Here is a 72,089-nt window from a genome sequence, read left to right as displayed (position 1 = left end):
TTGTTCAAATTAATGTAATAAGGGGAAAATGTTGGTGTTATTATATTAGTTAGGTTTAGTTTAATTCAGTAGACAACAACTCAATTGGTTTCAATTGTGCAATTATTTAACAGTCTCAATTTCATATTACTTTTTTAAGGGCATCGAAATTGACTCAATATGATAGTGTTTTGTTTTGTCTCTTTTACACTCACACAAAGGGTGGTTCATCATCCTTCTTCTAAACCAAATGATATGATATTCTCACAAGGTGAATTTCCTTCTATAGAGGTTAAAAATAAGTATCTTAATAGAGGTTAAACATAAGAGGTATTTTAATAGAGGTTAAACATAAGAGGTATCTTAATTCATAATTAGTCAACACTTAATATTTGTTGTGTTGAACTATTAGATAAGATATATAAATCAAGATTATTATATTATTCAACCTGATCCTCTTTGTGCTCATGGTTTTTATAATGCTCCTAGATAGTCACTTTGTATAGTCATATTACCTATCAAAGTAGGACCCATGAATTTACCTACTCCTATTCATGTCATGCCCAACACTCTTAGTTATAACCTTCTTCTAGGTAGACTGTGGATTCATGCTATGAAAGAAGTCCCTTCTACTCTTCATTGTACAATCAAATTCATATATAACAATGAGCTTAACACAATGAAGGTTAACCCTAGTCCTTATATGATTTTCTTGATGATGTAGTAGGATGCATTTCTCCCTTTAATAGTATGATTATTTTAACAACACAGTTTCCTACCAATCACACTTCCCTAGCAAGGATTTGGGGTACATTAGACTTTACACCCTCTTTCAATGGGTATAAGATCCCTCCATCCAAGAATGAAGCCTTAAAGGATCCTTGTGTGTCATTTATCCAAGCTTCTTCTAAATCAATTCCCACCTCTACTTCCAACACGTCTTGTTGATAATGGGGGCTCTTTAGACTTTTACACTAAGAATAGACCCTCTCCTATAGACATTTCAACACATATATTTAATTCTATACATGGATACAATGGACATAGTTTAGGATGTGTGCAACAAAGTTTTGATGGTCATGAGAAATCTACATCACACTTTTTCAAAGAAGGTCTAGGTTTCCAAAGTCCTCCTTTGGGGGAATCCCCTTCCCCATTGTTGAATACATCTATATCTTCTTACAAAATATCAAACTACTAATTTGTTTGGTGCGGGATGATTGTAAAAGACTAAAAGCTCAAACAAACTTATTTGATTGATATATATTAGCTCACACCTGAATTTTCTTAATGGAATGGACGTGGATTGTCTTTTGTTTAGATTAACTCACAAGTGATTTGTTTAAGGTAATTAACCTTTGTCTTCCATGTTTTGAACACTTGATCATTCTATAGGGTGGGCTCACTGTTGCATCAAGTATCTTTCCACCTGCCTTCAGGATCTTGGGAGAAAGTGAAAGGTGACAACAACACCTGCTTTTATCTTTTTAGTAGAGGAATACTTTTGTGTGGATTTCATCACCTTATAGGGGCATTTCAAAATTGAAACACTTTGGGGATTTAATTACCTCATAGTAGTTTTAAGTGGTATATCTCTTTGGGCCACTATATAAAAGGCTTTGCCAAAAGGTTGCTTGTAGTTGGAGTGAAATCTAGATTTGAGTCTTTTGATAAGGGTTTTCAGATCTTTAAGTAGCTTGCTTTACAACATCCACATATCAGCTTTGTTCCTCAAAGAATTACTACGAGCCAAGAGTTTTACTAGCCCAAAACCTTGTTGCCTGTTGGTGTAGGAGGTTGGACCTCTGAAGCCACACCACATTGCTAGTATTCATTATAGAGATAGAATTTTCCTCAGTTCATAAGATATTTGGATCTTAGGAAAAAAGAAATTTGGTGTGCCTATGCTATGGGGGGAGCCATTGTCACTAATATCTCTAGTTGTCTGCTTTGTTTCAGTATTTGGATTTATCTGAGTGGAGACTCAACAAGTAGTATCCTCTTTCTATCTTAGGCAACACATGCTTCAAAAGTACTTTTATCTGTTAATACCAGTAAAATCTAGGATGATTGAGGCCCCTTTCTCAAACTCTGAGTGCGTTTTAGAGTCAAGTCACAAACAACCATCTCTATCTACTGTCATCTATAATTGTTCATGCTAAACACTATCATTTCAAAAATCCAAACTAGTCCAAAACACTTCAAATATTTCCAACCAATCAAAAAAATAAACCTGTCCATTTTTTCCAAGAGATTCCAACATTCTAAAATCTCAAACTGTCTCGAAATATCAAAAGACTTGTTTCAAACATCCATAGGTTCCACAATAGATTTTCATATTTGCATATCCGTCATCCTAAAGTCATATTATAAGCTTTGCATAGATCATAAGTTATCTCAAAGCCTTAGGTCCATTCCTATTTGTTCCTTAGCATATCAAAATAGCTTGCATAATGTTCCCAATAAGTCTTAAGCTTTGCATACCTCTTAGGCCCATCTCACTTTATTTTTTAATTGTTTTTATTCTGCTAATCTCATATCTTGCGAGATTCATTTCATTTTCCTTCATGGATTATATGTAATGGGTCTAATCCCTTCCTCGAGCTTATCTAATCAAGAAAATAACTCTCTTATAAGAAAAATAATAAGTCAATAAGTATTTGTCAACCACCAAATTAAAAAAAGATTTGTAAATAATAAACAAGCCAAAATGGTCAATAATATAAGATTTAACATTTACATTATGTCATATTATGATCACATGTCAGAGGTTATCTACAAAATATACAATTGATTTATGGTCTAGAGTGGACCTAGGATCAATTACAATTTTACACAAAATACTAGGCAATGAGCATATCTAATTTACAATTTTTTTACACAAACGAATGAAATTTATATTATATTGAGTTTTTATTTATTATTATTCCCATAACTTAATATTTCTATACATTCAATTTATAGAAAGTAAACTTTTATTTGCACAAATTATCATTCATAATTCATAAACAACACTTAAAACACTATTTACCTTCAAAACTTTTATTTTTTTATTATTATAAATAAATAAAAACCATTTGTCAACATTATAAAAATATTCTAAAAAATATTTAAAATCTCATTTTACTGCTATTTGATTTTACATCACACGTTCTACATATATGTTTAGAAAGATAGACAACATCATGAAATCACTTGTGCTATGGAGAGAACCTTAAAAACTAAACCCCTTGATCTTGCCTTCAATATTGTGCTTGGAATCATTAGCCTCTAAAAATATTTATTTTTGTTGTCAATTTGATAGTCAATGCAAAGATGTTCTCTTTTCCTTACAATTTTCATGCTACCATTAATCTTGTTGGTGTAAATAATTATTCATTAAGGATATTATTACACCTTACTTAAGTTTACTTAGGAAATTTATTTAATAGTAGTTTGTGTATATGGTGAAAATGGATAACAATAAACAATAATATTGAAAGACTAAAATGGATTCAACCACTAAACCCTAGCCTAACAACAACAAAGATCCACCATAACATATGAAGATTACCTAAGACAATGCAAATAACTCAAAATCACAAAGATTATACCATCACATGTCCACTAGGGTTTTGATCTCCATTCTTCCTATCTCCATTGATCTTGCTTGATATACTTGCTCTCAGATTTTTGGTATGCACAAGAGCTCAACAAAGAACGGAATGTGGTTGCAAGTGGAATTGTAGTGTAGTCAAGTACTCCAAAATCAGTCATTAGGGTTTGACAATGAAGAAAGCATCTCCTTAAATAGAAGACACAATATGAAATGGAGGGATAAGATTGAGAGGTGTAAAAAGAGAGGTCGGCTAGGATTAGAGGGTAGGTATAAGAAATACCAAAATAATGAAAGAGGTAGGTAGTGTAGGAAATAAGAGATGAATGACATGTGTCATGTGTAGAAAAAGATAATGAATTAATTAAATAAATAAAGATTTATTTAATTAATAGAAGAAGTAGGACAATTAAATAAATAAAATATTTATTTAATTTAGGAAAGGGATAATTTAAATAAATAAATGTATTTATTTAAATGAGAAATAAGGCTAGAAGAGGATAAATGAATTAATTAAATAAATAAAGATTTATTTAATTAATAGAAGAATTAGGCTTAGATAATTAAATAAATAAAATATTTATTTAATTAGACATGACAATTTTAGGTGTCTACATTTTGCCCCTCTTTGAGACAATGCGGCTTGTCGCGTTGTTTCAAAGAAAATAAGATGAACTGACACAAAGTTGCCCCAGAATAAGGAATTATATGCCCCCTCGAGAGATTGGATGAAAAAGTCTGGAAAGAGTGCAGACAATCTCTCGATAAGAAAGACGAGATAGAATGGACTGATTGGATAAAGTGACAAAGTCACAGGATGAAGAATACTGACTCGGGAAATGAAGGCCAGGGCGAGGGTAGGCTATAAGATAGACCATGGGCAAAAGACATCCTCATTGTCATCCACACCCTTAGAAGATCACAGTGTAGAGCGAGAAAAGAGCAGCAGCAGTCAGCAGCGATGGCATTCATTCATAGATTTGACCGTGTCCACCGATTCCAGCGACCAGCCGATGCAGGAGAGCCGGTAAGTACCCGAAAACCTCCTCGTACTTTCACGCATTTCGAGTTTTGTCATAAATGCATGTTTAGGAGCAATAAATGCGCTAGGAATAGGATATTTAAAAAGTGCAAAAATGCGCAACCGCGTCTGTGTCAGCGCCAGGCGCGTCTGTGTCCAACAGGCGCGTCTGTGTCGGGTCCAGGCGCGTCTGTGCCTGGAACCGCGTTTGTGTTGAATGCAGACGCGTTTGTGAAATGTAGCAGCGTCTGTGCTTTATAGGAGCGTTTATGTCATGTAGGGACGTCTGTGTTCCCTGGTCACGTTTGTGTCTGGCATAGGCACGTTTGTGTTCATAAAACGCGTCTGTGTTTCAGAAGTGCGTTTGTGCAGTCTATAAGCGTGTTTATGAGTTAAAAGCGCGTGTGTGTTGTAAAAGTGCGTTTGTGTGTTTAAATGCATGGTTTTAGTCGTTTAGGTCAAATCGACAGTTCTGTGATGAACATACGCTGTCGATTGGATAAGCTGCTGAGAGGATACACTCAAGCAGGTCCTCTAGAAAGATTAGGATAGATCCAGGCACTTTGTGATGAACAGGGAGCACCAAGATAGGCAGCACTTTGTGATGAACAGGGAGTGCGAATGTGAGTGACACTTTGTGATGAACAGGGAATGTCATACACGTAGTACTTTGTGATGAACAGGGAGCACTACTTAGGGTAGATAGCAACACTTTGTGATGAACAGTGAGTGTCACTAGGATAGATAACCAGATGCATTTAGGTAGCAAGTAGCATTTTGTGATAAACAGTGAATGCCACGATAACTGACATGATTGAGTTGCTTGACTGCAGGAGTATTTGCCGATGTTAGAGTCACGGGAGAGATTCCCATCGACTCAGAGACTGCGACCAGAGTTGTCGATCCAGGACATGATTTCTATTGAGCAGATGGGTCTCACACATATGCTCTATGTGCCCGAGTTTCGGGCAAACATGGGGTTGCTGACTGCGTTGGCCGAGAGATGGCACTCAGAGACATGCACGTTTCACCTGCCGATGGGTGAGATGACAGTGACATTAGAGGATGTATATAGGATTCTGCATGTTCCTATTGATGGAGAGTTGATTCCCTACGACCGTGACGGTGACAGGGAGGCACTGAGACGGGTTTTTCAGGATCCTGAGTTGGAGATGCGAGCAGGTCATGTAGCCTGGGACACCATGACTGCCACAGGATTAGCATTGCCGGCAGTTGTTGGGGGAGTCATCAGTGGATATTTGTGTCCAAATAGGGCCACACGAGGATTGGCAGTGGGCTGGGGAGGGGCCTTGGAGACGCTGATGGCAGAGCACACTAGGTATGCATGGGGGCCATGTGTCCTGGCACATTTGTATTATGAGCTGCATCAGTTTGTATACCACGGATCAGTGGGTTTGGGCTGCGGTGTGACTCTGTTGCAGGTGTGGGCCTATGAGCACCTTCCCATCACATGGCCCATTCATTTCAGAGGCAGAGGACAGGGACAGATTTTCGTGCACCTGTATGACATGATCACATCCCAGCCTCGGATTGGGAGATTGGAGCATTGGAGGCGAGTCATTGATGATATTGACATGGTGATCTGGAGGTCGTACCTGGGGTGCGAGGAGTGGGAGGACGATGCCTTGGAGCTACCATATGTGTTTAGGAGCAGGTATCTGATGGGGCAGACGCCCTATATTCTAGAGAGGCAGCTGGTAGACAGGGTGTGCAGGCAGTTCGGGCGGATTCAGCGGATGCCACGAGGCTCGGGCATGTATGCCCGGACAGTCAGAGATCAAGTGCAGTTTGGCCCACTGCTATCATATGATCAGGCGGTGACGCAGCTAGTGGAGATGATGCCGATGCCATGGGACATGTGGCCAGAGGTAGATGATGCAGGGATGGATGCAGAGTACTCTGCGTACTGGGCAGAGCATCCATTTCCTATATTGACAGATCCGACAGAGCCACTGGATGGAGAGGGTGGAGGAGAGGATGATGATGGAGGAGGGGATGGAGGTAGGGGCCGGCGGAGGCGGAGGGTAGTGGTGGGAGAGAGGCGGGTGGCACCTCGGAGGGAGGGAGGACAGGAGAGAGCAGCTCCGGTGGTGAGAGGACGGGGTGGACTGCCCCTACAAGTGCCAGCAGCACAGGGTCCCAGAGAGGGACAGAGACAGGTGCAGCCAGAGGGACAGAGACAGGTGCAGCCACAGGTACCTATACAGGCACAGGGACAGGTGCAGGCAGAGGTTGAGGGACAGGCACCTGTAGAGGAGGAGCCACAGGCAGAGGCGGAGAGCGAAGACTCTGAGGAGGATGAGGTGGTGAGGCTGCGGGAGATCTGCCAGGGCCAGGCAGATGAGATTGAGGATTTGGTGCGAGAGAGGAACCACCTCAGGATCAGGGTCTGAGACACAGAGCGGGAGAGGGATCAGGCCATCCAGAAATATACAGAGGCCGAGACAGCTCTGAGGGCAGGTAGGTAGGCAGCAGAGGATGCAGGGGCAGGCTACGCATATGTTTTGCGAGCCGGAGAGGAGATCGCCTACTGGAGGGATCTATACTATGCAGTCATGCCAGCAGATCAGCGGGCTAGGAGCTTCCATAGATCGTCACGCACAGCGACGGCTACGGAAGGGAGCCGCAGGAGACAGGCATCCAGCGGTGGGGTCATGGGGCCTCCACCACCACCAGAGAGACAGGGGGATCCAGGGGTGGGTCCATCTATAGCTCAGACTCCGTCGAGGCGAGGCGGCTCCAAGGGAGGGAGTTCCTCATAGCTATAGTGGGCTCCCATTGTATCAGTAGATGTACCATTGTTGTATTGTAGACACCTGCGGGTGATTCTTTTGTAGCCATATGATTCTTTTGACATCATTGTATCATGACACATTTTGAGTATATATGAGAGATGATCCATTTTTTTGCGGCAGCTATATGCATGTGTACCTTATGTGATGAAATGTTCTTATGTGATACGGATGCTTATATGATGCAATGCAATATATTTTTGTTCTTTTATATTGTATATGTGATGCATGATGCAAATGTGAATGTATGTAATGCAAATGAATATGATAATGCAAATGATTATTTACATAATGAAAATGTGAGATGTGCTAACATGTGTTGTATGCAGGATGTGATGCAATTGTGATATCTATATGTATGTATGAAATGCTTATATGTGGTGATGTAGGTGTAACTATATGAAATGCAAATGTTTTTGGTGTGTCATTGTACTCAGTCATGTGATAGCGGGCTACGCGGACTTGAGAAGGACGATGGAAGTCAATCAAGAAAGGGGGATGGAAGACAGAAGACATGAACGTGAAAGAGCTTCTTGTGCATTATCATCATTGAGCTTTATTATGGCAAGTAGGTTATGACAATCGAGGCATTTGTTCGACCCAGAAAGTCATTGTACCTGTTTGCATGGAGATAAGACAGTCACAAACAAGGAATGCCCCAGTTCATACTAGACTCACAGTGTCCTCATATCCTTGGACAAGTCATAGCATTACTAAAAGACAATCCACAGACAACAAATGCAAATAGGTGACGATACCCCATCCTCGCCTTTCTAGTCAAAGACATCTTGGAGATAGAATCTCTAGTCAAAGACATCCTGGAAAAGCTAAAAGACATGTCACCAAAAAGATAAAATCAAAAGAAAACCAAGACTCGACACCAACATCCACTGTAGTCCTCAAGTTTAGTGTCTCTTGTCACTTGTTTAAGTCTTATTCGATTGTGGTCACAATGTTTACTTTCACAAAAAGGATAGATTAACACTGAACCATATGTTGTCTGAGTCTGTTGAAAGATTTGATTTTGTTGAGGCCCATTGTTGCTGCTGTGTCTCATTTTAAACTGACTGAATCCATGAAACTGATACCTTATTGCGGAGAAGACGAAACTTTATTGCGGACTGGCGATGCAGATGCTGCTTTATTGCGGATTGTGCGCAGATAGACTGAAGAAAGCTTGAAAGAAACTGTACTCCTCGAAACATGTGATGTTCTCAGTTCCACACCCATTACTAGACGTAGGAATTGGCCGTAGTCACAGATAGGATCTGATTTATTATGGATGGAAAAGGGAGTGAAAAGGGAGGGTTATGGATGGCTAACCAATCTTAGGTAGATCAATAACAAGCCATGATGGGAATGGGTAAGTTTATTGTGAGTGAATAGGTTGTGAGTGTGTGCAAAGTGAAAGGATGAAAGAGAATCCTGAAGGAGGGAAGAGCAAAGTCCCTACGCATGGCGCTGGTGACCCAGTTTTCACCATGGTACTTGCCCAGGGCACCACCGAAGTGGTTTTCACCATTGGACGAAATTATTTCTCTTTACTTTTTTTTTCGATTTTTCAATTTTTTTTTGTTGTCACAAGGCGCCTGTTTGCCAGGTTTTCACCAAGTGACGATTTTTTTGTTTTTATAATTTTTTTGTATTTTTAAATTAGGATATTCCAAAGAGCTATGTGTAGAACCTGCGAAGGTGCATGCTATTGATAGGATCCTCCAAAGGTTCACCTTCTGTAGTAGAGAGCTGATATGCCCCAGATCCATATGCTGCTGTAATGATGTAAGGAACAAGCCAGTTGGGTTCAAATTTGCCCTTCTTATCTCTGTCTTGCTGATTTTTGGGGTTCTCTCTGAGGACTAAGTCACCTACCTCAAATGTGCGAGGCTTGACCTTGTGATTGTAACTGTGACTCATTCGTTGTTGGTAAGCCTTGAGATGATTAAAAGCAGTGTGTTGTCGTTCCTCCAGCAGTTCTAGTTCTTGTAAGCGGGAGACCCTGTAGTCTTCATCGTTGATTATGTTTCTCAAGGAGACCCGTAAAGAAGGTAGCTCGACCTCAATAGGCAAGATGGCTTCAACGCCGTAGACAAGTGAGTAGGGTGTAGCTTCTGTAGGTGTGCGGACACTGGTACGATAGGCCCAAAGTGCGGGATTGAGTTGGACATGCCAGTTACGGCCAGCGTCGTCGACTGTCTTTTTAAGTATTTTGAGAATTGTTTTGTTAGACGCCTCAGCTTGGCCATTACCTTGGGGGTAGTATGGTGTGGAGAAATGGTGAGAGATATAGAAGCACTCACAGAGTTCACGAACATCCTGGTTCTTGAAAGGACGCCCGTTGTCGGTGATAATGGAAGTAGGAATCCCGTATCGATAAATGATGTAGTTCAGGATGAAAGTAGCGATTTGTTTCCCAGTAACTTGTGTGAGAGGCACAGCTTCAATCCACTTTGTGAAATACTCTGTGGCTCTGATAATGAATTTATGTCCATTGGAAGAAGGAGGGTGAATCTTGCCTATGAGATCGAGTCCCCACTGACAAAAGGGCCAAGGAGATGCAAGTGGCTGTAGTTCTTGTGCTGGTGCATGTATAAGGTCTCCATGAATTTGACACTACTTACACTTCTTGACAAACTGATATGCATCTTTTTCCATAGTAGGCCAGTAGTATCCAGTCCTGATGAGTTTCTTGGCCAAGGTAGGACCACTAGTATGCGGACCACATATCCCTTCGTGCACTTCTCGTAACGCAATCTGAGCTTCGTCACTCTCTAAACATCTAAGAAGGGTGCCATCTAGACCTCGTCGGTATAGGATATCAGCTAGGATAACGTATCGGGAGGATTGGCGAATGAAAGTACGGCGTTGGTTGTTCGATAGATCGGGAGGTAAGATATTGTCGCGAAGGTATGTGAATATGGAACCATATAACTGGGATTCAGGACCAACAACACATATCATTTCCGTAGGAGTGATCTCATATGACGGAATCAACAGGTTGTCAACCAGGAACTCATAGCAGGTCTCATTTTGCGGCAGATCAATGAGCGAAGCAATTGTAGCCATGGCATCAGCAGCACGATTCTGTTCTCTTGGTATCTGCTCAAACTCTATCTTTGCAAAGTGCTATTTCAGATCATCTACCAGTTGTTTGTAAGGCATTAGCTTTTCATCTTTTGTTTGATAATCATCTGTTGCTTGACGGATGACAAGTTGAGAATCCCCAAAAACACGAAGGTCTTGGATCTTCCACTGAACTGCAATTCTTAGCCCAGTTGTTAATGCCTCATATTCCGCTATATTGTTGGTGCAAGGAAATGATAAGCGGTATGACTTTGGTATAGAATCGCCTTGGGGAGTTATAAAGAGTATACCCGCTCCTGCTCCATGCTGTGTGTATGAGCCATCAAAGTATAATTGCTATGGCTTTGCAGGTGATATTGTTAGAATGGACTCATCTGGAAATTCTGACTGTAGAGGAACATCATCTATCATGGGAGCATCTGCCAGTTGATCTGCGATGGCTTGTCCTTTTATGGCTTTTCTGTCCACATATTCAATGTTGAATTCACTCAAGATCATTACCCACTTGGCCAGCCGCCTAGTAAGTGTAGCTTTGTTGAGAAGATATTTTAGTGGATCAATTCTGGCAATCAACTTAGTCTTGTGAGTGAGCATATAATGTCGTAATTTTTGTGAAGCAAAGACCACAGCGAGACATGCACGCTCAATTGGAGTGTAGTTCAGCTCATATCCCACCAACGTGCGACTGATATAGTAAACTGCTTTTTCCTTGCCGTTAGGTATTTGTTGTGCTAGGAGTGCCCCCAGTGCTGTTGGAGTAGCTGATATGTAAAGTAGCAATGGTTGATCTTGAATTGGTGGCATCAAAACTGGCGGGTTCAAAAGATAGTCTTTGAGTGCCTGAAAAGCCTGTTGACAGTTCTCATCCCATTTGAACTTGATGTTTTTGTGTAGCAGGTGCTGGAAAGGATTGCACTTATCTGCAAGTTGTGCTATGAATCTTCGTATGGACTGGAGTCTCCCTTGTAAAGACCGAAGTTGACTGATATTCTTGGGTGGCGGCATGTCCAAGATAGCCTTGACTTTTGCTGGATCAGCTTCTATTCCTCTTTTAGACACAATGAATCCTAGGAGCTTCCCGGAGGTTACTCCAAAGACACATTTCTTTGGGTTTAATCTTACCTTGTATTTTTCCAGCCTATCAAAAGCAACTGAAAGTATGTCCAAGTGTGTATTTCTGTCTATTGATTTAACCAAAAGGTCGTCAACATAATCTTCCACCGTTACATGCATGAGATCATGGAAGATAGTAGTCATAGCTCGTTGATACGTGGCACCTGCATTTTTCAGCCCAAAGGGCATGACATTCCAGCAGAAGGTTCCCCATGGACAAGTAAATGATGTTTTATGTTGATCTTCAGGTGCAATCCTGATCTGATTATATCCAGAGAATCCGTCCATTAAAGATAACATCTCATGGCCTGCTGTGAGATCAACAATTAAATCGATGTTTGGTAATGGGAAATCATCCTTCGGACAAGCCTTGTTGATATCCCTGAAGTCTGTACATATTCGGATGCTACGATCTGGTTTGCTAATAGGTACTAAGTTGGAAATCCATTCGGGATAATCAATTGGGCGTATGAATCCGACATCGAGTAATTTCTCCAGCTCTGCCTTGACTAATAATGCCACTTGTGGATGCATTTTCCTCAATTTCTGTTTTACTGGTTTTGCCCCCGGTTTGACTGTTAAATGATGCATTACTAAATCCGAGTCTAGTCCAGGCATATCAGCATAAGACCATGCGAAGTTGACTTGTCGTTCCTTAAAGAAGCTTATGAACCTTGCTTTCTCGGCCTCTGTCAATGATTGAGCCAAAAATATGTTATGTGGAACCTCTGTTGTACCAATGTTTGTCTTTATAGTCTCCTCTACCAACATGGATGATTTTTCCTCGTATGATGCTGGGAGAATGTCAAGCCTTCCATCTTCGGGTGCCTCAGAGAGGTTTTCACCCTCAGATACGTCCTTTCTTTTTACTTTTTTAGAGTCAGATAGCACCACAGTGTGGTTTTCGCCATAAGACCCTTGTTTTGTTTTTATTTTCACATTTTTGCGACTAGAAGGCCCGACACCCTCACCAAAGTATGCCATGTTATTAAGCTCTATGGCGTATCCTGCTTTATGGTCTCCAAGAGGAAGATCATCGTGAATGCCAAGATAATCGACTATAGCTTCGTCATTTTGAAATGTATCAAGCTATGCTGGTCCATCCTGATCCCAGTCAATGAGTTGGGGGTGAACGAGGGGAGGGTCTTTAGTGTTTTCAGAGTTCGCAAGGCTAATAGTGAAGATGTGGTTATATTCAGGTATGTCAAGATAGTCATCGAGGTCGTCAATGGCACTATCCTCATCAGTTTCGATCGTGAGTGAGTCCAAATTATCATTACTAGTAGCACCCTCAGGGACAGGTGTCCTCATCCTATGTGATCTTGACCTAGGGCCTTGAAACGACAACTGTGCGGGATCCTTATGGATCGATTCTTGACCGACTCTGAATTTCTTGTAAAACTCCTCCTCCTCTGTAGGTTCCTCTGGCTCTCTAAATGTCTCGTTGAGCTCATAGTCGCTGGAGGATTTGTCTGAATCCCATTCCCATTCGTTGGAATCTATAGAATAGTCATCTTCTTGTTGAACTTCAGCCACTTTGACTTGCCATATCTGTTTTGTTCCTTTATTGTGAATCTTGGGATTTAGAAAACCAAGCCCCTTGGAGCGTTCCCTTCTTGTAGTTAGCTCAGGTTGTAAAGGCTCCATGACACCTTCTTTGCGTAGTCCGAGAGGGATTTTTCCATCATACCCAAATCTTTGTAGAATTTTGAAACCTTTGCCATAGTTCTCACAGGGTATTATAATTTGATCATGTGTATCCTCTTTAGCGTCCTTATATAGCATTTTATATAAATTTTCTTCCTCTAGTTCGCCCCATTTTTGAAAGACGGTAGGATCCCATTTGAGTAGCATGATGGAGATTTGCTTATTAGGATGTGGCCTCCCATATTCCTTGGGAGAGGTCATGACTTGTCGTAAGAACATTGTTTGATTCAGAGTGTATTCTCCCATGCCTTTGTCTTGAAACTTGGCTCTAAGTTCACCTTGTTTGGATGTCGAGGGCTTTAATGACTCAGGATCAATATATGCTGAAGAAGGAGTAGCTTCACGATTGCTGGGAATGATAGTCTCAGTATGTGATCTCAAGTTATTGCAATATATGAATGGATTTGGATCACCATTGACCGTTACCTCGACTCCATTATGAGGAAACTTAATGCACTGATGATATGTTGATGGGACTGCCCTCATTTCATGAATCCACGGACGTCCTAGCAATATGTTATACGTAAGGTCTAGATCCAGGACTTGACAAACCACATCCTTTGTGACTGGCCCTATTCTTAGTGGTAAGATGACCGTGCCCTTGGACGAACGCTCTTCATCATCATAAGCCTTAATAGTGATTTGGTTTGTAGAATTTACAGCTTTGTCAGAATATCCCAATTGTCTGATGGTGCTCAATGTACAAATATTAAGACCTGCTCCTCCATCTATCAGGACTCACTTTATTCGGTGTTTATGTATGAAGGCTTCAATATGTAGAGGTGCATTATGAGGCTGACTTATGGAGGCGTCATCGGCTTCTGTGAATGTGAGGGAGTGTGGAACGGATAAATATCCCACCATGGCTTGAAACTGGTCCACGTTTAGATCAGTAGGGACAGCAGTATCTCTCAAGGTTTTGTCAAGGACAGCTTTATGTGCAGGAGATATACGTAAGAGCTCAAGAATAGAGATGAGTGCGGGTGTTTTCCCTAATTTCTCTACAAGGTCGTACTCAGGCTTAGTTGACGGAAGATTGGTATTCTTAGTAGAGGTACTTGGCAATGTGATCTTACCTCGACGGGTTGTAACATGACATTCAGAGGTAGATGTGGACGAAGATCCCACACCTTTTAGGATAATTTTGGGTCTTGGAGAAGAATTCTCAGGATTTTTATTTTTGATAGTAATGGTAGAAATATGATTGTCCATTGAGATGTGATTAATAGTGGAATCATAATTGTAAGATGTTCTGGTGTAATTGGCTTGATCATCTGTGACTTTGCCTTTTCCCTTGTCATGTTTTGGGAATGGTTCCTTAAACACCTCATGCTCTTGATTAGATGAATGTCCCTCAATCTCAATATCTCCTCTATCAATGAGATCTTGTACAATGTTTTTCAATCGATGGCAATTACTTGTCTTGTGACCCTTGCTCTTATGAAACTCGCAAAATTCATCATCATTCCACCAATTTGGTTTGACCTTTGGTTCATATGGAGGAAAATCTGGGACTGTGATCACTTTGTTTGCTACAAGCTTTTTGAATACTGATTCAAGTGGTTCTCCTAATGGAGTGTACTTCCTTCGTGGTTTAGCAGCCGTTTGATTGTTCACTTGATTGTCAGTAGAACTTGATCCAGAAAAGATGAACTTTGGTCTTACTGTGTTGGCATCAACAACACCATCATTAACCGTGTTCTTGTTCTTGTTCCAAAATTTTGGTTTGTCCTTTCCTTTGAAGTCCTCTTTGTTTTCTTTGAATAGCTTGATAACTCCTTGTTCAATTAAGACCTTTTCTGTTGCTAGGCCCTTTTCAATGACATCCTTGAATGTGGACAAACAAGCTTTCCTGAGATCATAGCCAATAGCCTTGTTAACATTTTGTGTGAACATTTCCACCATTTGTTTTTGCGGGATCTCACAAGAGCATCTGCTAGCTAAGTTTCTCCATCTTTGTAAAAATGACGCGAAAGATTCTCCTTCTTTTTGTTTCGTATTGCACAAGGTAGTAACTGAGACATCTGTTTCAATGTTGTAAGAAAAATGCTGAATGAATGCTTCTGCCAAGTCGCCCCATGACTTAATACCGGGAGGTAATTGAGAAAACCATTCCATAGCTTGATCTCCTAAGCTCTGTGGGAACAACCTCATCAAGTATGTTTCTTCTGCCGCTACCTCAATGCAAGCTGTGAAGAATTGTCTTATGTGTGCCTTGGGGTCTCCTCTCCCTCTATATTTGTCGAATTTTGGTGTTACAAAGTGCGGAGGAAACGGAGGCATTGGAATGCTCTTATCAAATGGATAAGGGCATATATCTCTCATAGTATATGTGGGTTTTGATGTGCCCATGTCTTCCACTTTCTTTTGTAGATCTCTAATTTGTTGCTCCAAATTATTTTTGGGAGGAGATTGATTTCTTGTAGCATACCCCATGTTTGAAACACCCATTTGAGGAGGAGCTTGTTGCATGTATGGATGATACTGATCGTAAACATGTCCATATGGAGGTCTATATTGTTGCGACATGTATGGAGCACTTGGCATAACTTCTTGTTGAGGGACCCCATATCTGTTTTGTGTATATAAACCATATTCAATAGGCCTTTCATTTTCCATTGTGTTGCCCCCAATTTTGGCATGAGGTCTCCTTGTGTCAAAATTTTGAGGAAGTCCTTGAGTATCCATTTGTCTTGGTTGACCCATATCTTGAGCATGTGTTTGAGCATAAGGCCTCCATGATGGTCTTTGAGTGTAAGTATCATGCATTTGAGCTTGTGTATGTGGGATTGTTGGTTTCTGAAGCAAAACTAATGGTGACTCCGGCATCATATTATTTGGTCCTCCACTATTAGGTTGAGTTTGTTGTGAAGGTCTACTTTCCATAAGTTGAGATAAGTCAAAATCATGTGGTATTTTAGCTCCACTTTGTGCCATCATGTTTAGGAAATATTGACGATCTCTCCTCATTATCTCTTCAACCAATCTATTGAATTGAGGATCCATTATAGATTCTTGTATGTCTGCTGATAGTATTCAAGAATTGTCAACATTGTCATTGTGTGTAGAATTGTTGTTTATAGCGTTTGCGCTTTCCACATTTGGATTGTGTCTATAAACATTCATGTCTGGTAATGTAGTGTGCTCAGGATTGTAGAAGACATCATTGTCATACTCATAAGAACTCATGTTTACGGATTCTTGAGCTTCTTTGACTATTCTCCTAGATTTTTGAAGACGGGTTTCAACCATGAACTAGATGTTTGGCAATATGTGAGAGACTAGACGAAAAATGACAAGAGTATGGAAGATCAAGAGTTGTATGGAGTGTAAATGAATCTGAGGTGTACTTGCAATGTCCAAAGTGTAAGACCAAGTATGTAAGTAGTAGAGTAGGTGTGACTTCCAAAGAGAGGATAGTTTCTCTTGATGAGGTAAGCTGACCTTGACTCTAAGTAAGACCAAATGAGACCCAAAGGTAAGAAACCTTGATGAGGGATCACTTAGCAAAGTGTTGTTGTGTGTTGACAAAGTATGATGAGGACAAGCAAGTGACCTTTTTGACTTCAAGTTTTAGACAAGTATGAATGTAAAATGAGATGTGAAGCAATGATGGACTATGTGAGACCCAAAGACAGGTTGAATGCTAGATGAAATCTGAAGAGACAACCTAGGAAGCTCAAGTATGCCGAAACTGATTTCTTTGTTTGTTTGACTGTTAAAATTTTCAAATCCACAGACGCCTCTGTATACTTCACAGACGCGGTTTTAAGACACAGATGCTACTCTGTTTAACGCAGACGTGATTCTGAGATTTTCCTGTTGATGTTTGCCGGGACTGTAACAGTTTTTTGCAATTGTGGACACAGACGCGCCTGTATACTTCACAGACGTGATTCCCAGACACATACGTGTCTCTGTTCGACACAGACACTGATAAAAACATAGACGCTATTCTGTACTTCACAGACGCGTTTATCTGACACAGACGCGGTTTGAACAGACACAGACGCGTTTCTGTAACCTTCGTGCAATCTTTCCTATCTGTGAAGTTGTTTTGTTGTGACCAAATCTGATTTTTCGACTGTTTTTCATGACAAGAGGACACAGTGTTGATGACTCAATGTTTGCTAGTGTTTAGACTCCAAAATGACTCCAAGAAAGTGTGTTGTTTGATGTAAAAAGTTTTTGCATACACTTGAAGACACAAAAGACACAATGTTTTGTTGTTTTGTTTTTGAGTGTTTGAATGTTTAACATAAGTCAAGCACAATTCTTATGGCTGGCCAAGACAATAGTTGTTGATCCCACATGGGGTTTTACCCCCGAGGCTACGCTATTCAGAGCGGATACTTAGATGCTTGACCTCACTGGCTCCACCCTCGGCACTCACTTCTCGGGTCAGCCAAGCATCAGTCCCCATGAAAACTCCCCATGGCGAACTTTGTATCTCTACTAAGAACCGTATGCGTGTGGGCCGCTACCAGAGGTCCGACCTCCTGCCCCAACAACTAGAAGGATTTGGGCCTCTAAAACAAAATGGTGCTAGTAAGGGCATCCGCTCGTGTGGCCATACATGCGGCACTTTCAGCTCTGTAAATACAGAAGGCTCCCAGCCGGTAGGGGTTACGCCCTACAAATGATCAAATAAATTTGATCAAACGGGTTTATGGGGAGACATAGTGTCGGTATGAACTAATCAGCACATGTTATTCATAGTTTTCACCATGAATACATTTGATTATAGTGGTTTGGATGAGGTGGGTTTTCCTCGCTACCACTTGGGTCGTTCTCTTCTCACGAGTAGTCCTAATGACCACACGGGAAGACAGGCCCTCTAAAGAGTAAACAAAAAGAGCCTATTGCTCAAGACACAAAAGACAATGATTCAATTTTAGTGCACCAATTGAAGTGTTTGCTAAGCTATGAAACAAGGCACACAATAAAAATTACAAAACCCTAGCTAAGGCCCTGCAACAAAATTGTTAGTAGTTTGGGTTGTTTCAAATGATAACCCCTTCCTGCAAGCACACAAGTTAGGTAAATTTTTAGAAAACCCAAAAAGACTTTGTGAAAAGGGGCCTTCAACAAAAACGTATTTGTCTCCAAAGCAAGCTGCACAAATCAGGTTAGCTAGATCTGCAAAGGTTAGCCAAAAATAAACCAGATCTGAAACCCTAAGTACAAAATCCGAAAACCCGAATCAAAAAACTTGAAAAATTTGCAAAACAGAATGCACGGACGCTGTTATACAAGACACAGATGCGTCTGTCCAACACAGACGTGGTTCTGTAGTTCACAGACGCGGCCACAGAACACAGACGCTTCTTTCGGCTACAGACGTGATAAGATGATGCGCAGACGCGATTCGAAATCACAGACGTGATAAGATGATGCGCAGACGCGATTCGGAATCACAGACGCGTCTTTCTGCAAAAATAGAAAATGACAGAAACACAGACGCGATCCAAGATATCGCAGACGCCTCTGAAATACAAAAACGCGATCCGAACACTCGCAGACGCGAAAAAAAAACCTAAAATGTCGTCGAAATCGTCCGATCTGCAACTTCAAAAATGCAAAATCTGCAACAAAAATGTTAAATACAAATGGACAAGAGTCCCACCGGGCGTGCCAAAATGTATATGGTGAAAATGGATAACAATAAACAATAATATTGAAAGACTAAAATGGATTCAACCACTAAACCCTAGCCTAACAACAACAAAGATCCACCATAACATATGAAGATTACCTAAGACAATGCAAATAACTCAAAATCACAAAGATTATACCATCACATGTCCACTAGGGTTTTGATCTCCATTCTTCCTATCTCCATTGATCTTGCTTGATATACTTGCTCTCAGATTTTTGGTATGCACAAGAGCTCAACAAAGAACGGAATGTGGTTGCAAGTGGAATTGTAGTGTAGTCAAGTACTCCAAAATCAGTCATTAGGGTTTGACAATGAAGAAAGCATCTCCTTAAATAGAAGACACAATATGAAATGGAGGGATAAGATTGAGAGGTGTAAAAAGAGAGGTCGGCTAGGATTAGAGGGTAGGTATAAGAAATACCAAAATAATGAAAGAGGTAGGTAGTGTAGGAAATAAGAGATGAATGACATGTGTCATGTGTAGAAAAAGATAATGAATTAATTAAATAAATAAAGATTTATTTAATTAATAGAAGAAGTAGGACAATTAAATAAATAAAATATTTATTTAATTTAGGAAAGGGATAATTTAAATAAATAAATGTATTTATTTAAATGAGAAATAAGGCTAGAAGAGGATAAATGAATTAATTAAATAAATAAAGATTTATTTAATTAATAGAAGAATTAGGCTTAGGTAATTAAATAAATAAAATATTTATTTAATTAGACATGACAATTTTAGGTGTCTACAGTTTGGATATGAGACACTTGGGTGTTTGTGCCACATTGTGATAGTGTCTATAGGAGAATTTCCACCTTTTATAATGTTGATCTTATCTTGTTGTTACATTCCACCTCATGTGCAATATTATATTATTTCTCCTACCTACCCACACCTATTTCCTACCTACCCTAGTTTCTTACTGAGCCACATGACATGTTTGTGTGCTCACATATCCATATAGCCTTGCCTATATAAGCAGGCGCATCTACATTGTTTGTACGAGCAATCATTGAACATCTTGTAATGATCCAATTGATCATCTTATTTATCTATTGATGAGAATACATTTTATTCCTATCATCTATTTTGTCTCTCTTATTTGTGCTTTCCATTGCCTCCATGCCCGATCTTCATTTTTGTTGCAGCGAGTGATTCATCGTCATCAACTTGGTACCTGGTTTTGTCACACTTTGACATTATTGGTGCAACATTGACTCTCTTTCTTCCTTATGGGGAGGTATTTTGGTCAACATCATTGGACCATCCTTGCAAGAGATTCGATATTGAGGGCGGGCTTCATGGTCTTGTCTTCTCTCTTATGGGGGGGAATTTTTCCTCACATAAGTTTTTGTTTCTCTCATTCATCATTCAGAGCACTGTGTGCTTTCTTTGTCTCTCTTTTGGGGGAGGGTTTTTTCCCATTGGGTTTTTCTCTCTTTCTCCATTTATGGGAGATTGTATTTGCATTTCTACATGGGTACCTAACATGGCCTTGTAGCTAGGACCCATTTTGCATTGCTTAGTTGCAGTTTAGACTTTAGTGCATTCCCCTAAGTTGCACTTAAGGGGGGGTGTTGGTGTAAATAATTATTCATCATGGATATTATTACACCTTACTTAAGTTTACTTAGGTAAATGCATATCATAGTAGTTTGGGTATGAGACACTTGGGTGTTTGTGCCACATTGGGATAGTGTGTGTAGGAGAATTTCCACCTTTTATGGTGTTGATCTTGTTACTACTCTATCATATCCACTTATTGTGGAGTGATAATTCCACCTTCGGTGGGTGATCCACCTCATTTGGAATATTTTATTGTTTCTCCTACCTACCCACACCTATTTCCTACCTACCCTAGTTTCTTATTGAGACACATGTCATGTTTGTGTGCTCACATATCCATATAGCCTTGCCTATATAAGCAGGCTCATCTACATTGTTTGTATGAGCAAACATTGAACAGATTGTAATGATCCAGCTGATCATATTTTGCATATTGATAGTATATAGTTTATTCCTATCATCTATTTTGTCTCTCTATTTTGTGCTTTCCATTGCCTCTAGATCTTGGCAAAATCTCACAATCTGACAAATGTCAGACTCTAAATTATAACAAAATTCTATATTTTTATATGTCAAAGATCTAAGTTGTTCAAATTCAATAGGCAATTCCTTCAAACTTTTATATTTGAACAAGTTCAACTCTATTAGAGCCATAAATTGGCCAAAGGTAGAAGGCAATTCTTTTAAGCTTTCACAATTGGACAAGTCTAGAATTTCTAGTGTATTTTTTTTTCTGGATTCGATTGTGTGTATATTTTTCCATCAACGTTTCGAATCACACTCCGTGATTCATCATCAGGATGAAAAGAATTCCCAAGACATGAAAGATGTTGAGTTGCAGATTTGAGGCAGAATATAAAGAGGAGAGGGGTGGGGGAAGGCACGAGAAACAAGGAGAGAGGAAAGAGAAAAGGAAAAGACCACCTGAAGGATGGGAGACCTAAAAAACTCCAAGGAATAAACCACCCACAGAAAATAAAAAAGGAAAGCCCATCCTTTCTGTGGGTGGTTTATTCCTTGGAGTTTTTTAGGTCTCCCATCCTTCAGGTGGTCTTTTCCTTTTCTCTTTCCTCTCTCCTTGTTTCTCGTGCCTTCCCCCACCCCTCTCCTCTTTATATTCTGCCTCAAATCTCCAACTCAACATCTTTCATGTCTTGGGAATTCTTTTCATCCTGATGATGAATCACAGAGTGTGATTTGAAACATTGATGGAAAAATATACACACAATCGAATCCAGAAAAAAAAAATACACTAGAAATGCAAAATGGATTGTGGAAATCTCATAGCTTTAAAGTCTAGAATTGTTAGGGCTATAAGTTGGCCAAATGTAAAAGGCAATTATTTTAAGCTTTTGCAATTGGACAAGTCTAGACCTGTTAGGGCTATAAGTTGGTCAAATGTAGAAGGCGATTCTTTTAAGCCTTCACAATTGGACAAGTCTAGACTTGTTAGAGCTATAAGTTGGCCAAAAGCGGAAGACAATTCTTTCAAACTTTGGCAATAGGACAAATACAAACTCATTAGGGTTGTAAGTTGACCAAAGCTAAAAGGTAATTCATTTAAGCTATCATAATTAGACAAGTACAACTCTTATAGAGCTATAAGTTGGCTAAATGTATAAGGCAATTCTCACAATATTTTCCAATTAGACAAATCCAACCTTGTTAGAGCTACAAGTTGACCACAACTAAAAGGTAATTATTTTAAACTTTGACAATTGAACAAACTTAAAGTTGTTAAAGATGTAAGTTGACCAAAAGTAACAGGTAATTCAAACAAATTTGAACACCCATGCAAGTCCAAATATGTTAGAGTTGAGAGTTGGCAAATTGATTCTGGTAGACGCTCCATGTTACTACAATTTTCCATTGTGAGTCTACTCACCTATTGTAATCTACACACTTCCTCAGGAAGCTCGTAGAAATACTTGCAATTAAGCACTCAAAGAGTCTGTAACTTAGTTAACCCCTGAAGAAAGCTATTAAATGCACTTTTGTTGTTATTTCATGAAAAAAGATGTAGAGGACATGAAAAGAAAAAAAATAGAGCATCAAAAGCAAATAGTGAAGTGAAATTTAAACACAAATTTTGACCATATTACATTTCTATTTATATTCATATACCAATGCTTACAAAATATACACCAAATAGAAAATTACAAAGTTGTTGCTCTCAAGTTTGTTCTCAGAAAATAAAATAGTTTAAACTCCCTTGTTTCTGACTGGTTGTTGCTACAACACTGGATGTCTCTTTCAATTGTTATAGAAAATTTGTGTCTGCTCTTCTCTGGCCTTTTTCTCTTCTCATTCTCTCCAAAAAATAACTTCAAAATGACCACCAAACTTCTATTAAAACAAACATTTCTAGAAGTTATGTATGACCCAGCCAAGGAGGAAATAAATGCATTTAATTTTTGCTAGCTCGGAAATCTTGTCTAAGAAGATATAGATTTGCATTTTTACCAAAATTTGTCCTCTCGTGCAAATTTCAAAATATTGATTAAATGATATTAGCTGGAGAATGAAATATCACACATGTAAGAATATTTGCAAGATTTGTTCGGGGCCAAAAATGAAGATTTACAGTGGCAGAAATAAATGAGGTAGTTGGGAGTAGTTTTCAACATTCCCCCTCCTTAATCGCAGCTGCTGCCATCCATGATGCCCAAGTTGTCTCTTTGATGAACAAAACTATCTCTTGCCAATGGCTTTGTAAAAATATCAGCATACTATTCTTCAGACCTACAATTATCCAAAATAACTTCACCATCATTGATTAGTTCCCTTATAAAATGATACCTTGTATCAATATGTTTGCTTCTTTTATGGAAAACTATGTTGTTGGATAGTGCAATTGTTGAATTGTTATCACAAAATATTGTAGTTGCCCCTTCTTGTTCATGTCTTAAATCTTCGAATATCCTTCTCATCCATATGGCTTGTCATGCTACCCCTGTTGCTGCTATATACATTATATACATACCTTTGTTCCATTAACATATCTCATTATTCTTTTGGCTGCCAACCAGTGTGTCTCCTTTGGGATCTCCATAAACCTTGAAATTAAACTCATTGCATACATTATATCAGGTTTTATTGCAGTTAAATACATTAAACTTCCAACCATGCTTTTTTAAATGTTTGGATTGACATTGTTGTTGCAATCATCCTTACTCAATTTAAGACATGTGGTTGTTGGTGTTGGAGCAAACTTACTATTTCGCATTTTAAACCTCTTCAAGATCTGATCTGTAAACTTTGATTGACCAATAAAAATATCATTCTTCTTTTCATGCACTTCTATTCCTAGGAAGTATTTTAACAACCCTAGATCAGTTATCTCAAATTAACTTTTCATTGTTTCTTTGAAATCAGCAATGAGAATATCATCATTGCCTGTGAATATTAAGTCATCTACATACAAAACAATAATTAAGAGCTTACCAACACCTTCCTTTATGTAGAGAGTAGGCTCACCATCACTTTTGTTAAAATCATTGCTCAAGAAGTATGTGTAAATTTTGTTATACCATGCCTGTGGTGCTTGCTACAAACCATAAAATACCTTTTTCAGCTTATAAACTTTGTCTTCTTGTCCTTGAACCTCATATTCAGGTGGCTGTTCTATATACACCTCCTCTTTTAATACTCCATTTAAAAATGCTGACTTTATGTCCATTTGATATACCTTCCATTTGTGTTGAGTTGCTATTGCCACAATTGCCCTTATTGTTTCCATCCTTGCAATGGGAGTATAAGTTTCATCATAGTCTCTACCTCGTTGTTGTTTGTATCCCCTTGACAAACAATCTTTCTTTATGCCTTTCTTGATGAAGGTGTCATTTGAGGACCACTTTTTTGACTTTGAATGGGAGTTGGAGGAGTCACTTCTGGAGGAATACCTCCTGGTATAATTTCTTCTCCATCTTCTTGTTGTATGCTTGTTGTTACATTGATTGTTTCCTCTAAGGTGCCATCTCATGCTTCCTCTTTAATAAACTGCACATCTCTGTTGATTATTACTCTTTTGGTTATTGGATTGTATAGTTTATATGCCTTTGATTCTTCGCTATATCCCATGAATATGCATCTTTCTCCTTTGTTGTCCAACTTCTTTCTTAATTCATCTAGGACATGCACATATGCCACGCATCCAAACACTCTCATGTGAGCAACATTTTGTTTTCTTCCACTTCATGCTTCTTCCGGAATCATATTCTTTAGACTCTTAGTTGGACATCTATTTATTATATAGACTGCACATGAGACAGCTTCAGCCCAATACTCAATTGACCAATGTTTTTCTTTTAGCATGCTCCTTGCCATTTCCATAATTGTTCTATTTTTCGTTTCATCTACACCATTTTTTTGAGGTGTGTACATTCATTCAAATAATGCCCATATTTTTTGCAATAATGACATTGGACTTGTGATTTATCATACCTTTGACCTTGGGGCTGATTTCGATTGAAATTTTGGTTGCTCCCTCTTCCACTTGAGGTTGATGGGTTGCTTCTTCCACCTAAGTGTGATGGGCTACTTCTTCCACCTCTATACAAATTTCTTCCTCTTCCTTTGCCTCTACCATGGCTAATTATAGCTTGTGTTTTGAAGGCATGCTCCAATGATGAATTTGTTGTTCTACTCATCTTGTGCCATGTGAAATGAGTTATGCCTGTAATTCATCCATTGAAAAAATTGAGAGAGATTCTTAGTCTCTTTAATGGCTACAACAATTGGCATAAACCTTGCAAGTAGGCTTCTCAATAGCTTCTCAACTATTCTTCTTTCTTGAAGTGCCTCACCATGAGATCTGATTTGATTAACCAATCCAATAATATGTGTAAAAAATGAGTCTATTGATTCAGTCTCCTTCATGACTATGGTCTCAAAGTCTCTTCTGAGCATTTGTAGTTTTGTTGTCTTTACTTTGTCCATTCCCTGGTATGCGATTTGTAGAATATCCCAAGTTTGTTTGAATTTTGTTGCACTTTGAATCCTTAGAAAAATACTTTCATTGACTCCTTGAAAGATGAAGAAGAGGGCTTTCGAATCTTTCTTTCTATTTTCCTTCAATAAGTCTTTATCTGCTTGAGACAATGCATTATATGTTGTTGTATCTACTAGTTCTGGGTAGCCATTCTCAACAAATTCCCATAAATCTTGAGCACAAAACAATGTCTTCATTGTGACTGCCCAGTAGTCATAGTTCTTGCCATTAAATTGTGGAATTTGTGGGTTTGTCAAGCTTATGCTTGTGCTTGCCATTGTTGGCTATGTAAATCTTCAAACTCCTTGAATTTTTTTTGAAAAACTTCAACACAAACAACCTTCAGCTTACTGACCTTCAACTCTGATACCATGTGAAGGAAGAAGCAGAGGACATGAAAAGAAAAAAAAAAAAAGAGCACCAAAAGGAAACAGCGCAGTGAAATTTAAACACAGAATTTGCCCATATTACTTTTCTATTTATATTCATATACCAATGCTTACAAAATCTACACCAATTAGAAAATTACAGAGCTGCTGCTCTCAAATTTGTTCTTAGAAAATAAAATAGTTTAAACTCCCTTGTTTCTGACTGGCTATTGCTACAGCACTGGATGTCTTTTTTAATTGTTTTTATAGGAAATTTGTTGCTACTCTACTCTGTCCTTTTTCTCTTCTCATTGTCTCCAAAAACTAACTTCAAAATGACCACCAAACTTCTATTAAAAAAAAAATTTCTAGAAGTTACGTATGACCCAACCAAGGAGAAAATAAATGTATTTATTTTTTGTTAGCTAGGAAATCTTGTCTAAGAAGATATAGATTTGCATTTTTACCAAAATTTGTCCTCTCATGCAAATTTTAAAATATTGATTAAATGATATTAGCAAGAGAATGAAATCTCACACATGTGAGAATATTTGCAAGATTTGTTGGGGGCCAAAAATGAAGATTTACAGTGGCATAAATAAACGAGGCAGTTGGGATTAGTTTTCCAACATTTCCCCCTTCATAATTATCTGTCTTTTCACTGGTATCTTCCCTTTGATTAGAGTGTTCACTTGGTTCTGGAAAATATAGAATTAAAATATGCAAGGAGGAATTTAGCAGTGTCTTTAATAAGTTCCCCATGTCATCTGGCTTCTTCGTGACTATTACTTTCCTTAAACTTTCTGGTAACTATAGACATAGTTACTATTTCTTTTTCAGAACTTCAATTAAATATGAAACCCATTGCATCTTTTATAAACAATAATAAAGAGTTTAAAAACATAACAATGAAATGAAGGTATGCGCATGCTATTGGAATTATGGAATTGCCTTTAGAGGACCTGTTACCTTAGTGGGAAGCCTCTCCAACTTCAACACGGCTAATTTATCAAGTGCTTCTACATTCAACCAAGAAATATCACCAAGTGCATAAATATATCTTAATGTCACTGCCTCTATCTTTTTAACATCGATTCTATTTTTCCATTCTAGAATTCTTAATGTGTTCTACATCAAATTAAGATGTCTTTTTTCTAGCATCCAATCTAAAGATACGAATGATGCGTTGGCATGCAAAAGATCCTCTTTGTTGTTTTTCATAGCTAATAAAACATACTCTTGCATAATAAAGAAACGTTGTGGTTTTTGTTTTATTTTTTGATTTGTTTTCACTGTTGTGCATGCAATAAGACAGTCGATGACTATTTTTTTTTGCTTTCTTTAATCTATGATCAACTCTCTATTTCTATTAGAGACTATGCAATAGCTTTTTTGATTCAAGTTAATGCATACAATATATTTCTCAGTTCTAAGAAATTCACAACAGTCTTCTTATTTTCAGTTTAGTTTTTTATGCTTGTTAAATTGATAATATTTCATCTGGTATCAGAGCAGGTTGCAAGAGTTCTGATTGTGCAGGTTGCAGGTTAGAACAACAATTGTTTCTAGATGGCTAATGGAAAAGATTTAGCATTTCAGCTTCCATTATTTACTGGAGAAAACTATGATTATTGGAGTATCAATATGAAGACCCTACTTTTATCCCGAGATCTTTGGGAATTTGTGGAAGGTGGATAACAGAAGCTGTTGATCAAAATACATCCAATACATAGACACCACAATAGAAAAATCAGCTGAAAGAAGAGAGAAAGAAGGATAGCAAAGCTCTTTTCACCATTCAATCTGCCTTGGATGTTTCAATTTTTCCTCAAATTGTCAGTCTGACAAAATCAAAAGGATGTGTTGGAGACTCTACAAACTGCATACCAAGGTACAGATAAAATCAAATTGGTAAGACTTCAAACTTTTCGAAAATAATTTGAAAATTTGAGGATGAAAGAATCTAAGTCTATTCATGAATTTATTACAAGGACTCAAGGTATTATGAATCAGCTTAGGACTCAAGGTGAAACTATATCAGATCAGAAAATTGTAGAAAATTTTTTGAGGTTTCTTCCTCCTAAATTTGATCCACTAGTAATTGCTATTGAAGAAAGTAAAGATCTAAAAACTTTCAAAGTTGCAGAATTAATTGGTTATTTGCAGTCTCATGAAGAGTGCATGTAGCATTTTATGGAAAGTTTTGTTCAAGCTTTCCAGTCTTCTATGAATATTGAGGAAAAATCCAAATCTGCTCCCTCTCATACTGCTAAATTTAAAGGTGAATCTTCTGGAAATAACTTATATTGTGAAAGATATGGACACTATGAATTTGAGTGCAAGAAAAAGAAATCTGACTTGAATAAGTCAAGAGCTAGATATGTAGAAGATTCTTCTGATGCAAATAATTCTACATTCTTTGCATGCAATTTGGCAAAAGAACCCCAAGAGGATGTCTAGTTCTTGGACAACGGTTGTTCAAATCACATGATAGGTAAATCTGATTTCTTTGTCAAATTAGATGATTCAATGAGGAGTAAAGTTAGATTTGGAGATGATAAGGAGGTTGATGTAATGGGAAAATGTACCCTTGTAGTCAAGACTATACCAGGAGACACTACAAATATCCATAATACTTTCTTTGTTCCAGAATTACAGCATAGTCTTTTGAGTATAGGACAAATTCTAGAAAAGAACTATAAAGTTGTATTTGAAGATAGTTGTTGCAATATTTTTGATAAATCTAATAATCATCATCTTGTAGCAAATACTTATATGACAAAGAATAGATTGTTTCCTCTCAAATTGGTTTCTAGTAAGTTGCATGCACTAAAATCAACCATAGATGATTCATGGTTATGGCATCAATGATATGGTCATCTAAATTTTCAAGGGCTAACTTTGTTGAATAAGAAGAATATGGTGAGAGGTCTTCCTCCAATCAAGGCAAAAGAAGAATTTTGTTCAGGGTGTGCACTTGGCAAGCATCACTAAGACAGTTTTCCAGTGGGCAAATCTTGGAGAGCCAAATCTCCTCTAGAGCTTGTGCATGCTGACATCTATGGTGATATGCAAGAGCCATCATTGGGTAAGAACCTTTATTTTTTGACATTCATTTATGATTACTCTCGCCACACTTGGGTTTATTTTTTGATGAAAAATTTGAAGCCTTTGCATGCTTCAAGAATTTTAAAGCACTAGCTGAAAAATAAAGCGGGTATCCTGTCATGATGCTCAGAACAGATAGAGGGGGAGAGTTTACTTCTAATGACTTTGCTGATTTTTGTGTTAAGAATGACATCCAGAGATAGCTTACTACCGCATATACACCTCAGCAAAATGGTATTGCTGAAAGAAATAACCGTACCATTATGGAAATGGCATGAAGCATGTTGCAGACAAAAAATCTTCCAAATAGTTTTCGGGGAGAAGCAGTTGTCACTACAGTGTATATTCTCAATTGTAGTCCCACAAAAGCAGTTCAAAATCTGACTCCAAAGGAAGCCTGGAGTAGTCACAAGCCTTCAGTGGCTCATCTTCGCATCTTTGGATGCTTGGCATATGTGCATATTCCAATTCAAAAGCAGAAGAAATTGGATGCCAAATCCCAACTTTGTATCTTTGTGGGCTACTCTATTGCAACTAAAGGCTATAGATTCTATAATCCTGAGACACAACAATGCATAGTTAGCCAAGATGCAATTTTTTATGAAGGGAGAGTATGGCAGTGGAAAGATGACATGTAGAAAAATCCATCAATAAACATAAACATGGAAGATAATAGTGTTCATCCTCCTCTCCCCAGAAGCTCAAGTGGAAGTTCTAGCTCTAGTTCCAGTCCTCCAAGCTCACCTAGTTTTTCAAGTAGCACAAACTCAAGTGAAGATTCACCTCCACCATCACCTCCAGCATCCATTCCATGAAAGGTACAAAGTTTAGTTGATGTTTATTAGAGGAGTACCAATATAAATCTAGTTGCTAATTTTGCTTTGTTTAGTACAATTAAAGTTGAACCTTTTGTGTATGAAGAAGCAGTGAAAGAACCTATATGGGTTAATGCTATGAATGATGAAATGAATCCCATTCATAAGAATAATACTTGGGAATTAGTTTCACTTCCCAAAGGTAAGCAGGTGATTGGTGTGAAATGGATTTACAAAGTCAAATATCATGTAAATGGTTCAATAGAACGCCATAAGGTAGGACTAGTTGCCAAAGGGTTTGCAAAAACTTCTAGAGTGGATTATGTAGAAACTTTTGCTCTTGTGGCTCAACTTGACACAATCAAGATTATATTGGCTATTACAGCACAATACAAGTGGCCAATATTTCAAATGGATGTGAAATCAACATTCCTTAATGGTTACATAGATGAGAAAGTTTATGTAGAACAGCCTATGGGTTATGAAGTCCCAGAAAAAGAACACTTAGTCTACAAGTTGAAGAAAGGCCTTTATGGGTTGATGCAAGCTCCTCGTGCCTGGTATGCTAGAATTGACAGTTATTTCATGAAGAAAGGATACAATAGAAGCCACTTAGAGCCTACCTTGTATGTCGAACATATTGGTAATGATATTCTTATTGTTTGCCTCTATGTTGATGATTTGATTTATATAGGTAATAGCAAAGCTCTCATGGAGAAGTTTCAAGATGATATGAAACAAGAGTTTGAAATGTCAAATCTGAGACTTATGCACTATTTTCTTGGTGTGGAAGTACAACAAACATCAGAAGCTATATTTATTTCTCAATCCAAGTATATAGCTGATTTATTGAAGAAGTTTAACATGGTGGCATGCAAAGCATTTGCAACCACCGTAGCCCTTGGTGAAAAACTAACCAAGGAAGATGCTAGTCCCAAAGTTGATGCAACTCGGTATAGGAGTTTGGTTGGTAACCTCATGTACCTCACAACCAGTAGGCCCGATATTATGTATGTTGTGGCCTTGTCTCTTAGTTCATGCATGATCCACATGAGTCACATTAGCAGGTTGCTAAAAGAATTTTGAGGTATGTGAGTGGTACATAGAATTTTGGTATTCAGTATTCTCCCACTGACAAGTTTGAACTACTTGGTTACACATATCCAGATTGGGCCGGTTTAGTGGATTATAGGTGTATATGGTGAAAATGGATAACAATAATAACAATATTGAAAGGCTAAATGAATCCAACCACAAAACCCTAGCCTAACAATCAACAAAGATCCACCATAACATATGAATATTACCTAAGACAATGCAAATCAAATGAAATCACAAATATTATACCATCACATGTCCAATAGGATTTTGATCTCCATTCTTCCTATCTCCATTGATCTTGCTTGATATATTTGCTCTCAGATTTTATATGCACAAGAGCTCAACAAAGAATGGAATGTGGTTGCAAGTAGGAATGTAGTGTAGTCAATTGCATAAAAGATGATTAGCATGAATGATTAGGATGATTGATTAGGATGATTAGGGTTTGATAATGAAGGAAGCATCTCCTTATATAGAAGACACTATATGAAATGGAGGGATAAGATTGAGAGGTGTAAAAGGAGGTCGGCTATGATTAGAGGGTAGGTAAAAGAAATAATAAAATAATGAAAGGGGTAGGTAGTGTATGAATTAAGAGATGAATGACATGTGTCATAGGTAGAAAAGGCTAATGAATTAATTAAATAAATAAAGATTTATTTAATTAATAGAAGAAGTGGGATCAATTAAATAAATAAGATATTTATTTAATTTAAATAAATTAATTAAATAAATAAGGATTTATTTAATTAATAGAAGAATTAAGCTTAGATAATTAAATAAATAAAATATTTATTTAATTAGACATGACAATTTTAGGTGTCTACATTTTGCCCCTCTTTGAGACAATGCGGCTTGTCGCGTTGTTTCAAAGAAGATAAGATGAAGTGATACAGAGTTGCCCCAGAATGGGAATGATATGCCCCCTCGAGAGATTGGATGAAAATGTTTGAAAAGATTGCAGACAATCTCTCGATAAGAAAGAAAGGCTAGAATGGATTGACCGGATAAAGTGACAAAGTCACGGGATAACGAAGACTGACTCGGGAAATGAATGCGAGCGCTAGGGCTAGGGTAATCTATAAGATAGACCACGGGGGAAAATACATCCTCATTGTCATCTACACATCCACGAGATTAGAGTGCAAAGAGAGAAAAGAGCAGCAGCAGTCAGCAGTGATCGCTTTCATTCACAGATTCGATTGCGTTCGCCGATTTCAGAGGCCAGCAGAGGCAGGAGAGCCGGTGAGTACCACCAAACCTCCTCGTACTTTGACGCATTTAATTTTGTCATTAATGCATGCTAGGTAGAGCAATAAATGCGCTTAGAAGTAGAGTTGAAAAATGTCAAAAACTGTCTAACTGCGTCTGCATCGGTGCCAGGCGCGTCTATGTCCGCCAAGCGCGTCTGTGTCGGTGCCAGGCACGTCTGTGTCTCGAACCGCGTCTGCGTCGAATGCGGGCGCGTCTGCGATGTGCAGGGGTGTCGGCGTAGTCTAGTCGCGTTTATGCCCGACATAGGCACGTTTGTGTTATACAGGCGCGTCTGTGTTGTGTAGGTGTGTCTGTGCAGTCTGTAGGCGCGTTTATGTAATGTAAGCGCGTTTGCATTGAAAAATGCAAGTTTGGTCTTCTAGGTCAAATCAGCAGTTCTGTGATAAACATATGCTGTCGATTGGATAAGCTGCTAAGAGGATACACTCAAGTAGGTCCTCTAGGAAGACTAGGATAGATCAAGGCACTTTGTGATGAACAGTGAGTACCAAGATAGAGTACTTTGTGATGAACAGGGAATACTGAAATATGAGCAGCACTTTGTGATGAATAGGGAGTGCAAATGTGAGTAACACTTTGTGATGAACAGGGAGTGTCACACACGTAGTACTTTGTGATGAACAATGAGTAACACTAGGATAAATAGCAACACTTTGTGATGAACAGTGAGTGTCACTAGGATAGAATGCCATATGCATTTAGATAAAAAGTAGCATTTTGTGATAAACAAGGAATGCCACTATAACTGACATGATTGATTTGCTTGATTGCAGGAGTACTTGCCTATGCTGGAGTCATGGGAGAGATTCCCATCGATGCAGAGATTGCGACCTGAGCTGACCTTCGAGGACAGAGCTGCTATTGAGGCTATGGGTCTGAGACATATTCTGTATGTGCCTGAGTTTCGGGCAAACATGGGACTGTTGACTGCACTTGCCGAGAGATGGCATTCTGAGACATGCACTTTCCATTTGCCGATGGGTGAGATGACAGTCACCCTTGAGGATGTCTACAGGATTATGCGGATACCGATTGATGGGGAGCTGATTCTGTACGATCAAGATGGAGACAGGGATGCCCTTAGACAAGTGTTCTAGGATCCAAGACTGGAGATGAGGGTGGGACACGTGGCATGGTATGCCATGACATGGATAGGATTAACACTACCAATAGTGTTGGCAGGAGTGATCAGTGAGTTCCTCTGTATCAATTTTGTACCATTTTGTATAATGATGTAGACACCTGTGGGTGATTGTAGCCATATGATTTTGACATCATTGTATCATGACACTTTATATATATATATGAGATGATTCATCTTTGCGGCAGCTATATGCATGTGTACCTATGTGATGAGATGTTCTTATGTGATGCTTATGATATGGATGCAAATATGTATATGATGCAATGCAATATTTTATTTTATTTTTGTTCGTTTATGTTTTATATGTGTATGCATGATGCAAATGTGAATGTAAGTAATGCAGATGAATATGATAATGCAAATGTAAATTGTGCTAACAGGTGTTGTGTGCAGGATGTGAGGCAGTTGTGATATCTATATGTATGTATGAAATACTTATATGTGGTAATGTAGGTGCAACTACATGAAATGCAAATATTTTTGGTGTGTCATTATACTCAGTCATGTGATAGCAGGCTACGTGGACTCGAGAAGGACGATGGAAGTCAATCAAGAAAGGGGGGATGAAAGACAGAAGATATGAAAGTGAAAGATCTTCTTATGCGTTATCATCATTGAGCTTTATTATGGCAAGTAGGTTATGACAATCGAGGCATATGTTCGACCCAGAAAGTCATTGTACCTGTTTGCATGGAGATAAGATAGTCACAAACAAGGAATGCCCCAGTTCATACTAGACTCACAGTGTCCTCATATCCTCGAACAAGTCATAGCATTACTAAGAGACAATCCACAGACAGCAAAAGAAAATGGGTGACGATACCCCATCCTCGCCTTTCTAGTCAAAGACATCCTAGAGATAGAATCTCTAGTCAAAGACATCCCGGAAAAGCTAAAAGACATGTCACCAAAAAAGATGAAATCAAAAGAAAACCAAGACTCAACACCAACATCCACTGTAGTCCTCAAGTTTAGTGTCTCTTGTCACTTGTATAAGTCGTATTTGATTGTGGTCACAATGTTTACTTTCACAGAAAGGATAGATAGCACTGAACCATAATGTTGTCTGAGTCTGTTGAAAGATTTGATTTGTTGAAGCCCATTGTTGCTGCTGTGTCTCATCTGAAACTGACTGAATCCATGAAACTGATACTTTATTGCGGAGAAGATGAAACTTTATTGCGGATCTGTGATGCAAATGTTGCTTTATTGCGGATTGTGCATGAATAGACTGAAGGAAGCTGGAAGAAACTGTACTCCTCGAAACATGTGATGTTCTCAGTTCCACACCCATCACTAGACGTAGGATTTGCCTTAGCCACAGATAGGGTCTGATTTATTATGAATGGAAAGGGAGGTGAAAAGGGAGGTTTATTATGAATGGCTAACCAATCTTGGGTAGATCAATAACAAGCCATGATGGGACTAGGTAAGTTTATTATGGATGAATAGGTTGTGAGTGTGTGCAAAGTGAAAGGATGAAAGTGAATCCTAAAGGAGGGAGGAGCAATGTCTCTACGCATGGCGCTGGTGACCCAGTTTTCACCATGGTACTTGCCCAGGGCACCACCGAAGTGGTTTTCACCATTGGACGAAATTATTTCTCTTTACTTTTTTTCGATTTTTCAATGTTTTTTGTGTCACAAGGTGCCTGTTTGCCAGGTTTTCACCAAGTAACGATTTTTTTGTTTTATAATTTTTTTTTTTGTATTTTTGAAATTTTTTGATTTTTTTGTATTTTTGAATTATGATATTCTGAAGAGCTATGTGTAAAACCTGCGAAGGTGCATGCTATTGCTAGGATCCTCCAAAGGTTCACCTTCTGTAGTTGAGAGCTGATATGCCCCAGATCCATATGTTGTTGTAATGATGTAAGGACCAAGCCAATTTGGTTCAAACTTGCCCTTCTTTTGTCTGTCTTGCTGATTTTTAGGATTTTCTCTAAGAACCAAGTCACCTACCTCAAATGTGTGAGGCTTTACCTTGTGATTGTAGCTGCATTGTTCCTTGACTGAATGATGTGTAGCTTGAGTGACTATCTTCCTTGATGAAGGAACTGAGATAGAATTACTATTGTGTGGACTACGTTTGCCCATATGCGTGTCACCTAAAGAAGTTTGGGCATCCCTGATAACAAAGTCCTTCAAGGAAGCTCCATTAAAGGTCCATGATGTATCACCAGAAGGGAAAGGATGTGTGGAACAAGTAGATGAGTGATGAAGGCTTATGATTGTGAAAAGAAGTGAAAGTAGGATGGCATGATGGAGACTTAGGATCAACAAGTATTCTTTTTGATTTGAAATTTTAGAACTTTTGCCCCCAGTTATTTTGATATTAGGGGAGATCATCTCTTTCTCTTTTTGCTTCATAGGATTTTTATCCTTGACTTTGATTTTTGTAGAGTCCAATAGCTTTTGATTTTGATTTGGACTGAAGCACTTTTCTTTATTTTTGACTTTTAGATTTTTCTTTTCAAAGCTTGATTTTTGATCCCCAATGAGTAAGGGCTTTTGTAATTCTTGTTGATCCAAGTCTGGAAGTGGAGTGGAAATGGAATGAGTGGATGAAATGATAAGGCTATGTGAGCTCTAAAAAAGACTGGCGATATGCTCAGTAGATTATTTGTTGGAACCACTCTTAGGACTATTGATATCAAGAGTTGCTTGCACCACTAGAGGAGATTTGCATTCAGACTTAGTAGCCACAACACTAGGTGGTTCACACCCAATTCCTTGGCATTGCAAATTGTTTGTAGGATGTTCTTGTAGACTGAATGTCTTAGGAGACAGTGGGAGTTGATCAACATGAAAGATATACTCACCACATCCCATGTCTTTAATCTTGAACTTGTCTTTGAGCTCTGCTTGTTTGGATGTAGAAGCTTTTAAGGATTTAGGATCCACATATGCTGATGAAGGAACAGCTTCATGATTGACTGGGATTGTTATTTCTAATTGAGGTTGCAGATTGTTGCAATATATGAATGGATTTGGATCTGCTTTGATGGTCACTTCAACTCCATTGTGTGGAAACTTGATACATCGATGATGTGTAGATGGTACTGCACTCATCTCATGAATCCAAGGACATCCTAGCAATATGTTGTATGTGAGATCTAGATCAAGGACCTGAAAAACCACATCCTTTGTAATGGGCCCAACTTTGAGAGGTAAGGTGATTGTGCCTTTGGATGAACGCTCTTCATCATCATATGCCTTGATGGTAATTTTGTTTGTAGAATTCACAGCTTTATCAGAATATCCCAATTGTTTAATTGTGCTCAATGTACAAATGTTTAGACCTGCTCCTCCATCTATCAGGACTCGTTTGATTCTATGTTTGTGTATGAAGGCTTCAATGTGTAATGGTGCATTATGTGGCTGACTTACGGAGGCGTCATCGGCTTCTGTGAAAGTAAGGGAATGCGGAATGGAAAGGTATCCCACCATGGCTTGAAACTGGTCCACGTTTAGATCAGTAGGAACAACAGTATCTCTCAAGATTTTGTCAAAAATAGCTTTATGTGCGGGAGATATGCGTAATAGCTCAAGGATTTAAATGAGCGCGGGTGTCTTCCCTAACGGTTCTATAAGGTCATACTCAGGTTTGGTTGATGAAGAAGCGGTGCTTTTAGCTGGAGCACCTTGCAAAGAGATTTTACCGCGGTAGGTTGTAACATGACATTCAGAGGTAGGTTCGGAAGAAGATCCAACACCTTTTAGGACAATCTTGGGTCTCATAGTAGAATTCTTAGATGCTTTGTCCTTGATGATAATAGTAGAGACGTAATTGTCCATCGAGATATTATTGATAGTTGAATCATAGTTGTAAGGTGCTATAGTATAGTTGGCTTGGTCATCTGTGGCTTTAGCTTTTCCCTTGTCATGTTTTGGGAATGGTTCCTTAAACATCTCATGTTCTTGATTAGATGAATGTCCCTCAATCTCAATGTCACCTCTATCAATGAGATCTTGTATGATGTTCTTCAATCGATGACAATTTCTTGTCTTATGACCCTTGCTCTTATGAAATTCACAATATTCATCATCATTAAACCAATTTGGTTTGACCTTTGGTTCATATGGCGGGAAATCTGGAATTGTGATCACCTTGTTTGCCACTAACTTCTTGAAAACTGACTCAAGTGGTTCTCCCAATGGGGTGTACTTCCTTCGTGATCTGGAAGTTGTTTGAGTATTCACCTGATTGTTTGTAGAATTTGATCTAGAAAAAATGAATTTGGGTCGCACTGTGTTGGCATCAACAACACCATCATTGACTGTGTTCTTGTTTTTATTCCAAAATCTTGGCTTGTCTTTTCCTTTAAAGTCATCTTTGTTTTCCTTAAATATCTTAATGACTCCTTCTTCAATTAGGACCTTTTCTGTTGCTAAGCCTTTTTCAATGACGTCCTTGAAGGTGGACAAACAAGCTTTCCTTAAGTCATAACCAATCTCTTTGTTAACATTTTGGGTGAACATCTCTACCATTTGTTTTTGTGGAATCTCACAAGAGCATCTGCTGGCTAGATTTCTCCATCTTTGTAAAAATGATGCAAAAGATTCTCCCTCTTTTTGCTTGGTGTTGCACAAAGTAGTGACTGATATGTCTATCTCTATGTTGTAGGATAAATGTTGAATAAATGCTTCTGCTAGGTCACCCCATGATGTAATACCAGGTGGAAGTTGGGAGAACCATTCCATAGCTTGATCACCTAAGCTTTGTGGGAATAATCTCATCAAATATGTCTCTTCTGCTGCTACCTCAATGCAAGCTGTGAAAAATTGTCTTATGTGTGCCTTAGGATCCCCTTTTCCTCTATACTTATCAAATTTAGGCGTCACAAAGTGTGTAGGAAAAGGAGGCATTGGAATGCTCTTGTCAAATGGATAAGGACATATGTCTCTCATTGTGTATGTTGGCTTCGGTGTATTTATGCCCTCCATTTTCTTTTGTAAGTCCCTGATTTGTTGTTCCAAACTGCTCTTAGGTGGAGATCGACTTCTTGGACCATACCCCATGCTTGAGGCACCAATTGGAGGAGGAGCATGTTGCATATATGGATGATATTGATCATACACATGTTCATATGGAGGAGGTCTGTAATGATGTTGCATATATGGACCACTTGGTATAGATTCATGTTGAGGAACACCATATCTATTTTGTGCATATATACCATACTCTACAGGCATGTCATGTTCTAATGTGTTGCCCCCAAATTTGACACGGGGTTTCCTTGTGTCCAAATTTTGAGCATGCCTTTGAATATCCCATTGCTTTGGTGGTTGATCCTTAGCATTGATATGTGATTGAGCATATTTTTCTCCATAAGACTTCCATAATGGTCTACGAAGGTGAGTACCATATGTTTGACCATGTGTATGTGGGACCTCTGGTTTTTGAAGCAAAGTTGATGGTGATTCAGGTACCATATGTGGTCCTCTAGTTCCTCCACTATTAGGTCTCCTTTGATCCATATTGGAGTGAGGTTGTTGCAAAGGTCTATGTTTCATTATTTGAGACATGTCAAAATCATGAGGTATCTTGGCTCCACTTTGTGCCATCATTTGTAAGAAGTATTGTCTATCCCTCCTCATTATTTCCTCAACCAATTGATTGAAATGGGGATTCATGATGGATTCTTCCACATCTGCTGAATGTACTGAAAATTTGTCCACATTGTCATTGTGTATAGCATTGTTGTTTATAGTGTCCATGTTCTCAACATTTGGATTGTTTCTATAGACATCCATGTCAGGTAATGTAGTATGATTAGAATTGAAAAAGATCTCATTGTCATACTCATAAGAACTCATGTTTGCGGACTCTTGAGCCTCTTTAGTTTTTCTCCTAGATTTTTGAAGACTGGTTTCAACCATGAACTAGGTATTGACCAAGATGTGAGAGACTAGATGAAAAATGGAAAAAGCATGGAAGACCAAGAGTTGAATGGAATGTAAATGATTCTGAAGTGTACTTGCAATGTCCAAAGTGTAAGACCAAGTATGTATGTAGTAGAGTAGGTGTGACTTCCAAAGAGAGGATAGTTTCTCTTGATGAGGTAAGTTGACCTTGACTCTAAGTAAAACCAAATGAGACCCAAAGGTAAGAAACCTTGATGAGGGACCACTTAGCAAAGTGTTGTTGTATGTAGTGTGTTGACAAAGTATGATGAGGACAAGCAAGTGACCTTTTGACTCAAGTTTAGACAAATGTGAATGTAATGAGAGATGTAAAGCAATGATGGATTTTGTGAGACCCAAAGACAAGTTGAATGCTAGATGAAAACCTGGAGAAACAACCTAGGAAGCTCAAGAATTCCGAAACTGATTGTTCTTGTTTGCTTGACTATAAAATTTTTCCAATTTGTGAAGTTGTGACCAAATCTGAATGTTTGACTATTTTTCGTGACAAGAGGACACAATGTTGATGAGGACTCAATGTTTGCAAGTGTTTAGATCAAAATGACTCCAAGAAAAGTGTGTTGTTTGATGTAAAAATGTTTTGCATACACTTGAAGACACAAAAGACACAATGTTTTGCTGTTTGGTTTTGAATGTTTTGAATGTTTAAAATAAGTCAAGCACAATTCTTATGGCTGGCCAAGACAATAGTTGTTGATCCCACATGAGGTTTTACCCCCCAGGCTACGCTATTCAGAGCAGATACTTAGATGCTTGACCTCACTGGCTCCACCCTCGGCACTCACTTCTCAGGTCAGCCAAGCATCAGTCCCCATGAAAACTCCCCATGGTGAACTTTGTATCTCTACTAAGAACCGTATGTGTGTGTGGGCCGCTACCAGAGGTCCGACCTCCTGCCCCAACAACTAGAAGGATTTGGGCCTCTAAAACAAAATGGTGCTAGTAAGGGCATCCACTCGTGTGGCCATACATGCGGCACTTTTAGCTCTGTAAATACAGAAGGCTCCCAGCCGGTAGGGGTTACGCCCTACAAATGATCAAATAAATTTGATCAAACAGGTTTATGGGGAGACATAGTGTCAGTATGAACTAATCAACACACGTTATCCATAGTTTTCACCATGAATACATTTGATTATAGTGGTTCGGATGAGGTGGGTTTTCCTTGCTACCACTTGGGTCGTTCTCTTCTCACTAGTAGTCCTAATGACCACATGGGAAGACAGGCCCTCTAAAGATTAAACAAAAAGAGCCTATTGCTCAAGACACAAAAGACAATGATTCAATTTTAGTGCACCAATGGAAGTGTTTGCTAGTCTATGAAAACAAGGCACACAATAAAAATCAAAAACTCTTGCCAAGGACCTGCAACAAAGAGTTGTTAGTAGTTTGGGTTGTTTGAAATAATCACCCCTTCCTGCAAGCACACAAGTTAGGTAAATTTTAAAACCCAAAAGACTTTGTGAAAATAGGGGCCTTCAACCAAACGATTTAGCTTCCAAGGCAAGCTGCACCAATTGTGTTTAGCTAGATCTGAAAATGTTAGTCCAAAAATAAACCAGATCTGAAACATTAAATGCAAGACAAAATGGCGAAAAATGAAAACCTAAAAAAAATTTATTTTTTTTTTTTTTTACATAGACGCAATTTTACCTTACATAGACGCGATTCTGCCCTACACAGACGCGATTTAACACCTCACAGACGCGTTTCTGCAAAAAAATGTAAAACAAAAAATCCTGCAAAGCACAAACGCGATTAAAATGATCACAGACACGCCTTCGTGACACAGACGCGGTTCTGTGATGCACAGACGCGACCCTTGGTCACAGACGCAGCTAAAAACACCGCGGACGCGACTAAATAACACAAACGTGATTTCCTGGAACCTGCAAAATAAAATATTGCCAGTAATACAGACCCGATTCCAGATGTCGTAGACGCGCCAGAAAAACAAAAACATGATTTGAAAGTATGCAGACGTGAAAATGTCAAAAATGTTGTCGAAAATGCCAGATCTGCAACTTCAAACACAAAATCTGCAACAAAGATGTTAATGTAAAAGGGACAAGAGTCCCACCGGGCGTGCCAAAATGTGTATGGTGAAAATGGATAACAATAATAACAATATTGAAAGGCTAAATGAATCCAACCACAAAACCCTAGCCTAACAATCAACAAAGATCACCATAACATATGAAGATTACCTAAGACAATGCAAATCAAATGAAATCACAAAGATTATACCATCACATGTCCAATAGGGTTTTGATCTCCATTCTTCCTATCTCCATTGATCTTGCTTGATATATTTGCTCTCAAATTTTATATGCACAAGAGCTCAACAAAGAACGGAATGTGGTTGCAAGTAGGATCGTAGTGTAGTCAATTGCATAAAAGATGATTAGCATGAATGATTAGGATGATTGATTAGGATGCATAGAATGATTAGGGTTTGATAATGAAGGAAGCATCTCCTTATATAGAAGACACTATATGAAATGGAGGGATAAGATTGAGAGGTGTAAAAGGAGGTCCGCTATGATTAGAGGGTAGGTAAAAGAAATAATAAAATAATGAAAGGGGTAGGTAGTGTATGAATTAAGAGATGAATGACATGTGTCATAGATAGAAAAGGCTAATGAATTAATTAAATAAATAAAGATTTATTTAATTAATAGAAGAAGTGGGATCAATTAAATAAATAAGATATTTATTTAATTTAAATGAATTAATTAAATAAATAAGGATTTATTTAATTAATAGAAGAATTAAGCTTAGATAATTAAATAAATAAAATATTTATTTAATTAGACATGACAATTTTAGGTGTCTACAATAGGAAATCTACATCTAGTTATATTTTTTCATTTGGCTCTAGAGTTGTATCTTGGAATAGTAAGAAACAGGCAACAGTAGCTCTTTCTTCAGCAAAAATGGAATACATGGCAGCTTCATCAGCAAGTTCTCAAGAGGTATGGATAAGAAGGATATTGATAGATCTATATTTAGTTCCGAAGCATCCAACCACCATCTATTGTGATAACACAAACACTATTGCCATGACAAAGAATCCAGTGTTTCATGTTAGAACAAAGCACATAGAGATCCGTCATCATTACATTTGTGACTTGGTTCAAGATGGACAAATGGAGCTACAATTTTGTCCGTCTCAACAAGTTGCAAATATTTTTACTAAAGCTCTTTCAACCACAAGTTTTGTTGCTTTCAGAAATCAATTGGGTCTAACCTTCATTCATCATTCAGGGAGAGATTGAAGATACAAATGATGCGTTGGCATGTAGAAGATCCTCTTTTTTGTTTTTCCTAGCTAATAAAACGTACTGCTACGTAATAAAGCAGCATTGTGTTTTTTGTTTTGTTTTTTGATTTGCTTTAAATATTGTGCATGCAGTAAGACAATCAATGATTGTTATTTTAAAGTCATTTTTTCTTTCTTTAATCTATGATCAACTCTCTATTTATATTAGAGACTATGTAATAGTTTTTTTTATTCAAGCTAATGCATACAATATATTTCTCGGTTCTAAAAAATTGACAACAACCGCCTTCTTTTTTAGTTTAGTTTTTTCTATTTGTTAAATTGATAATCTTTCACAATCTTTAGCTGGAAGCAGAATTCCTTTGATTCCTTTGAGCTTGACCTACGAGAGTGTAGTGTCAACAAGTTTTATTTAGGGATAAAAGTACATAGAGATTTAATCCATTTAATCATAGTTAGTGGATATATAATATACCTCATCTTTTTTAGCTTCAATCTAGGAATTTACATCAATAATTCTACTCGAATTTACCAAAGTCCGCCCTCTTGATCCAATAATATCGTGAACAAATAATTCATCATCCTCCTTGTCGACATCCAAAATGCTGCCTCTTGAAGAAACGTGAGTTGGCCAACCCCCACGATAAATTCAACAGTCAAAGCAACCCGATTGTTGTGAGACTAGCAACAGATATCTAAAAATGCTTCTAGTGTAGACACCTCCAACTTGTCATGCACAAAGTGAAACAAATGGTTGCTATGGTCATCTTCTTTGATCTTCTCTCCTTTCTGTAAAGCTTCCAATATCATTGTACAATGGTCTGCCTTGTATTCCTACTTCCACAAAAGAGCACCAACAATTTTCAAAACCAATGGAATTCATTTGCAGACTTTGACAATCTCATCTAAATCATCCTTCATATGATCACGAATTGCAGGGTCATTGCACAAAATTTCCACCGCATGATTTTTAGAAAGAGGTTTGACAGGGTAGTCCTTACAGTCAAGGCCACGTTCCAGAATCACATCTGTAACGCCCTTGTTTCTAGTTGTAATAAGTATTCTGCTATGCTGGGAAGGTGTTAAAACAGAAGACAAATTGGGAACACACAATTTTATACACAATATAGTATTTAACGTGGTTCACCAATTTGGCTACATCCATCAGAAAGCATAGCAGAGATCTATATTATTGTTGCAGCTTGCATACACAGGGGTTTGCCCTCATATATATACAATAGTCTTCAAGAGAAGATGAAGAGACATAGATGGGAAGGTGAAATGAAGAGCTAGGCTTCACATCCCAACAATCTCCCACTTGAAGTTTGACTCACGTTGTGAATTCACATCTGAACAACCTCCCACTTGAAGTATATCCCCTGCTTTCCATTCTCAGCCAATATCCAAATGCAATCACCAAATCTCATGGTAATAAACAGGCTGAGAATCAATCACCATAGCTGAAATAGCAACCATAGCTAATTGCTAATCACATTCAACTAACCAAATCAAATAAAATCATACCAACATATCTAGCCCATACAACAATTTTGTGTAATCTTATCTTCCAACAAAACACATCAAAAACCTGTTGATGTGCAAAAAACTAGAAGACACTTACATAGCAATCCACATGTGTATGAGCAATAATAACTCAAATCTACCAATCAACACTAACATAAAAGGTGTGGCAATAATCAAATCACAATGGCTTGCAACCTGCAACCAACTTGTTGCAAAATCTCACTTGACATTCTCCAAGTCCTCATGAAAACCACATATTGTTAAAAAAATAATAAAGTACAACAACAATAGATGACTTCAAAAACTCTACGAAGAAACATTCATGCAAACCATATCTCATCCTTCTACCAACACCACCAAGTGCTCAGCTATGTCAAGTATGATCTCCTTTACCTCCCCAAATAAGAGCATTAACAACACCCAACCAACATGGATGTAAGCTCCTGTAATCAAGGAAGATCAAACTTAATATCATTCCAAAACTAGGAACCATCTCCTCCAAGGAGATAAATCTACTGAGTAGACCAAGAGTGGGGGCTAAGAATGCTCCTCCGAGATACACCAAGTCACAATGACTCTGTCCAAGAACAATCTCCTCTAGGTCCATAATGAACTCACGTCCATCACTAGGTGTAGGCTCCTTGGTCTTCTTGTTGAAACCTCTAAAGAGATATCGTCTGAACAAATGTTCTCTAATCCCAAGTGAACTCTAGCCTCACCAAAGCCTCTTAGCTTTCAAAAGAACCTCCATGGTCAATCTGCCAATGTGCTTGATACTAATCGCACTAACAAGACCAATGTCAAAACTCCCACTTCGCGTCTGCATTACCTAAGAACACAACATGACAACTTGATCTAACATCTTCACAAATGAAGACCACATGCTCCAATGAACATAACCTATCAAGAGAACCTGTATCATGTCAATGCTCTAATCTATAATCAAGAGCCTACCATGCCATTATAACAAATGCCAACATCTCCAATCACATGAAGACAACCAACTCTTGACAGCAAAACCTCTTACTACCCAAAAAAAAAAACTCCCACTACAATGTGTCACTAGCTATTCATGGTATCATAAACAAAATCTGTAGGTTGATACCAACAACTTCACACCCAGTTATTATAATATCAGCTACAATTGCTTCATACCCTACAGGTCAATTCCATTTTCTCCGAGACCCATAGGCTTTGATGAGCTCCCACTGGTCTTGCAATAACCACCAATGATATGGGCCATCACCATGTTTTGAACCACAACCCCTAAATCCTCTTAATCAAAAGTAATAAATCCAAAACCACGTGGCCTATGTGTGCCATTGTCATACATAACAACAACATCTGTTATATTGCCAAACTACTCAAAATACTTTCTGAACTCATCTTTTGTTAAGGTTGCTGGTAAGCCTCCAACAAAAATCTTCTTGGTTCTTTGTGCAAAACCCTGAGTAGGTCATTCAAACTTCGGAAGGCTCCAAAACCCTGCTTCTGTTGTGGCTGCTACTCACTTCTGGGTATAGCCTTCTTTGCCTCTACTACTCGGCTTGTGATGATATGTTTGTCTTTGAGTACTGTGTCGACAACATTAAGATCTGCAAAGGCCACAAAGTCGAAGCCTCTAGTGCTCCCCGTGTTTCGATCGCACATTATGACTACATCTGCAACTTCACCATAACGTTTGAAGTATTCCCTTAGGGTTTCTTCTGCCATCTCCCACAAAATCCCACCTACGAACAGTTTTCCCTGATCTGATTCCATTTCTGAGGTCCAAACCCCAAACCTCCCTTTGAAAATTAAGGGAAAAATATATATATACTATAGCTAGTGTTTTTCAGAAAGCCCGTCCCACTTGTGATTCGAATATTCAACAAAAAATCTCCCCGCGCAATTATTGCATTTACACTTCCAAACCATCCCGAAGCCGCGCTTGCAATCAGCAACTCAAAAGGGCCGACATGTGGTGCAGTCATATCCCCCATGCAGGCAGTTTTGAGATCTAGGTGAAAGAGTCTCATGGCAAACCCTTTCATCATCAGCCCTTCCCTTCCTACATCGTGGACCACAACATGACCTCCACCTATAGTCATTTTCATGATTTCTTTCACAATTGTATGCCTTGGATCAATCTCATTCACCTCTACGGTTACAAACACATTCTCCAGCTCTCTGCAAATTTTGGAGGCCATTACACGAGTTGTTTCTCCTCCATTTGATCCTCCTGTGGTCCACTACTGTGGGCTTAATCTTTGCCTTCCACTCTCCTGCAAGCTCCTCCTGGTCTTCTTATCATCAGCTCACATATCCTTCTCCTTCACAACTGCCAACAATTTCTAGAGAAGAAAGATACTAGTCTACCTTCACTACAAAAATAAGGTTTGCTCCTTCTTTGACGTTTTCTTCCGCACCTTCATCTACCTCACAACTGCTGCCAAAATTAGCAATATTTGACCACTCTTCCTCTGCATGCTAGTAAGAATCTTGATAGGTTATGTTGTGGAGATATTTCTATCCACTCAATGCAGTTAATGAATCACCATATCTATTTTAATATCACTAAACATGGTAAGCCCCATTAAGCCCATGTCAGATAAACACTTAAATTTAGGAAACTCAAATTATTCTATTTTGGCACTGTTTCTGCATGCCCGTTCATCCTAGGAGATTTCGTTTAACGGTCATTGACAATATAGGTTTTTGGAGGACCTTATTATGCAAACTCTATTACCTTTCATTATTCACTTCCTCTCTGCTCTTCCTAGAACCTTAGAGGCTCTGATACCAATTGTTAAAACAGAAGACAAATTGGGAACACACAATTTTATACACAACACAATATTTAACGTGGTTCACCAATTTGGCTACATCCACTAGAAAGCAGAGCATAGATGTTTATTATTGTTGCAGCTTGCATACACAGGGGTTTGCCCTCATATATATACAATAGTCTTCAAGGGAAGACAAAGAGACACAGATGGGAAGGTGAAATGAAGAGTCAGGCTTCACATCCCAACAGAAGGCCTTCCGATTCTTCGGGCAAGATTTTCTTCAAATCTTGTGCAAGCAAAACATTATCAATAAACAGAAACATAGGCTTATTTGTTGCACATGTAAAATCGTCTATTAACTTTTCTCTGTCATTTGTATCGTCTTCCAATTCTATTGGTCTTCCACCTGTGTATGTCGTAAAGGCATTTCTCAAAATGTTTTCAAATTGATTATTGGGAAAGGCAAATTGATTAGTTAAAATTTGGTGGAGAGCTTAAATAAATTTGATTTAAATCATGCAAGTAATTTAAGATTATTGGGGAAGCAAATTGATTAGTTAAAATTTGATGCAGTGCAACTTTAAAGTATTATAAAAGTGTCATCTTTTTTTAAATATGATTTTTAACTTAGACAAACAGATTCTTTTTAAATGAAAATTTAATTAATATAAGAAATAAAATTAAATCATGTATAGTTCGATTGGTATCCAAATAAATAAAAAATTATGATTTATTTTTTCCTATACTTAAAAGAAAAAAGTTCTATTAAGAGGTTTATATTAGTTAAGATCCATTCTCTTAAAATAATGCGTTAGTAAATATTATTTTTAATTCCAAAACCAAGATTAAAGTTATCGAGTAGGAAAAGAAATTGTGGCCATGAAAGCATCTGTTTCGTTGTAGATTTAACATGCTTGTGAAAAGTGAAAATCAAGTTAAAGCTTCAAAAAATAATCACAATAGCTTCTCAGCGAGGCTAAAAGGGGCATGGCAAATATTCGACAACAATATTTCTACAAAATGCAATCGATTGGCAAGCAGATCGTAAACTGAAAAGGAATGACTTGTTTGTAATTACCTGTATCCTTTGGAAAGCGTGTCTGTGATGGAGGAAGAGCAACTGATTGATTCGCCAATATTTCTGTTAAAGCAATTAACTGCAGATCCTGATGAAGGCTACTTATTTTGGTGCTAATCTCGTTCACATTAGTAGCGTTTATTGATGACTTTAAGAAGCTGCAACATAAAATCCCTAAGGGTGACTCAGACTGTGAATTTAATGAAGAGAAATATAATAGTAACAAAATAAAACTACGCCATAAATCGTGTTGAGAACAGGGCACAGACCTGGAAATTTTTCCCGAATCTAACTGGGAAACACAAAATATTGATCCTCGAACGATATATTCTATGGATTTGGTCAATTTTTCTTCTATTATTTCTTTTTCCTCAATAAAAATGTATAACCTCTTCATATGATATACAAGTTTGCACATGTCTTTCAAGAGGTCTGCATATTCAGCCCGGTTCTAGGACACTTGTTGACATTTTGATACCAGATTGAAAAACAGAGGATACAAAAATAGAGCATACACAGAAAAACACATGAATTATAGTGCTGCTGCACAAAATAGAAATTTAACTTTTTTTATTGATTAATTAAAACCGATTACATTGCCTCTTCTCAGGCTTCTCCTCGGGTTCAATCTCAGACAGTAATAAGCCTCTCTTTTTATAGAGGACTTGGCCATTACAGTAAACTATGACATGCATTACATGCAAATTCATCCAACGTGATGACAGACAGATAAACAGTGAGATGGAACACTATTTGTTTCATAAATTTCATGCATTACATGCACAGGGCTTATCTAAACTCAATGCAAACTAAATCTATTATTGAATTAATATATAACTAAGCCACAAACTGTAGCATGGCGGTGACAGTGCATGACGGTGACCCAGTTGCGGTAGAACTGCATTTTCCATGAAATCCAATGAAACATAATTTAACTGTTACTCGACTGCTGCATGGTGGGAGAAATTAAGTCTTCCAACACTCCCCTTTAATTTCGACCATGAATGCTTCAGCATACTCAAACTCCCTTGGTAGTGACTACAATCTTTTTCTTTTGTCTCTTTTTGATATCCACAACAGTCTTCTGACTTTCTCCAATATTTTTTTTTGCCTGATAATTTCTAACCATCTCATGATCTTCATCAGATCATTCCTTTCTTTTGACTTCCTCCAACTGCTAGACCTCCTCTCGATCTTCCTAGATCATTTTTATCTTACTTTTCGTGGCGGCTTTTTACTATCCACAATCTTCCTCCTTGTCTTCTAACATTAAACTAGAAACTTTCTTTACTATTTCAGCTAGGACTGGATCAACTTCTACTTTTGCCATAATATTCTATCTCTTGTTGGTTGTGATCTTTTTTTCATCTTTGACTTCAAACGCACATTTTATCTCATCATCTGCTTTCTTATTGTTCTCCAAATTCTTCAACTGTTGCGAGAATTTCTTCAAACACCTAACCGGTAGTCTTTAGACCTTTCTCTTTGTCATGATCACCTTGGCATCTTGCACCTTATCTCTAACCAATATAAATTTGAGGTGGTTTTGGGTTACCACGAACCATCACACTAAGTGGTTTCTAGCTGACCACAAATCTCACATACAAGTGGTTACATATGGCCACAAAAAACTAATCATTGCTCTTTGCTTCTGTATGATTTCCTCTTCTTTTCAGTTGCTCCTTCCTTCTATCGCAATTTCCTCACATTACCCACAATCTGATTTGGGTTTTCTATTTTTCAAAAATCTAAGCTCTTCAAGCTCTTTTTCAATGTTCAATTTACTTTTGATCTCTTCTAGAGCTCATTCATGACTACCAATGCAGGCTCTCCCTCCTTAAGCTACAGCTTCAGCATGACCAATGACTCGTTAATACGATCTTCATATCTCTACAATCTCCAAAGCACCTGGCAATAGCAAACTCCTTCTGACTGCTACGTTCACACCAAGCTCTTCAATATCTTTACCATTAGATTATTCAGAACCGATCTCTTTCTTTCTTTTCTCCAATATCTTTAGACTTCACAACCTCAGTGGATTCTACTCCTTTGAACCAACTACAGTTGAATAATCTCCTTTCTGAATTATGCGATTCTCATGACCTCTTTTCTCACAACCTCCTTATCTTTCATGCTTGGTTACTTGATAGCTACAGCTATCTACTTATGCGGACCCCTTTCCATCTTCAACTTTCTTCATTTGTTTACAAGACTTTACCTGATATTATAGCTTCACAATCTTCCTTGACTTCAGGGACTTCGTCACACAATTTATCTTCTCACAAATTAATTGTAGCCTCTTATTTTGGCAACTTTCTCTTATTCCTCCAATCTCTTTTCATCTTAGAACAACAAAAACTTTGACTTTTGTAATTGTTTAGCTAGCAAAAACTTTGACATTCTTCTTCTTTGTTGTGGATGCAGACCATGCAATGATATTGCGTAATAAATTTATCTCCTGTGGCTTCTTTATCCCTTCGATCTTCAGCCTTCTCTGCCTCTTTTCTTTGGCAGTATTCCTATCAACCAAGATTCTAACCTTCTCCTTTCACCTAGCTCTGGTACTAATATGAAAAAGAGAGGATACAAAAAAAAAGCATACACAAAAAAAACATAGGAATTATGGTGTTGCTGCACAAAATAGAAATTTAACTTTTTTTATTGATTAATTCAAACAGATTACTTTGCTTCTTCTTAGGTTTCTCCTTGGGCTCAATCTCATACAACAATAAGCCTCTCTTTTCATAGAGGACTTGGTCGTTAAAGTAAACTATGACATGCATTACATGCAAATTCATCCAACATGATGACACATAGATAAACAGTGAGATGAAGCACTATTTCTTTCATACATTTCATGCATTACATGCACAAGGCCTTATCTAAACTCAATGCAAACTAAATCTATTATTGAATCAATATATAACTAAGCCACAAACTGTAGCATGGCAGTTATAGTGCATGACGGTGACCCAGTTGCGGTGGAACTACATTTTTAATGAAATACAATGAAACATCATTTAATTGTTACTCGACTGCTCCATCGTGGGAGAAATTAAGTCTTCCAACACTCCCCTTTAATTTCAACAATGAATTCTTTAGCATACTCAAAGTCCCTTGGTAGTGACTAGAGTCTTTTTCTTTTGTCTCTTTCTAATATCCATAACCAAGTCTTCCGACTTTCTCCAATATTTTCTTTGCCTGATAATTTTTAACCATCTCTTGATCTTCCGATCATTCCTCTCTTTTGACTTCCTCCAACTGCTAGACCTCCTCTTGATCTTCCTAGATCTTTTTTATCTTACTTTTTGTGGTGGCTTTTTACTAGCCACAATCTTCCTCCTTGTCTTCTAACATTAAACTAGAAACTTTCTTTACTATTTCAGCTAGGACTGGATCAACTTCTACTTTGCCATAATATTCTATCTCTTCCTTGTTGTGATCTTTTTTCTCTTATTTGACTTCAAATACACACTTTATCGCATCATTTGCTTTCTTATTGTTCTCCAGATTCTTCAACTGTTGCGACAATTTCTTCAAACACCTAACTGGTAGTGTTTAGACCTTTCTCTTTCCCATGATCACCTTAGGATCTTGCACCTTATCTCTAACCAATACAAATTTGAGGTGGTTTTGGGTTACCACGAACAATCACACTAAGTGGTTTCTATCTGACCACAAATTTCACATACAAGTGGTTTCATATGACCACAAAAAACTAATCATTTATCTTTGCTTCTGCAAGATTTCTTCTTCTTTTTAGTTGCTCCTTCCTGCTATCGCAATTTCCTCACATTACCCACAATCTGATTTGGGTTTTCTATTTTTTTAAAATCAAATTTCTCCTAATCTCTAAGCTCTTCAGGGTCTTTTTCAAACTTCAATTTACTTTTGATCTCTTCTAGACCTCATGCATGACTAGCTATGCAGGCTCTCCCTCCTTAAGCTACAACTTCAACATGACCAATGACTCATTAGAACGATCTCCAAATCTCTACAATCTCCAAAGCTCTTGGCAATAGCGAACTCTTTATGACTTCTATGTTCATACCAAGCTCTTCAATGTCTTTAACATTCGATTCTTAAGAATTGATCTCTTTCTTTCTTTTCTCCAATGTCTTCAAACTTGGCAACCTCAGTGGCTTCTGATAAATTAAATCTCCTTTGAACTAGAAACGGCTGAATAATCTACTTTCCTAATTATGCTATTCTCATAGCCTCTTCTATCACAACCTCCTTATCTTCCATGCTTGGTTACTTGAGAGCTACGACTGTCTACTTCTGCGGACCCCTTTCCATCTTCAACTTTCTTCATTCGTTTACTAGAGTTAACTTGATATTTAGCTTCACAATCTTCCTTGACTTCAAGGACTTCTTCACACAATTTTTCTTCTCACTAATTAATTGTAGCTTCTTATTTTGGCAACTTTCTCTTATTCCTCTTATCTCTTTTCACCTTAGAACAACAAAAACTTTGACTTTTGTAATTGTTCAGCTAGAAAAACTTTGACTTTCTTCTTCTTTGTTGTGGATGCAGACCATGCAATGATATTGGATAATCAATTTGTCTCATGTGGATTCTTTAACCCTTCAATCTTCAGCCTTCTCTACCTCTTTTCTTTGTGGGTCTTCCTATCACCCAAGATTCTAACATTCTCCTCTCGCCTAGCTCTGATACCAATATGAAAAACAAAGGATAGAAAAACAAAGCAAACACAAAAAAAACACAGGAACTATGGTGTTGCTGCACAAAATAGAAATTTAACTTTTTTTATTGATTAATTCAAATAGATTACATTGCCTCTTCTCAAGCTTCTCCTTGGACTCAATCTCAGACCGTGACAAGCCTCTGTTTTTATCGAGGACTTGGCTGTTATAGTAAACTATGACATGCATTACATGCAAATTCATCCAACGTGATGACAAACAAATAAACAATGAGATGAAGCACTATTTGTTTCATATATTTCATGCATTACATGCACAAGGGGATTATCTAAACTCAATGCAAACTAAATCTATTATTGAGTTAATATATAACTAAGCCACAAACTATAGCATGGTGATGACAGTGCATGACGGTGACCCAGTTGTGGTGGAACTGCATTTTCCATGAAATCCAATGAAACATCATTTAACTGTTACTCGACTACTGCATGGTGGGATAAATTAAGTCTTCCAACACTCCCCTTTAATTTTGACCATCAATGCTTCAACATACTCAAAGTCCCTTGGTAGTGACTACAGTCTTTTTCTTTTATCTCTTTTTGATATCCATAACCAAGTCTTCTGACTTTCTCCAATATTTTTTTTGCCTAATAATTTCTAACCATCTCTTGATCTTCAGATCATTCCTTGCTTTTGACTTCCTCCAACTGCTAGACCCCCTCTTGATCTTCCTAGATGCTTTTTATCTTACTTTTGTTAGGATAACCAGTGAACAACTGAGAGAGTGGGGGTGAATCAATTGTTAACAGATTATAACATTCAATCCACAATACAACCTTAAACAAGAGAACGTAAACATTCAAATACCGGTAAAGCAGAAACAGATGCTGGTAGACACATATACTGGTAAACAATGTACTTAACAATTAAATAGATAATCAATGCAAATCAACCATACCACATAACACAATGATTTGTACGTGGAAAACTCGAGAAGGGAAAAACCACGATGGGAAGCCTGCCCACAGTCAGATGATACTTCAGTAAAAAGTATGTGATACAATGAGGGCCCTGCACATGTAGGAAGGCACACTACCTAGAGCGTACCGCTCATTACAAAAGAGTCTCACTAACTACAAAGAGGCTACAACCATCTCAAGATAAATGGACAATAACCCAGAATAATGAACTGCCAGAGATAGCATCTATCATGTCTGATTATAGTCTTGGTTAAGCTCACCCAATTCGATCACCTACGATCAACCTGATCCTTTGCATATGATATGCCATGTCGGCTTAAGACCAAAACAATACTAACAAATCCATAAATCGTCCCGGTAACATGTGGAATACATGTTAACATGATACCAATCCATAACCTAGATAGGCATCAGACCTATTCTGGGTCCACCATGCCAAAGCAATGTCTTCAATCAGTTGAAGCATGATCAAAAAACATCTTCAGCATCTTGAAATCCATCTAGAAACCACACCAACATCACTTATGCATCCTATCACGATTCCTAAGTGAAAGCTGTGTCGGTAAAGCCTTAAACCAATGTTAGTAAGGGTTTACAAGAGTGTATGATAGCATCCAATTACCAAGCCAGTACCAATTTACCAAAACATTCTCCAGAAGCATGTATCACATGTAACCAATCACATTCCATAGATCCAAACATACCGGAAGTGTCCAATAGATAGTCTCTTCTACTTGTAACACTAGATCTTCTACCGTTAACTAAAACTTGTCTGTCGATAGCCAACCATAACAGCTAGTGTCGGTAACCAACCATAATAGCTAGATATCAATGACAAAACATCAATGCAACACATAATCAATTCATCCATAATACCAACAATCTCCCCCTTTGGCATTGATGGCAACACTAGATGTGAAAAACATCTAAGTACCAATAAATACCAAACAAGTCTCCCCCTGTGGAAGACAAACAACAATCTCTTGAATTCCCTATGTGAATGATATCTCTATAAAGTTCTAAATATATCTCTCCCCCAATGTATACAACTCCTATTTTTCACCTCAATATCTCTCCCCCTTTGACATCAATGCCAAAAATCTGATAAAAATATCAAAGCAATAATGTAAACCTCTGAATCTCAAAGCTGACTACTCCCCCTGAGTAGTAACACCACTCATCAGTACCAGAATGAATAATGTCTCTAATAATGCACATCGAATTGATGACAATCTGCATCAATCAAGTATTTGTTGGAGGGGTGGAAACCCCTAACCTATCTCTCAGATACTCAAACGATTCCTTAGATAGCAGTTTTCTAAATATATCTGCAATCTATTCTTTAGTGTTCACATAAACCAATTTGACTTCCTTTCCTTTTACCTTGTCCTTCATAAAGTTATACTTTATTGATATATGCTTAGTCTTAGAGTAAAATACCAGATTTTTAGACATATCAATAGCTGCAGAGTTATCATAGTAGATAACTATGAGTTCACTACAATTTACCCTGATATCCTTCAACATTTTCTTCATCCACAAAATGTGAGTGCAATTAGTTGTTGCTGCAACATACTCAGCTTCTACAATAGATAAAGAAATGCATGACTATTTTTTGCTAATCCATGAAACCAGTTTCTTTCCAAGAAAGAAAGCTCCACTAGAAGTGCTCTTCTTGTCATCAGTGTCTCCTACCCAATCTGAGTCAGTATATGCACATAAAGATAAATCATCATTTTTAGAATACCATAATCCATATTCTGTTGTTCCTTGCAAATATCAGAATATCCTCTTTACTTCAAATTCATGATTTTATTTAGGATTACTTTGATATCTCGGAACAATACTTACTGCATTCATAATATCTAGTCTACTTTGAGTTAGATATAACAGACCACCAATCATAGACTTATACCTTGTCGGATTTACCGGTGTAGAAGTATCCTTGATAGATAATTTCTCAATTGTCGCCATAGGAGTACTTACCGGTTTGGAATTATCCATACCAAACTTCTTCAACAATTCCCTTAGATACTTAGTTTGACAGATAAAAATGTCTTTGTCAGTTTGAGTAATCTACAAACCTAAGAAAAATTTCATCTCACCAATCATGGACATTTCACATTCATTCTTCATATTGTTAGCAAATTCCATGCACAATTTATCTTCTCCTCCAAAAATGATATCATCAACAAATACTTCAATAATTAGAATATCATTATCAGTGGTCTTATAATATAAGTTACTATCAGTACTGCCTTTAGTAAAACCAAGCTTCAAAAGATATTTATCCAACCTTGCATACCAAGATTTAGGAGCTTGTTTCAAACCATATAAAGATTTCTTAAATCTATAAACCATATCTTTATCATCTGTCCGTGAAAATCCATCAGGTTGTTCAATGTATAGTTCTTCCTCAAGTTCACCATTCAAAAATGCACATTTAACATCGATTTGATAAACCTTATAGTTTTTATAAGCTGCATCGGCAAGAAATAGTCTAACAACTTCAATTCTAGCTACATGTGCAAATGTCTCACCATAATCAATTCCTTCCATTTGAGAATATCCTTTACAAACCAATCTAGCCTTTTTCTTACAACTTGACCATCCTTATTCAGTCTATTCCTAGAAACCCATTTAGTTCCAATAACATTCTTATTTTTAAGCCGAGGAATTAAAGTCCAAGTTTTATTCTTCTCTATCTAATCTAATTCATCTTCCATAGCCTTTAACCAATTTTTATCCTTACAAGCTTCAATAACAATTACCAGTTCAACTTGAGAAATAAGACATACCTCTTCATTTGCCATTCTTCTTCTAGTCATAACTCCCTTGTTCCTATCTCCAATGATTTGATCTTCAGAATGATTTAATCTTACATACCTTGGTGTCTTCTAAACTTCAAGTTCACTGCCTTGATCATCAGTCACTGTTGAATTTTCTGATTGTGTCGGTGTAATTGTCTCAGCTTCCTGTACCGGTTGAGGCATTGCCAGTTCAATTATGATCATTTCCACTACCGGTTCCCTATCATATGATATAAAATGATTTGTGTACTGTTCATCCACTTTCACATTAGCACTTTCCACAATTTTCTATAATCTTTTGTTATAACATCTATATGCTTTTCTTTGAATTGAGTAATAAAAGAAAAACCCTTCATCACCTTCATCACATCTAGGATCAAACGTTCCAATTGAACCATCTCTTTTGATATAGCATTTACTTCCAAATATTCTGAAATACTTAATAGTAGGTGTATGTCCAAACCATAGTTCATAAGGGGTCTTACCGGTTTCACCTTTGTTGTGAACTTTGTTGAATGTGTATACTATTGTACTCACTGCTTCTCTCTAGTAGATATGAGGCAATTTGGATTCCATCATCATAGGTCTTGCTGCATCCAAAATGGTTATGTTCTTTCTTTCCACTACTCCATTTTGCTGAGGAGTTCTAGGTGCAGATAACTGTATCCTGATTTGATTTATCTCACAATAGTTGTTAAATTGATGAGAAGTGAACTCACTGCCTTGATCCGATCTTAGACATTTGATTTTCAATCATTTCAGTTTTAACTTTTGATTTAAAGATATTGAATTTCTCAAAAGCTTCAGACTTCTCCCTTAGAAAAGTCACCCACATCATTCTAGAATAATCATCAATAATCAATATGATATACCTATCACCTTGAAAGCTTCTAGTCCTTGCACAACCACATAAGTCAATGTGAATCAAATCAAGTACATCATTAGATTTACCATGTATGTTTTTAAAAGAAGTTCTAACTTGCTTTCCCAATTAACATTCCTTACATACCGGATTATGAGGCTTCATAATCTTAGGTATATCTCTAATTGCCTTAGTTGAACTGATCTTAACAATAAAATAAAAATTAACATGACATAACCTTGTATGCCATAACCAACTCTCATCAATATGAGCAATCAAACATGTCTTATTACTAGTGTTCAAGTGAAAGATATTACCTCCAGTCTGATTACCAGTTGAAATCTCCAAACCAGTCTTGTTAATGATTTTGCATTTTCTATCTTTAAATTGAAGTTGGTGTTGAAATGTGGCAACTGATCAGCAAAGTACTGTACACTCAGCATGTATCCTCACTAGGGTCTGGGGCCGGGTAGGGCCGAGAAATTTTTTTTTGCCGTTTTTTCGTTGATGAAAACTGACATTGTAATAAAACCCTAAAAAGGCCGACTTTGTTTGTTGCCCTAAAAACGCATGTTATAAGCGGCTGGGATGCTTAAGGCATTGTAAGGTTGATGTACTATTTTTGCTAGATAATAAGAAAGATTGGACGGCTATGTATGGTGGACGTAACCCATTCTGGGTGAACCACGTTAAATCTCTATGTTATATGTGTCCTATTTTATTTCTTTATCTTTTGTATTTAAATCTGCATATAATTGTTAGTTCATATTTGCTTCGGATCTGCTTGAAACCCTAACAATTGGTATCAGAACGAGGTTTTATGTAAATTGGCAGGACTTTCAGATTTGAGTGGGAGCAATGGAGGATTCCAAATTCAAGGTCGAAAATTTTAACAGCCAAAATTATCAGTTATGGAAAATGCAGATGGAGGATTACTTGTATCAAAAGGATTTGTGGTGGGCATTGGAAGGAAAGGCAAATAAACCAACCACAATATCAGATGAAGAGTGGGACATTTTAGATAGAAAGGCACTAGGATCCATTCGATTGTGCCTTGCGTCGTCTGTAGCATTCAATATAACAGAAGCAAAAATGACTGTAGATTTGATGGCAACATTGGCTAAGTTGTATGAGAAACCCTCGGCTTCGAATAAGGTATTTCTTATGAAGTGCTTGTTTAATTTGAAAATGAGTGAGGGAGGATCTATAGCGGAGCACTTAAATGAATTTAATACAATTACCAGTCAATTGTCTTCAGTAAAAATTACCTTTGCAGAAGAGGTTAGGGCTCTCTTGATTTTATGTTCTTTGCCAGAAAGCTGGAATAGCTTGGTTATGGTTGTAAGTAACTCTGTCTCTGGTAAAAATACTTTGGTATTTGATGATATTGTTGGTGTTATCCTAAGCGAGGAAATGCAAAGGAAAAGCACAGGTGAGACTTCAACATCATCAGGTAGTGTTTTGAATGTGGAGAACAGAGGAAGATCAAAGGAAAGAGGAAAAGGCCCTGGGAATGAGAAGACACGAGGGAAGTCAAAGAAAGGACACTCTCAATCTAGAGGAAAGAAAGATTGTTGGTACTGCGGAAAGCCTGGTCATCTAAAGAAAGACTGTTGGTCTCGAAAAAACAAAGGAGACAAAAATGAAAATGATAGTAAGGAAGCTAATATTGCAAGTAATACTTTACAAGATACTTTAATCTTATGTTTGGATAATGTTAATGATTCTTGGGTAATAGATTCTAGGGCTTCATTTCATGCTACACCCCATGGAAAATATTTTCTAGATTATGTTCAAGGTGATTTTGGACAGGTATATTTGGGTGATGATAAGCCCTGTCAAATTGTTGGAAAAGGAAAGATAAAGATCAAGTTGCAGAATGGTAATGACTGGTTTCTGTAGGAGGTAAGACATGTTCCTAATTTAAGAAGAAATTTAATTTCTGCAGGGCAACTAGGTAGTGAAGGTTGCATAGTTACCTTCTCAGACAGTATGTGGAAGGTCACTAAAGGATCATTAGTAGTAGCTAAAGGTGCGAAGGTAGGCACATTATATCTATGTACTGGTAACACTTACTCTACCTTAGCTACTACAGATAAAGTTACTGCAGGAACAACAACAATAAATGTTGCAAGAACATATTCGATAATGTGGCACCATAGGCTTGGGCACATGAGTGAGAAAGGGATGAAAATCCTTCACTCCAAAAATCTATTGCCAGGACTAAAAAAGATTGATTTAGAGTTTTGTGAAAACTGTGTTTATGGTAAACAGAAAAGAGTCAGATTTCTCAAGGTTGGGAAAGAGAAGAAGAGTGAGAAGTTAGAGCTTGTACATTCAGATGTATGGGGACCGACTCAGGTATCATCTCTTGGTGGCTCTTGTTATTTTGTTATTTTTATTGATGACTCAACCAGAAAAACATGGGTATATTTCCTAAAATAAAAATCAGATGTTTTTTAAAACTTTTAAGAAATGGAAAGCTTTGGTTGAGAATGAGACAGGAAAAAAGTTGAAGTGTCTCTAATCGGATAATGGAGGTGAGTATTGTAGCAAAACATTTGAAGATTACTGTTCCTTAAATGGGATTCGAAAGCAGAAGACAGTTCCAGGAACTCCACAGGAAAATGGTGTGTCAGAGAGAATGAATAGGACTATCATGGAACGTACGAGGAGCATGAGATTGCATGTTGGATTGCCCTTACATTTTTGGGCAGATTTTGTACATACTGCTATCTATTTGATAAATAGAGGACCTTCAACCCCTTTGGATGGTGGTAGTCCAGAGGAGGCATGGACTGGTAAAAAGGTAAATTATTCTTTTCTAAAAACTTTTGGTTGCGAAGCTTTTGTCCATGTTGATAAAGAAAACAAAACCAAGCTTGATGCTTCATCTCAGAAATGTACCTTCATTGGATATGGGATAGATGAATATGGCTATCAGTTATGGGATTTTGAAAATAAGAAAATAATTAGAAGTAGAGATGTTATATTTAATGAGAAGGTTATGTATAAAGAACAAATGCAGGAAAATAAGCATGAACAAGACAAACAAGAATATGTGGTGTTGGATGAGATTCCTGAAAATGAAATGCCACAGGTACCTGATGCTTAGCAACAACAGATTGTCCCACAAACTCCTGCAAGTGTTAGATGTTCTACGAGGACAAGTAGACCCCCTGAAAGATTTTCTCCTTCTTTGTATTCTATTTTATTAATGGATTCTGGTGAACCAAAAGAATATGAAGAAGCAATGTAGGTAGATGCCAAACAACAGTGGGAGCTAGGCATGAAAGAGGAGATGGACTCCTTGATGAAAAATAAGACTTGGGACTTAGTCCCTTTACCTGTAGAAAAATGAACCTTGCCTAACAAATGGGTTTATCAGCTAAAGGAGGAGGAAGGAGGTCAGAAAAGATATAAGGCTAGACTTGTGGTAAAAGGTTTTGCATAGAAAAAGGGTATAGATTATGATGAAATATTTTCTCCAGTTGTAAAAATGACTTCAATTAGAACTGTACTTAGTCTTGTGGCTGCAGATGATTTACATCTTGAACAATTAGATATCAAAACAGCTTTTCTCCATGGAGATTTGGAGGAGGAAATTTACATGTTGTAACCATAGGGATATGAGGTCAAAGGTAAGGAGAACTTGGTGTGCAGGTTGAAGAAAAGTCTGTATGGCCTAAAGTAAGCACCCCGACAATGGTATTTAAAATTTGATAGTTGCATGGCTGAACACGGTTATCATAGATATCATTCTGATCATTGTGTATATTTTAAGAGATTTGATAATGGCAGTTATATTATCCTATTGCTTTATGTTGATGACATGCTTGTTGCTAGGTCTAACATACAACATATAAATGATCTTAAATAGAAATTAGCCAGGTCATTTGCTATGAAGGATTTGGGTGCAGCTAAGCAAATTCTCGGTATGAGGATTACACGGGACAGGAAAAATAGAACCTTGAATTTGTCCCAAAGTGAGTATATAAAGAAGGTGTTGAAAAGATTTAACATGCAGGATGCAAAAGTAGTTAGTACACCTTTAGCTAGTCATTTCAAATTGACTAAGGAGATGTGCCCCAAGGCATAGGAAGAGGTTAATAAAATGTCTAACATCCCGTATTCATCATCTGTTGGCAGTCTGATGTATGCAATGGTGTGCACAAGGCCAGATATTGCACATGCAGTGGGAGTTGTGAGTAGGTTTATGAGTAATCTGGGTATGGAGCATTGGAATGCTATGAAATGGATTCTTCGGTATTTGAAAGGAACTACTACAAAGGCATTATGTTTCAAAGGATCTAATGTTGCTCTAAGTGGATTTGTTGACTCTAATCTGGCGGGTGACATTGATTCACAGAGGAGTACTACAGGGTATGTTTTTACTGTAGGGGGAACTGCAGTCAGTTGGATTTCTAGGCTGCAAAAGGTTGTTGCACTTTCAACCACTGAAGCTGAGTATGTTGTTGCTATAGAAGCCAGCAAGGAGATGATTTGGTTGCAATGTTTTCTGAAGGAATTGGGTCAAACACAAGAGGATAGCCCATTGCATACTGATAGCCAGAGTGCCATTCATCTTGCAAAGAACTCTGCTTTTCATTCAAGGACAAAGCACATTCAACTCAAGTACCACTTCATCCGGACTGTTTTGGAGGAGGGTCAGTTATGGCTTGAGAAGATTCACACAAGTGAGAATCCTGTTGATATGTTCACAAAGGCAGTTCCACAGGAGAAGCTAATTTCTTCATCAGTTTCTGTTGGTCTTCTTGATTGATAATTGTGGAATTTATACCAGTCAAGTCCTAGTGTTTTATCTAGCGGATGTTGCATGTATAGTGGTGTTGTGTAGTATCAGTCTCCAAGTGGGAGATTGTTGAAATGTGGCAGCTGATCAACAAAGTATTGTACACTCAGCATTTATCCTCACCAGGGTTCAAGGCCGAGATGGGCCATGGGTAGGGGTTTGGGGGTGGCAACCCTCGAGAAAAGCGGGGGTTCGGGGGCGGCAGCCCCCAAGAAAAAAAAATTTTGCCATTTTTTCGTTGATGAAAACCGACATTGTAATAAAACCCTAAAAAGGCCGACTTTGTTTGTTGCCCTAAAAACGCATGTTATAAGCAGCTAGGATGCTTAAGGCATTGTAAGGTTGATGTACTATTTTTGCTGGATAATAAGAAAGATTGGACGATTGTGTATGGTGGACATAACCCATTCTGGGTGAACCACGTTAAATCTTTGTGTTATCTATGTCCTATTTTATTTCTTTATCTTTTGTATTTAAATCTGCATATAATTGTTAGTTCATATTTGCTTCGGATCTGCTTGAAAACCTAATAGTTGGAAACCCTTCTCCACCAATTGACCAACACTCAAAAGATTATTTCTTCTACATAATAGACATTATCAGTGTTATGCTTGTCATCCAAAGAAATAATAGAGACCTTTGATCATACATGCTTTTTCATCTCCAAATCTGACTTGACCGCCATTGTATACTTGTAGGGATAGAAATTTCCCTTTATCTTCAGTCATATGATGTGAGCATCCACTATCAATTACCCATTCATCCTTATCTTCAACTTTTGCTACCAGGGCCTTTTCTGCATTCTTGATAGCTAGTTGTGGTTCATCTTCCTTCAAAGAATAGAACACCCATTCCTTTCCATTGTCAGATCCACTAGAAGAGTCTTCTGTGGGTTCATCCCCATAGTCATCAGTTACTCCTTCCTCATCTGCTATGTAGCATTTTTTACTTTTCTTGAATCTATATTTGTTTAGGTTAGGCTTAAAATATTTCTTAACTCTTTCCTCAAACCTTCCATTCCTTTTAGGACATTTAGATGCAAAATGATCAATCTTATTACATGAAAAACATTTAAAAGGTGTTTTTCCTTCATACTTACTTCCTATAGGTCCTTTAGGTACTCTTCTATCAAATAAGGCTTCAAGTTGCTCAAGTTCTTCATCTTCTTTGCTCATGTCTTCCAATTCTTTTGCATATAGGAATTTCCAATCACTTTTACTTGTAGATGATGATGATGATGATGATGATGATGATGATGATACATGAAAATTAGGTTCAAACTTTATAGCTCTAGAAGATCCAAATTCTTCAAGCTCAAAAGCAGATAATTTCCCAATCAGAATGCCTCTATTAATTGAAGTGTCTGCCATTGTTCTCAACTCATTCATTGCAGTTTTCTTCATCTTATAAGCCGGTGGAAGGGCTCTCAAGACTTTGGAAACTATTTAATCTTCACTCATAAATCCTCCACAACATTGAATTCACATAACAATCTCATTTACTCTTTCCATAAACAAAGCAATTCTTTCATTATCTTCCATTTTCAAGTTTTCATATCTTACCTGGCAACCATCAAGTCTAGCAATTTTGATAGTAGGATCACCTTCATTCAGAGTTTGGAATTTGTCCCACATAACCTTTGCTGATGATTTATCAATAAATCCCATGATCTATTGATTAGTAAGTGCACACAAGAGGGCTTCTCTAGCTCTGCAATCATTATCAACATTCTTATCCAGTTATGTAGGAGGAAGATTGCCAGATGTTAGATCATAAGGTGCATATCCTTTCTCAGTGATCTCCCAAATATTCTTGTCAAGACATCTAAGATGAGTCTCCATCCGAATATTCCATATCCCATAATTTGTTCCATCAAGCTTAGGGATTTCTCTTCTAAAAATAGTTGTCGATGGACTAGAAGTGTTAGCTACAATAGGATCTACCTCAAGCGGTTAAGCTTCTACAAAAGAGGACCAAAGCTCTAATACCAATTGTTAAGATAACTGATGAACAATTGAGAAGGGGCGGGAGTTGAATCGGTTGTTAACAAATTATAACATTTAATCCATAATACAACCTTAAACCAGAGAACATAAACATTCAAATACCAGTAAAGCAGAAATAGATGCCTATAGACACAGATACTAGTAAACAATGCAACTTAACAATTAAAAAGATAATAAATACAAAGCAACCATACCACATAACACCATGATTTGTATGTGGAAAACCCGGAAAGAGAAAAACCATGGTGGGAAGCCTACCCACAGATGATACTTCTGTAGAAAGCATGTGATACAATGAGGGGCATGCACATGCAGAAAGGCACACTGCCTAGAGTGTACTGCTCATTATAAAAGAGTCTCGCTGACTACAAAGAGGCTACAACCATCTTAAGATAAATGAACAACAATCTAGAATAATGAACTACTAGAGATGGCATCTACCATGCTTGATTACAATCCCGGAGGCTTTGACCTCTTCCTTAATCCCAATTTGATCACCTATGATCAACCTGATCCTTCGCATATGATATTACAATTCATGACCATGATACCCAATCTACAATGAGATCTTACAATCATTTATACCAACCCTAAGACTTAAACCAATTAGGTTGGCCACCTAAAAGATATTGCAATAAGATCATTACATAATTCCATATTACAATGATATGCCATGTCGGCTTAAGACCAAAATAACAATAACAAATCCATAAATCATCCTGAAACATCCTAGTAATGTGTGGAATACACATTAACATGATACCGGTCCATAACCTAAATAGGCACCAGACCTATTCTAGGTCCACCATGCTAAAGCAATGTCTTCAAGCAGTTGAACCACGATCAAAGAATATCTTCAGCATCCTGAAATCCATCTAGAAGCCGCACCAACATCACTTATGCATCCTGCCACGATTCCTCAATGAAAGCTCTGTCGATAAAGCCTTAAACCAATTCTAGTAAGGGTTTACAAGAGTGTATGATAGCAACCAAGTACCAAGCCAGTACCAATTGACCAAAACATGCTCCAAAAGCACGTATCATATGTAAAAAATCACATTCCATAGATCTAAACATACCGAAGTGTCCAGCATATAGTCTCTTCTGCCGGTAACACTAGATCTTCTACTGGTAACTAAGACATGTATGTCGGTAACCAACCATAACAGCTGGTGCCGATAACCAACCATAACAGCTATTGTTGACATCAATGACAAAACATCAATGCATAACATAATAAATTCATCCATAATGCCAACAACTTTTGTAGCAGCTTTTTACTACCCACAATCTTCCTCCTTGTCTTCTAACATTAAACTAGAAACTTTCTTTACTATTTCAGCTACGACTTGATCAACTTCTACTTTGCCATAATATTCTATCTCTTGCTGGCTGTGATCTTTTTTCTCTTCTTTGACTTCAAAAACACACTTTATCTCATCATCTGCTTCCTTATTGTTCTCCAAATTGTTCAACTGTTGCGACAATTTCTTCAAACACCTAGTCGGTAGTCTTCAAACCTTTCTCTTTTTCATGATCACCTTGGGATCTTGCACCTTATCTCTAACCAATATAAATTTGAGGTGATTTTGGGTAACCACATACCATTACACTAAGTGGTTTCTAGCTTACCACAAATCTGACATACAAGTGGTTTCATATGACCACACAAAACTAATAATTGCTCTTTGCTTCTGCAAGATTTCCTCTTCTTTTTAGTTTCTCCTTCCTGCTATCGAAATTTCCTCACATTACCCACAATATGATTTGGGTTTTCTATTTTTCAAAAATTAAATTTCTCCTAATCTCTAAGCTCTTCATGCTCTTTTTCAATCTTCAATTTACTTTTGATCTCTTCTAGACCTCATGCATGACTAGCAATGCAGGCTCTCCCTCCTTAAGTTATAGCTTCAGCATGACCAATGACTCATTAAAATGATCTCCAAATCTCAACAATCCCCAAATCTCTTGGCAATAGCGGACTCCTTCTAACTGCTATGTTCACACCAAGCTCTTCAATGCCTTCACCATTTTATTCTTCAGAACCAATCTCTTTCTTTCTTTTGTCTGATGTCTTCAGACTTCACAACCTTAGTGGCTTCTGATAAATTAATTCTCCTTTGAACCTGTAGACACCTAAAATTGTCATGTCTAATTAAATAAATATTTTTATTTATTTAATTACTTTATCCTAAGTCTTCTATTAATTAAATAAATCTTTATTTATTTAATTAATTCATTTATCCTCTTCTAACTTTATTTCTAATTTAAATAAATACTTTTTTTTATTTAAATTATCGTCTACCTAAATTAAATAAATACTTTTATTTATTTAATTGATCCCACTTCTTCTATTAATTAAATAAATCTTTATTTATTTAATTAATTCATTAGCCTTTTCTACCCATGAAACATGTTATCCATCTCTTAATTCCTACACTACCTACCCTATCATTATTTTCCTCTTTCTATACCTACCCTCTAATCCTAGCCGAGCATCTATCTCTTACACGTCTCAATCTTATCCCTCCATTTCTTATAATGTCTTCTATATAAGGAGATACTTCCTTCATTATCAATCCTCCTATGCATTCTAAGCACTCCTAAGAATTCTAGCATTCGAGCTTTCATATGTGATCAAGCCTACTTGCAACCACATTTCCGTTCTTTGTTGAGCTCTTGTGCACACATAAAATCTGAGAGCAAATATATCAAGCAATATATAATGGAGATAGGAAAAATGGAGATTCAAACCCTATTGGACATGTGATGGTATAATCTTTGTGATTTCATTTGATTTTCATTGTCTTAGGTAATCTTCATATGTTATGATGGATCTTTGTTGTTGTTAGGCTAGGGTTTCATGGTTGAATCTATTTTAGTCTTTCAACGTTGTTGTTCCATTATCCACTTTCACCATAAACATTTTGGCATACCCGGTGGGACATGGATTTTTGTTAGATCTATGTTTTTTGTAGGTTTTTCTAACCCTATATTGTTGTTTTGTAAAACAATTTGGAGAATAACCTTGTGCGGATAGGGTGTTGGACACAAGATCAAGATCTTGGAGAGATCTGATCCTATTTCACAAATGGATTGTAATTTTAGCACCAAATTTTCTTGGTAGGTTGAAGACAATATCAAGAACTCTCAATCCAAAATTCAGAATTTTTGGAGCACATTTGCATTTTCTATGAATTGTTTATGAACTTTCATAAAAAAATAATTTTGAGATTAAATGAGAATTTTTTTTGGATTTTCTTATATTTTTTAAAATTTATCAGATTTATACACAAGATCTGTTATTTGAGATTTTAATATTGATGCAAAATATCTCCTAAAAAATTAGATCTTTAAAAATTAGGATTTTTCATTATTTTGATCAGATCTCACAAACGGCTTTAACTTTTGGCATCAATATTTTTTTGCAGGTCAAGAACAGTATCAAACATGCTCAGTGAAAAAGTCAGAGTTGTTGGAACATATTTCAATTTTTTATGAATATTTTATGCATTTTCATAAAAAAATTAATTTTGAGAGAAAATTAGTGAATTTTTTGGGTTTTTTTACAGTTTTGAAAAGCTTTCATAATTATACACAGGATTTGTTCTTTATGATTTTAATTTTGATGCAAAATATTTCCTCAAAAATTGGATCTTTAAAAATTAGGGTTTTGCATTATTTTGATCATCTCTCATAAAATCCTTGTAATTTTTGCAAGAATTGTTTTATGAAGGTTTGGAAGGCTATGAGGAGCATCCAATAAAGACTTCAGATTTTTTGGATCAATTGTTCATTTTATATGAATTTTTTATATTTTTCATAAAAAAATAATTTTTGGAGCAAATTAGCAAAGGTTTTGGATTTTCTTACATTTCTGGAAATGTCTTGAAATTTTACAAGTGTTCTTTTTTTATGATGCAAAAGAACTCATGGAAAATCATATCTTTGAATTTGTCAGAAAAAACGTCTTGTTGAAGGCCCCTATTACACAAAGTCTTTTGGATCTAAAATTGACCTAACTTGTGTGCTTGAAGGAGGGGTATTATTGCAAAACTAATAACAAATATTTGTTGCAAGATTTTGGCAAGGGTTTTTTATCTTTATTGTGTGCCTTTTTTTCATAGATTACCAAACACTTCAATTGGTGCACTAAAATTGAACCGGTGTCTTTTGTGTCTTGAGCATTAGGCTCTTTTTGTTTAATCTCTAGAGGGCCTATCTCCCCGTGTGATCATTAGGACTACTAGTGAGGAGAGAACGACCCAAGTGGTAGCGAGGAAAACCCATCTCTTCCAAACCACTATAAATAATTGTATCCATGGTGAAAGCCATGGGTAACGTGTGTTGATTAGTTCATACCAACACTATGTCTCCCCATAAACCAGGTTGATCAGTAATAGGGCATAACCGCTACCGGCTGAGAGCCTTCTGTATTTACAGAGCTGAAAGTGTCGCATGTATGGCCATATGAGCAGATGCCCTTACTAGCACCTTTTTTTTTTACAAAGCCAAAATACTTCTAGTTGTTGGGGTAGGAGGTTGGACCTCTGTAGAGGCCCACACACATACGATTCTTAGTAGAGATAAAAAGTTTGCCACAGTAAGTTTTCATGGGGACTGATGCTTGGCTACCTCAGAGAAGTGAGTGTCGAGGGTGGAGCTAGTGGGTCAAGCATCTATGTATCCACTTTGAATTGCGTAGCCTTGGGGGAAACCCCATGTGGGATTAACAACTATTGTCCTGGCCAACCATAGGAATTGTGACTGTCTTCTTTTAAACATTCAAACATTCAAGATCAAACATCAAAACATTGTGTCTTTTGTGTCTTCAAGTGTATGCAAAATATTTTTACATCAAACAATACACTTTCTTTTGAGTCATTTTGAGTCTAAACACTTGCAAACACTGAGTCCTCATCAACATTGTGTCCTCTTGTCACGAAAAATAGTTAAAAATTCAGATTTGGTAACAACAAACAACGTTACAAACTGGAAAAATTGCACTCAGTTTATGGAAACGTGCATGTGTCTGACAGAAACATGTGTGTCATTTAACCACGTCTGTGTAGGATAGAAACGTGTCTATGTTTCGATAAGCAAAAAAACTACATTCACAAAATTTCAGAAACGTATATGTGTAGTGTTCAAACATGTTTGTGTCCTTTAATTGCGTTTGTGAAGTATACAGGCATGTCTATGTTGAGAATTGAAAAACACTTATAGTCCAACAAACAAGAGCAGTCAGTTTCAGCATTCTTGAGCTACTTAGTTTATTTCTCCAAGTTTTCATCTAGCATTAAACCTATCTTTGGGTCTCACAAAGTCCATCATTTCTTTACATCTTCCCTTACATTCACATTTGTCTAAACTTGAGTCAAAAGGTCACTTGCTTGTCCTCATCTTGCTTTGTCAACACAGTACATACAACAACATTTTTCTAAGTGGTCCCTCATCAAGGTCTATCACCTTTGGTTCTCATTTGGTCTTACTTAGAGTCAAGGTCAACTTACCTCATCAAGAGATCTATCATCTCTTTGGAAGCCATGCCTACTCTACCACATACATACTTGATCTTACACTTTGGAAATTACAAGTACGCCTCAGATTCATTTACATTCCATCCAATTCTTGGCCTTCCACACTCTTTCCATTTTCATCTATTCTCACACATTTTGGTCAAGACCTAGTTCATGGTTGAAACCCATTCCCCAAAATCTAGGAGAGAAGCTAAAGAGGCTCAAGAGTCTGCAAACATGAGTGGCTATGAGTATGATAATGATATCTTTTTCAATTCTGATCATACCTCATTACTTGGCATGGACATCTATAGAAACATTCAAAATGTTGAGAACATGGATAACACAAATGACAATGATACACACAATGACAATATGGACAAATTGTCTGTACATTTAGTAGAAGTGGAAGACTCCATCATGGATCCCCATTTTAATAGATTGGTTGAAGAGATCATGAGGAGAGATAGACAATATTTCTTACAAGTGATGGCACAAAGTGGAGCTAAGATACCTCATGATTTTAACATGTCTCAAATAGTGGAAAATTGACCTATGCAAGAAACTCAACTCAACATGGATCAAAGGAGGCCTAATAGTGGAGGTACTAGAGGACCATGTTTCATGCCTGAGTCACCATCATCTTTGTTTCAAAAACCTAAGGTCCCAAATACACATGGTCAAGCTTATGATACTCATGGAAGAGCATCTCATGAACAAATCCATCTACGCAAACCTTTATGGAAGTCTTATGTAGAAAAATACACTCAATCACATACCAATGCTAGGGACCAACCACAAAAGCAATTGGATATCCAAAAACATGCTCAAAATTTGGACACAAGGAAACCCCATGTCAAATTTGGGGGCAACACACTAGAACAAACTCATGACATGCTTATAGAGTATGGTATACATGGACGAAACATATATTTCATTCCTCATCAAGACTCTATACCAAGTGGTCCCTATACGCAACATCATTATAGACCTCCTCCATATGAACATGTGTATGATCAATATCATCCATATATGCAGCATCTTCCTCCTCCACCTGGTGGCTCAGGCATGGGATATGGTCCAAGAAGTCGATCTCCACCTAAGAACAATTTTGAACAACAAATAAAGGACTTAGAAAAGAAAATTGACGACATTAATACACCAAAACCAGCTTACACAATGAGAGATATATGTCCCTATCCATTTTACAAAATCATTCCAATGTCTCCTTTTCCTACACACTTCCTAACACCAAAGTTTGATAAGTACAGAGGAAAAGGAGACCTTAAGGCACATCTAAGACAATTTTTCACATCTTGCATTGAGGTAGGAGTAGAAGAAAATACTTGATGAGATTGTTTCCACAAAGCTTAGGTGAACAAGCTATGGAATGGTTCTCCCAACTTCCACCTGGAATTAAGTCATGTGGTGATCTAGCAGAAGCTTTCATACAACATTTCTCATATAACATAGAGACAGACATATCAGTTACTGTTGGCATTTGGCACTATAACAGACAATAAGAGATTGTTAGCATTTCAATAAGGATATTGAGAAGGTTGTTGATGATTATAGATATAATTGATTAAGGATGTTTACTGTCTTAATATTATTATTTTGTCATTGATGTCAAGAAATTGATTTTCTAATTCATTATGATGTTGCCATATCTTAAGAAGTATGATCTGATGAGTATAAAGATGTTGGTAAAAGACACAGAAAGAATATGATGAATAAGGGGATGAATAAGTTATTCAATGGGCAACTATTACCGAGTTAGACAATGATGAGATCATGATGTTTAGATTGTTTTGTTATCCTACATATGTTGTTGATTCTAAGGTTAATACTGTACTATGTTACCGAGCAAAGAACCTTGTTGGTAAACCGTAAGGAACCTAGTCGGTAAAATTTAAGGTTATCGCTATCGGTTAATGAAGGCAAAATGTCTACCGAGTGAAGTTTAGTATTTACTGAGTTGCAACCAAGCTGTAACAGAATGCATTGAATGAATAAAAGCATTATTTAATGAAGAAAGTTGATGAGCTGGAACTGATTAAATGATTGGTATGTCGTGCATGAAGTTTGTTAAAGAATCTATGGCAAAGGAAAATCAGCAGGAAGATCTACAGCGCAGATTGAACCTTTAACAAGGTCACTTCTAACAAGGTGAAGATCCTAACAGATCTGAGGAAAATCCCTTACCGAGTCACATCTAGCAATGTGTTTGTAATTTTTAACAGGATTTGCTTTTAACCGAGCATACTCTAGAAGAGTATATTTCTTAGTGGGTTTGAAATCCCACAGTGGTTTTTCCCTATTTGGGTTTCCACATTAAATCTGGTGTTATGAGTGTTATGATGTTTATATGCTTTTGAGTTTGCATGTTTAGCAGTTTTGGTTATATTACTGAAGTCTATGTTATCGAGGTTGAATCTGTTGTTTTTATGGAAGATTAAGTTTGTATGATTCAGCCCCCCCTCTCATCGTGTTGGCTATTGGATCTGTACTT

At 37.5% G+C, this 72,089-nt stretch overlaps 1 protein-coding gene and 1 pseudogene across 1 annotated transcript; both read right to left on the bottom strand.

Moving 5' to 3' along the window:
• Nucleotides 1-45,229: 45,229 nt before the first annotated feature.
• LOC131033693 (heterogeneous nuclear ribonucleoprotein 1-like) lies at nucleotides 45,230-45,834 on the bottom strand (annotated as a pseudogene).
• A 35-nt stretch (nucleotides 45,835-45,869) lies between these two features.
• On the bottom strand, nucleotides 45,870-46,262 carry LOC131875694 (uncharacterized). The gene has a single exon (XM_059220306.1). It carries the CDS (start codon nucleotides 46,260-46,262, stop codon nucleotides 45,870-45,872), a length of 393 nt encoding a protein of 130 aa, XP_059076289.1.
• Between the last annotated feature and the right edge of the window lie 25,827 nt (nucleotides 46,263-72,089).

The sequence above is a fragment of the Cryptomeria japonica genome, chromosome 5, assembly GCF_030272615.1.
Source record: "Cryptomeria japonica chromosome 5, Sugi_1.0, whole genome shotgun sequence".
Lineage (NCBI taxonomy): Eukaryota > Viridiplantae > Streptophyta > Pinopsida > Cupressales > Cupressaceae > Cryptomeria > Cryptomeria japonica.
Note: the sequence above shows the minus strand (reverse complement) of the source record. Positions and strands in the feature narration are given on the sequence as shown.

What these genes read in the sequence shown, in the direction of transcription:
- LOC131875694 (XM_059220306.1), bottom strand. Translation starts at nt 46,262, where the DNA reads ATGGCCTCCAAAATTTGCAGAGAGCTGGAGAATGTGTTTGTAACCGTA.